Raw genomic sequence first — 72,089 nt, 5'->3', positions numbered from 1 at the left:
TGTCAGATCTCTGTAAAGTTTCTGTGTTTAATAGTGTAGAGCACAATACAGGAATTGAAAGGATATCCGTCGCGTTGAACTTTGAGTGTTACGTATGACTCATTGTTACTGTTGAAGTAAGGTTAACGTCAATAGAAATAGGAATAATGATTGGAACGAACACGGATAACGAATAAATCGAATGAATGTTTTGTATATAAAGGTTTCAGATTTTTTATTTTTCACAAATTAATTAAACACTAGGCACGTTTCGTCTTCTGTCCGAACACGAGCTAGGAATTGAGTCGAATTCAGTTAATAATTTTGTTTCGAGGGGAGGATCACTTGCCGCTACCACGGCAGAGACGTCACACTGGCATAAAAAAGAATTTGAAAAGAATAAAACTACCCGCACTGGTGCTAGCGGCCTTGAAAATTGTCACTTTGACCCCACTGAATCTCGAAAACTAAGACACGCACCGCAGATTTTTATTATATTTTTACTCCCTCGTCTCATATTATGTAAAATGAGAAAGTTTTATTAAAAATCGAGCAATCAACGTTTGAAAACAAACACAATTCCGTAAGCCACATAGAAGACCTCAATAAAATAATGTTTCATAAAACAAACTTGATTTAAAGTTAATTTTAAAATAAAATTTCTAAATAAATCCTTATTTAATTTTATTTTCTTTTAACCTTCTCCACTTCTTTTTATAAGGAAAGTTAATTATAAAGTATTCTTTGAAAGAGAAGATCGTTTATTTCTACATTTTATTGTTTGATTTCACGTCCTTGAATGTGAGCTATTGTTCTAATCAAAAGTATAAAACGATCTTGATTACAATATTAAAACTTTAAACTTGACACAAGATTTTTATGTTATATTTTATTTCAAAATGCTCTTTAATTACTGTTATAGAAATAAATAAATAAAAGAATTAGAAAGAAAAATCTGCAATTCTATCTTGAACATTCTAAAAGCACGAGCTAATAATTAGAAGTACAATTTTACTTTTAAAATGACTTATAAATTACACGTTATTCAGTTTAATTATATTGATTAAAATATTTTATTGATAATGGATTGAATTATACAAGTGTAATTAATATTATATGACTAGATAAACAAAAAATACTACAAACTGTTTACACGCCCTGCGAACAAAATCATATCAGTTCTGCGATCTCGGATGAAGAAGAGGAAAGGATGATCCGCGTGAAACTTCGGAATACTCTCTATAGGAAAACTGCTTTTTAATAAAAATATTATACCAGTAGCAGCAGCAGCTTCACTTCCTTCTTCGTTTACTTCGATCACGGCTTTATGCAAAACACTAGATATATATAAATCTTTCTTTCCGTTTATTCCCGAAAAATCAGCTTGACCGGTGAAAGCATCTCGCATTCCTAAATTACTTAAACTTCCTTTCAGTTCTTTAAAATCTTCCATTTTAAATTTAGGAAACTTTATATCTACCTTGATCGGATACATATTGGAAAAGATGTTTTTCAATTCATCCGCATCGATTCTACTTTCTAATTGTTGCAGTTCATCATACTTATCTGGTAACAGGATAATCATGCTAATTTCTTCGCCTTTGTAAGGTAACTCTAGAGCCTGAAAACCTGGAAATGAGGCGTAAGGAAACACTTCACTCATCTTCATCATGGGGACGGATATTTGTTTGTTTCCATTATTAAAGAATGGACTATTTCTAGTCGAATCGGAGTTGAAAGTTTTCTTCCAGGTTCCTTTGAAATAAATTGCATTGAGCAAGATCATTCTGGTATCTGGAGATAAACTATCGAGGAGTTTAGCGATTTTTCCGTTAGTTTTTTGGCTGACCCAGTTATTGACTTCACCCACAGCCTGGTTACTGTTTCCTGAAAAGTCCACTTCTTTGTGAAGGGCCTGATAACTGTTTTGTAGCAATGCTTTATATTCATCTGCAATGTCATAGCCGCTTTGAGTAAGGATGGCGTTGGCCATTTCTAATCTGTACTCTTCGGAACCTTTACTTAAGAATTCGTTCAGAGATCGAAAGAATTGATGAATATTTTGGTCCGTCAACCCAGCTTTATCATATTCGAGAGCGTCTTGCATCTGTCGAGCCGTTTCACCTCTTGCGGCTCCGTAAGCCATACCTAAAGCAGTGTAAATGCTTACAGGAGAGAAAAAGGCATTTTTACCAGGAGAAAATGTCTTCAAAAGGGATAAACCTACGTCATTGTTAGCTTTGGCTAATTGTTTGAGATCCTGTTGAGCTCCAGCTTCGATAAGTAACAGAGCAGATACTAATAGCGACAGGTGTTTAAGGGTAAACATATTCTGTAAAAATATAGAAATAACGTTAAAAAAATTACAAATGCTAACTTAATTTTATAATAAAATTATAATATATGAAAAATACACGATAATTTATTAAAGTATTTAATCAAATAAATAAGTTCTAAGCAGTAAACAGTTGAGAATTTACCTGTGTTGTTTAACAGTTGTGTCGCAGTAACAGACAACACTGCGGTTTATATAATAATTCAGTGAAAGTGGGAAAACCTGTCTGTTGACACGGAACCGGATGTCGCTAGAGAGTGACGTAACTTCCACCTTCGTTACCGGGAAGTAGTAAATGAAGCAAGGTAAAAGAATTGCAGCAGCAAAATTAATTATGCACTTACGAAAGAAGTCTTTCGTGCGTAACTCTCTCCTATAAATTATATTATTTAAATGCCGCCTATTATTGTTTAATAATTTATTTTTTTTATTTCTTTATTGTTTCTGTTTCTAAGAACCGCAACATTATGAAGACTTTTTTTAACAGTATCAATTTAATATTTTAATATATTAAATTTGAATAAAACTTGTTTAAAATTAAATTTTTCTTTTCTGCTTTTTTTTAATAAATTTTTATTTTCTGATATTTTATATAATATTATAATTATTATTGATTTATTCATTTGAAAATTTAGGTAATTTTTAGTTTAATTTATGCGTTTAATAACGTCAATAAATCATTTAAAATTTAATCATTAATGGATATGAGATTGGGGGTTGGGATTTATTAACCTGAATATGTATTTTGACTTATGTATATTGTAGATATATTTGGTAATTAATTAATAAGTAATTATATGTTATTTATATATAAGGATGCGTGAAAATATTTCTGAGAATTTTTTTTTTAATTAAGGAACACTTCTGTATCCGGTCTTGAGAAATAAAAGAAAAAACGGAAACGTTGCTGATATGAGATTAAAAAATAAGATGGCTTACTATAAATCAAACTATTTAATCATATATTTTAATGTATATTGCTTTTGTTTTGTTTATTTTTTAACTCTCTCCTCCCTGTGGGCACTAAGCAGGGGTTTTTTTTTATTGCAAGCCCATTATGAGCTAGGACAGATCCACAATGGGGTTGCCTGGTAGCCAGGGATGGGGTCTGAAACATCTGATGCTATTAAATTTTAGTGGCTAATTTATTTTAATTGATTTATTTTAGTGTTGACGACCAGATGGCAGAGGCTGTTAAGTTGTCAGCCTACCTCTCTGGGGATCTAGGCGAGCAACTCGGGAATTTTTCGTGGGTGGTCAGGGCCCTGTCCATCAGGTTGTCCCCATTGTGGGACTGGCCAAATTCACATTTTGTGTGTATATATATATATATATATAATGCCTTCTTAGTGACAGCAGGACAGAAAGAGTTTTAAAAAATTGAGGTAAAACTGGGGCTTGTAGAATTGTTATCAAAGGGGAGAGCAAAGAAGTGTAGTAATGCCACCTTCTGCAAAGACTTCTTGCTTAAGACTTAGTGATAAAATGTTACGTGGTTTGTCCTCCACTTATGCATTTGACTCACAAATTATGTAATATTAATCTCTAACATAAATTCTCATCAAAATTGAAACTAGACACCCACACTTTAACAGACAAGGGCCTAAAAGACGATGTAACATGACACATTTTTACTTTCTCGACTGTTATATATAACAGAGAATAAATATGGCGATCGGTCAAATAATGACCCTCCAAGATCTTTACATTTATGGACTCAGGGGACCTTGAAACGTACAGAAATGCAAGAAATCGGGTTTTTCTTCCGTATTTATGGATGCTAGTGTGTGGAGGGAAACACGATTTTGTTCACCATGTTTGAAGCTTAATAACTCCTGTGCTTTCTGTCGAAATTTTCTGAAATTTTACAGAAAGGTTTGTGTAATCGAGATATTGATGCTGTTAAATTTTGGAGTTTAAAGGTCGACTGGGTGGGGAGATAAATAGAGATCGTATGTTATATCTCGAGTAACAAGACAGAGGAGAAGGGATGATAAGAGCGTGTAAAATTGCTGATTGACGTCACACAGGGCTCAATAAGAGGAACTCGTGAAAATGTCCGATGATAATTGCATTTAAAAAATTGCAAAATAATCAGAAAAACATTTTGTTTATTAAAATCTAAGATGAAAAATATAATTACATTTTAAATGGAATATAATATTATTGTTATATTTTTAAGAATTAACTAAACCTGTTTGTTAAATTTAATGTTAAATTCCGGTTTGCGCTCGTTGTATAACATGAAAGACCAAAGTTCTGTATTGCTACAGATTTTCAACGAAAATAAATTACGTAATATTTTTAGAATTATTAAAAGTATATATTTATTTTTAATATAAATTTTTCGACTTTTTTCTACCGGAAAATATTATTTTTTAAGCGATTTTTTAATGTCATCTTCGACCTCATTTACGACGAGACAATCGCAATTTACGTAGACACAGGAATACCGTGCGGTGTAATGAAGTAGACAAATCGGTAATTTGATAGAAGTTGCCGTCTACGGAAGAGAATTACGTCACCGTGGAAAATAAATAATGTATAAGAAAGCTGGCAACGTTAATTGCTGGACTTTCCCTTCGTTTTCATCCCTAATAATTGCTAACATTACTTTTAAGTCTTCAGATACGTTCGGGAGATATTACGGAATTGGGGGCCATATCTCTCGAACCAACGGTTCGATTTTCTTTAAAATTTCTGTAAACATGTCGCCCTAACACACAAATCTCTCTGCCAAATTTCATAAATTTTTGCTTAAAGGCACAGGAGTTATTAAGCTTCAAATGGATGAACCCCAACTCTTTGTTTTCTCTAAAAAAAAAACCGTTCTTGAATTCCATTTTTGAAGATAGACTTTAATATTATATAAATTATATAAAATACCTATTATTATATAACAAGTTAGTGTATTATGATAGTGAAATATGCGTATGGAACAATAAAAACTGAAGTGAATAGGCGTTACTATGATATATAATACGTATGTGACGTTAATGCAGGCTGTAGCTAAAGCTGTAGTAACGGCCTACATATTATATAGGTCAAATGTCATTTTTTATAAGGCTATGAAACCTGTCACACCACTTTCGCTTCTATATTGCTTGCTCGAAAGCTATTTTAAATGTTTCAAGGGTAATTAATCAATAAAATTACTAATTTTTTCAAACTGCATATTGATAACACACAATAACCCACTTAATTTTGATAATTTAAATTAATATTGTAGTGTATCAGCTATTTCCGTCCAACCTCTGATAACGACCGTTTTGTTTGTTCCTAGCAGTGGTCATTCTTAAGAGGTTCAACTGTATAATCGAGTTTATTCACCGAATGTAAGAATTTTATCAGAATAGAGCCTTAGAAATTTTCTAGACAGTTTCTATGGTTTAGAAATGTCTTCAGGAGGGTGGTCATTTCTGAATTTCTAAAAATGAACATCAATACACTACTTTATAGAGATGTTAACGAAAGAATGGCCTAACTAGGGAGGTGATATTTCATGGATTTATGAAATAAAACAATGAAACACAAAGGGATGCCTCCAGGGAAGACTTTCTAAGGGAAAATTGGACCCTGTTTAGTTGTGTAAAGCACGTAAAGCAACCACTCTAAATAGTATTTCAGTGTACAATAGCTAGTTGTAGGTACCATCAAACACGGTTCTGGGGCCCTTAAACGTATTCGAGTGGATCAAACACCCGAGGAATTTTCACAGGTTGGTCCTTACTCCATTGTGGGTATGGCCAACCCACGATGAGCTTGATGAAAGGCCTTCTTAGGGCGGAATGTGTAAAAAGAAACCGTGACCGTACAAGGTGAGTGGAAAGTAATTAGGCATTAAGAAATCGCTATAATTTTTACAATGATAATAATAACAACAACATCAATACAGTCATAATACAATGTTTCCATCATGTACTGTACTGTACATCAATAAATGAAATTTTATAAGTATCGCATCAGTGGGGTGGACAGTGATCGAGACAGGCCTCACGCGTAGTGGCCCGAAAGACGGCCGACCACTTTTCTGTTCAGGAGTGAGAGCAGATTACTGCAGGCAATGAGATATTGAAAACAGTAATTTATGTGCAGAGATAGTGGCGAACAGTGAGGGGACGTCATGCCACAATCCATCCGAGAACAGTTAAGAATTGTCATACAAGGCTAAAATGAGCACAGGTTCAGATGCAGGGGCACAGAAAAATCTTCGTCTATCCGCATCACGGTCTGAGGAAAACGTGTCGTTGGCCGATGTTGCCGGTACCTACATTAAAAGTTTTGTGTACATAAATATTTCCATTTAATGAGATATATATTAAATAATGATTATCAACTTTTCTTTAGAACTAATAGAAATTATGGCAATTTCTTAACGCCTAGTTACTTTCCACCCACACTGTATTTGAACTATGACTTATCAATCAATTGTCTTTACACATAAATATTTAATTATATTATTTTGTTTTATTTAGATAAAAATGTGTGACAGTTTTGCAGGGAAGTTTGTATATTAGGAGCATTGATAATATTAAATTTTGATGCGTAAAAGTGCAGTAGGTGGGGAGATAGAAGGGGTCACATATGATAGGCCTATCTCGAGTAGGGTCGGACTTAATGACGATTTTATTTGTTATTAGCCTTTACAATTTTTTATAAAACACTTCTCTACCCTCAAAGTTAACCATAGTTTTTCATTTTATAATAATTAATAATATAAAAAGTTTTTACAACAGATGAGGGTTGAATTTCATCTCTAAAAACACTATGAATAGATTCCACGAGTCATCAAGCGCGATAGAATTGAATTTATTATTATTATTATTTGAATTAATGCTTGACAAAACAACAGAATTTTGATTAATTTCCTTCTGTTATAAGTGTCGCCTTTCTATATGTAATGTATTAAAAATATATTTGTAAATTGTTACAAAATAAGGCGTGTTTTCACTACTCCACCTTTACTCTTACGCAATTTTTACAGGAGATTTCACCACAATGAGCGTTTTAATGAATTCCCAGGCTTTAAAAATCCCCAAATTTACCTTCTGTGTTTTATTTTGTAGTATATTTTTTTCATATTTATTAAGTTTTAAGGTGATTTGTGCATCGTTAATGAGTGATTTCGTGTGTTAATTAACGCAAAACTTGATTAAAATGTTTAGAAAATGCTAAATATATTTTATTATCAACAAAATATTTCAACTGTTTAATCAAGATTATAAAATTTATATTATTTTATAAGTATTTTTGCCTTATTTCTCGCGCGATTTGGGCGATTTCGTCGCGCGATTTTCAAGCTATCGAAACTGCGCATGCCTGAATTTAAAAAAAATTGGCGTGTAAATCGCGAGAATTAATCGCAGCCAATCAGCAACGAATAAAATCGTTTTCGTCATTTTCTACAAAACGGATTCAGCGGATGAATACATCGACTTAAAAATGAATAGGAGTTCGCGATTTAGTGAGGAATTTTTGATGAACGAAGTGATAAAGATGAGAATAAACAAAATTAATATTAATAATAATAAACCGATGACGATATTCATCTTTTTAGCTGTTAGATTGGCGATTTTGACGCGATTCTCGCTTCATTCGTATTCATCCGCCGAGCTGTTTGAAAATGACGTCAAACCATCTTAGTCGTTTCTGATTGGCTGATTCGTGCCTAACAGCGAGATTTAAACGTTTATTTTATTTACTGTATTAAATTTTTTTACTAGGTCGCGCATGCGCAACGCCGAAAACGTTCAAATCGCGCGACAAAGTCGCTCGTGTTAAAAATAACGGCATTCAACGGCCTCTCTACACTTTTTCACCTGAAGTTTCTTTTACTTCCCATTCTGAATTTAAAATTAAATTAATCTTTTAGAATTTCTGAAAAAAAAGAAAATATATATTATATGGATTCCGCCCCGGGTTACTAAACATGGCCGAGTGAAGATACATCTTCAGCTTTCCTCCCTCTCGTTGTTCTTGCCTTCCTTCTATAGGCAACTATTGGAGAAAAATATAATCGTCGAATCAGGACAATGCATTACAATCACCGAAGTTGCAATTTGCTTCCAGCATAATACTGTGAATGTTAAAATAATTTATTGTTATATAATAATATAATAATATATTGATTCGTTTAATCAACCTTTTGAGGCCTTATTCATTCATGTATTCAGTCTTTCGAGGCCTTATTCATTTACTTGATCAGCCTTTTGAAGCTCACTCTCTGAATAGAAACAGGCTTATTACCACTAAAAATAGATAGTCCAGTTGAAAGTGTATTTCCCATCCTCCGCCAGCAAAGTCCATAATTTCGATAGATTTTAAATATTTTTTTGATAACATTTATAATTATTAATTGGAGTGCATTGTTTTATTCTTGAAATTTATAACACATAAAATAAATGGCTATAAATAATATATAATTAGAAAATCTGTAGGGCGTATTGCAAAGCGACAAACCCCATCCGACTGTCGTTCATTATTCAAGAGAACGGAGCTAGGTATATAAAAATCGAGACCAGATATGGAAAGCGTAGGGCCCGGAGCCCCGATTAACTTCATACGCGTTTTGGTCGAGAAAGGAAGACACGTAATTAATCCACCTCAAATTAAAAGTGTGTTTCCCTGAACATCATACTTTTCCTGTTACAATAGAATCGCGCCTGTTATCTGATGTATAAATAATCATATATAAACTATTTATTTATTAAATTAAGTAAAATATGCAAATGAGTAAATACCGTGTTTAGTAGTAGTACCGTCGTAGTAAAGAGGTGAAAGTCTTTCCTTTATTCAAAGCGGATGTGTTTAATTTGTGCCAAAGGACTTTCCATGTTTGTTCAATGACACGTAGAATGATCCATAAAAGAAAATAATAATTTATCTGTAAGTTTTGTATTGCATTTTTACTTATATTATATAACATGATTTTCTCCTAATTTCAGTATAAAAAATCAGAAATAAAATTCTGAAAGAGGAAATTAATCCTGTTGTCCGTCCGTTTGTCTGTCTTTCCTTAATCTCGAGAACAGTTAGATGAAATCCGAGACCTATTGTAACGGGAAAAGTATGATGTACAGGGCAAGCCGCTATTAATTTGAAGTGGAACCACCCCTAAATTACGTAACGCATAATCTCGATCTCTTAATTGTACTATAAAATACACAACATGGGTACCAAACGTCACATTATTTTATTAGTTACATATATAACATACAAAGCGGTAGCTTAAACAATACGGTTCGCAACACAACCTTTTAGAAACAAAATGGATCATTATTTTATCCAAGGATTGAGATTTTGGCATTATGTAAGGTTTATGTAGACTTCTCCTCCCCGTTATAAAGCAATGATTATATGTATACCGGATTCGAATTTTGGCAAGTCAAATTTTTCGGGAGATGTCCCGGATATGTCGGGTTCCTTTCAGTTCCTCACCACTCATTGTGAGTCTGAGAATAGTGCCCATAGTTTTGACAGTTTGAAAATCGCATAATTTAGTGCTGGAAATGAATTGTACTTAATTTATTTACCGGTAACTGCGAGAAATGTAATTTCTACAATAATTTCTTACATAGTTAGTAAACTTTTAATTAAGAACTCACCAGTGGTCGAGTGTATGAAATTACATAAATGGTTGTGGGTTCGAGCCTCTCCGACGGATTAGCCACTTTCCCGTATTTTCAGGGTCTTTTCATATGCCTAACACTTAAATAGAAGTCACTTTCCCATACAAATCTTCCAGGAAGGCACCTCTCCTTTGCAAACACCTAAATAGACATACAAATTCCTCTAGAGGTGGCACCCTACCCTTGCAAATTGTCCACATGTTCTATGGACTTATCCCATTAATCGTACAAGGATGAAACGAATGCCTTTCAAACTCATATGCTAAATTTTAAGTTATACAGAATTAAGTGCATTTGCACCTTACAAATAGTCCTTTATTTTTCTTTTATTTATAGATTAATGTGTTTGAGTGGTTTTTACAGAACCCTTCATTTAAGCAGGTTATCATAAGAATGTTTGTTATTACGTGATTTATATGACGTTATTACTGCTAAGGTGTATCAAATTAGTTAATATCCGGGAGAACATCCCAAAAAATCCACTGTTGAATACAGCAACGAATTGCTTAACTTATCTTGCAAAACAATACATGGTGCTATCTGTTACGATATTTTATTTTTAAAACTTTTATATTATTAACTATTATAAAATGGCAACAAGCTGAATTTTGAGAATTGCGATGAGTTTAAAAGGGTTTGGGTTAAATGGGTTTAAGTATTAAAAAACTGTAAATATAAAAATTTATTGCATATTTAAATAAACAAACAAATTATAACTTATTAATTCGTCCAGCGAACAAGATCATATCTGTCCTTCGATCACGTATAAAAAACAAAAAGGGACGATTCACAAAGAAATTTGATGTAAAGCTCCTAGTTCTCACTACAGACAATATACCAGTTGCAGCAGCAGCTTCGCTTCCTTCTTCGTTTACTTCAATCACAGCCTTATGCAGAATGCTTGAAACGTGCAAATCCCTCTTGCCGCTGATTCCCGAAAAATCTGCCTCGCCATTAAAAGCATCTCGCATACCTAACGATTGAAAACTCTGTTTCAGTTCTCTAAAATCTTCCATTTTAAATTTCGGCAATTTAATATTTACTTTCCTCGGTGTCAGATTTGAGAATATGTCTTGTAGCTTATCGACATCAATTTCATTTACTAATTTGTTTAATCCATCCATTGCATTTGGCAGCACAATAACCATGCCAATATCCTCTCCTTTGTAGGGTAATTCTAATGCCCGAAAGCCTTCATCCTGAAAATCTGCGTAAGGAAACGTTTCCTTCATATTCATCATAGGAACAGCGGCACGTTGGACTCCGTAGTTGAGAAAGGTTTCATTTTTAGTGGCATCGACGTCGAAAGTTTTCTTCCATATTCCTTTAAAGTAAATTGCATTCAGGAGGATCATTCTTGTCAAAGTGGAAAGACTCTGGACCATGCTCGAGATTTTCCCGTTGGTTTTCTGACTAACCCAATTATTTATGTCTTCAACGGCCCGTCCGTTGTTTCTAGCAAAGTCGACTTCTTTGAGAAGTGCCTTGTAATTGCGCTGCAATAACTCTCTGTATTCGGGTAATATTTTATAATCACCTTGCGAAACAATGGCATTGGCAATCTTCAGTTTATATTCGTCGGAGCCGTTGTCTAACAGATTAATTAGAGAAGCGAAGTTCCGGTGGACGGTTTCTTTGTTGGCACCGATTTCGTTGTATCGAAGAACGTGGCTCATTTGTTCAGCCGTTTTGCCTCTTGCAGCACCGTAAGCCATGGCTAGAGCCGTGTTGATGCTTACAGGTGAGAAGAAAGCATTTTTCTCGGCAGGAAACGTTTTCAGTAGAGAAAAACAGAGTTTATTATTGGCTTTCGCCAGGTGTTGAAGACGTTCTTGAGAACCAACTTGGGAGAATAAAGCAAATATCGCTATTACAAGCGATGACTGTTTCCAGTACATTGCAATCTGCAAATAATTAATATGCATATACATGTTATAATTCTACAGATTAAGCTTTCTAATCTTTTTTCTTATTGACTCTTTTACAAAATTACATTTACTTTAGCTAGAATTTTCTATACTGATAGGAAATTAGGGTAGAATACATTAAGATTGAAATTAGAAATGAAATAGGAATTAATAGAATAATATTTTTAATTTAATTCAACGCTGCGTTCCCAGTAATTGATTAATCCCATAACTGAATAGATTTTTTTCCCTTGAGGTTCTTGTAACTAGAATTAGGAAACGTTGCTGTATTGTACAGTGGCCCATCTGTCCATTAATAAAACTACTGAAAACTGGTAGTTGGTCTTGGGTTCGTTTCACCAAAGATCTGGCCACATGGGTTTTCTTCACGTTGGCAACACATAAATAGGGGTCAATTTCCCCACATAAAGTATTCCCAGAGGAATCCTCCCTTAGGCACATCGCCCATGTGTCATGGCCTACTGTTGGCGGAGTGGATAAAACCACTGAACCAGTTGATCGTGGGTTCGCGCCTAGCCAACGAGCTGTCCACATGGAGTTTTCGGGGTTTTCTTCGCATTAATAACACTTAAATAGGGGCCAGTTTTCCATAAAAGACCTCCCGGGAGGCATTACTCCTCAGCAGCTCGCCCGTGTGTCGTATACAAACAAAGAAGAATGACTATAGATGATGGATCGACAATATAATTAAGATTTAATATAGCCAAACTGTTTTTCTATAAGGTTGGATCAATAAATAACTAGCCAAAAGCTAAAGCGTGGTTGGCTGTCCCGGCTGATTATTTATTGATCCACGCTAATTTATAATATCCTAAACAAGAGAACGTAGTATTTATTCTTATTGAAAAGTAAGTCTACGTTACTATAATTGTAGAGTCAATAATTATAATTAATTATATAAAACACTACGTAATTACAGTAAAAATTGTATAATTTACCTGTTGATTTGTGAATCGTAGTTTCCTATTGGGAGACAAGTTCCTATACGATGTTTATATAGCAATTGTAATTTGTACATTCATTGTGAACGGGAAAATCCAGTTATTGTAATTTGTATGTCAGTGATATTTCCTCAATATTTTCTACTCGGAATCGTTGGAATGAAGCAAGGTTGGATATTAAAATGAAATTAATTATAAAATTGCTTACAGAAATCGAGCGTTATGTAACACACACATTTCGTATTCTGTAGAGGAGCATAAATTATTGACAGATATATATTTTATTATAAGGAAATATGTATATAGAAAGTCACTTTTTATTTATAATTAACAACCTTTTTCCTTCTTTCGTTTTATATATCATTATATCGAAGGTTTTCTGGCTATTGTTGATAATGTTAATTGTATTGTTACAGTGTTTAGTGCTTTCACTTCAATTATTTTAACCAATAAATATAAGAAATTTTGTATCTCAGATATAAATTGGAAGTACAATTTCATGTGTAAAGTGACTTCCGAATGACGTACGTTATTATCAATGAGGATTAATAATTGAACTCACGTTACAGGAGGCCGAAGTTCAGTAAAGTGCTCCATCTTAACCATTCTGTGTCGAGAAATACTATGGTGTAGAAGAATAATAATACTCCATTACTCCATAAACGGGTGATTTGAAGCATGTGCTGCAGGAGTGACTTCCAGGTTCCTTTATATAATTTTACATCATAGACTAGTGAAGTCTAATTGTAGCTATTTATAAATTATTATAGTATATGCAATTGCGACGGTAAAATTGTTCTATTTTTTTCTAATTTCGGAGCCCCTGGGGCTTCTAGGCATTTGTCCCACGTGTCAAGTGAGTTACATGTTTCTTTTTTGCATAATATGTTTCTGTTAATCAGTTAAATAACAAATGAATGTTTCTATCAAAGGGTCTATTCAAGTCATTCGTAAAAATTCCTCATATTTATATACATTTTTTTGCACATTTAATATCTAATTTGTTATAATTAAAATATATTCTCTTCACCTCAAATTAGCAGTGGCTTGCACCTGTACATCATACTTTTCCGTTATTCCTTTTCAAAATCTGCACTACAGATGGTTGGGAAATTCCACAGCCTCGTAAAACGGCTCTCGTGATTTGAGGGGTTGCATTAACTATTGCTAATTCCATTATCTTTACCTGTCCTTAAAGCTGGTCTGCCCAATATGGATACCTCTTTGCAAACAGCAAATACACTTCTTGGGCTTTCACAAACTATCAATTTCGACCACTTAATCTCTTGTAAACTTCATTCTAGCATTCAATTATGCTAGTGAGGACATTTGTATCATTACTGTGACGTGTTTTTTTTTTCTTTTGTGATGTTAAATATCCCTGCTTAGCATTAATTGTACTTTCCCAGCTGTTATACATAACAGAGGGAAAATATGGCAATTGGCCAAAAAATAAACCCCAAATTTTTACATTTTTGGACTCGGGACACCTTGAAACATCGAGAAATACAGAAAATTTCGGGTTTTTTTTCCTATATGTATGGATATGGGGAGCACGATTTTGTTCACCCTGTTTGAAGCTTAATAAGTCCTGTGCTTTTTGTCGAAAATTTCTTAAACTTTGCAAAGAGGTTTGTGTATTAGAGGGATTGACGCTGTTAAATTTTGGTGGTTAAAGTTCGAGTGGGAGGAAAGATAATGAGGGTCGTGTGCTCGCGAGTACGGTGTGACGATGACGATTTTACTCGTTATTAGCATTTACAATTTTTTTTATAAAACCCATTCCTTAATTAAACTTTTTGCCATTTTATAATAATTAAAAATATAAAAATTTTAATAATAAAATAGCGTAACAGATGGCGCCACGAAATGTTGCCGGAAAAGTTAAGCAACTTTTTGCCGGTTTTTTGGGTTGCAGACGTAAGCAACTCTGCACTGCTGATAAATGTAAAATTGACTTAATTTAACGTGTTCTTGGAGAAAATCAAGCAATAAAATTGATTTGAAGCAAGAATTAGACGAATTTCCCACAACCTTATAGTGGCAAATTTGATGTATCTGCCGTGGCAAGTAAGATAATATTTGAATGACCTTCAAAATTATTTTCAAGGTCGATAAGTGTTACCAGTAGTTTTGTCATAAACGATTTACTAATGACAAATTTCACTTTTGTACACATAACTTTCACTTTTTCATAATTATAGGGCGTTCCCACATTTATGAATCACAATGTATAATAATAATAGCGGGTTAAAATTTCCGAATATTATTTTTCTCGAAATATGAGTTATATTGACGTAGTTTGAGCCCAACCTTTGTTCCACGTATTCACGTATTCGTTTATTTAATACTCAGTTTAACAGCGCAATTATTTGCGAATAAATTTTTAATAGTTTCAACCCTTTTTACCCCATTAAGATGGACACTAAGAGGACTTTTTCCATGTCTATCGTGGGTTTGGCCAAGCTGGGTGGTGGAAGTGGTGTGGTGTTAAAATATTATTTTCTATTTCAATCAATTGTTTGTTATGTAGATTTTATGTAATTATACTGGCGAAGGTGAACCACGGGCGAGTTGAAATTTAAGGTTCAGCTTATCTCGTGATACTTACGTAAATATGTTATAATTTTGATGAATTATAACTTTTCTCAAGTAAATTGTTGAGAATAACGCTGTTCTTTTTTAAATGGTCGAATGGATAAAACTACCGAACACTGTTGGTCACGGGTTCCCAAAGAGGTGGTCACGTGGAGTTTTCTGGGTTTTCTATACGTGCCTAACACCTAAATAGTGGATAGATTCTCATAGAAAGTCCTCCTTGAGGCATCCCTGTTGGGAGATCACCCAGGTGTTGCGTTACCATATCCTACCAAACCATTCTCACTTTTAATAAATATCGAAGAAAATATACAAAGAATGAGGTTAAACTCAATACAATCGCTCTAAGAAATGAATGAAAGAATAAATTAGCTACACGAAGCCTTGGAAAAGTTATGTTAATGGTCACTTGGAATAAACCTTTAAAGAGTAGAGTAGAGTAATTCTATTTTTTGTTCTATAGTAATTGAAAAAACAGAAAATTCACGAATAAGAATTTATCTAGGTCTATATTAAGCAACAAATATAAGCGAATAATTATCTTTCCTTTGCCACTTAATGATTGCTCTTATAATAGCAACTGAATTAAAGTAACTTTAATAGATGGATCTATAAATAGATTTTTGCCTCTAGGGAAATTTATACATTTGGATAAAGTAAAAACATGATTCATTTCTCAGCTATCGTAGGAAAAATGGCCGATATCTTTTATATAATTTGTCTACCGGGTCTAAAAGATTTCACCTTGACAGAAGATTCGTTTCACCTTCGTTACACCACAAAAATTATGTTTATTGTTCTCAATTAATGAATTTGGAGTAGTGAGAAAGGCAGCTTTAGAAAATATAAAATACAGTGAAACCTGCTAATGTGACCACCTGTGTAAGATGACCACTTTGAGCTGGTCCCTTCAGTGGTCACGGTAGCAGGTTGCACTGTAGTTCAATTCCTGATCTTTATTTAGATTATGTTGAAACTTCTCGATAAAATAATTATTAAAACGAGCTTTATAAAGTCACGACGAAAGTTTTCTTCGAAGAAAATAATAAATTTCCGAGAAAATTGTTGATTTAAACTACATATTTTTTCATTCTGTTTCACCTTTACACGTCAATCTAATTTCTGGTTTACTGCCAATTTCTATGCTCGTTCTCAATATAAATATTAATTTATTTTTTAAGGAATTAATTTAGTTTATAACTATGAAAAAAGTTTTCTTAAAGGTATGAAAGCTGGCTGCCGCGATGCTTCTACAGGAAATTGTAAAATCGTCATTAATTCGGACCCTACCCGACACCCATTATCTCCCCACCCCGTCGACCTTTAACCATCAAAATTTAACAGCGTCAATCCTCCTAATACACAAACCTCCCTGCAAAATTTCTGAAATTTTCGACAAAAAGCACAAGAGTTATTAAGCTTCGAACAGGGTGAACACAATCGTGTCCCCCCACACACTAACATCCATACATACAGAAATTACCTCCAAATTTTTTCCATTTCTCGACATTTGAAGGTGGGTTTCGGAGTGTCCCGAGTCCAAAAATGTAGAAATTTGGGGCTCATCATTCTTACTTCCCCTCTTCAGTATATAACAGCCGAGGAAGTAGAGTAAGTAGGAGTGACTTAGTAATCAACAACTAAAATGGTTTTCTCGGGCTGCAATTCGTATGGGGTTTTTTTTTTAACTTTTTTCGCCCTGTGGGCACTAAGAGGGCCTCTTTTAGTAGGCCCATTATGGGTTCGGCCAGGCCCACACTGGGGCGACCGGGTGGTGAGGGACGGGGCCCGACATATCCGAACGGACCACCCCCGAAGAATTCCTGGGGATTATTCGACCCGTTCGGATTCGATCCCGGGTCCCCCAGAGCGGTAGGCTGCCACCTTTACCGCTCGGCCATCCGGCCGTCTTATGTACGGGGTTATTCGGATAATTTTATAGGGGTGAAATGAATCATTAGAATTTATAAAAATCTGTCTACAGAACACGATAACAGAAATAATGACCATTTTTTAATACTACTTCTCCATCATTCCCTAATTATGTGATCATTCTAGACGTTTAAACCATTCACAAATACAAACGAATTATTTCCTGACAATCTTGTGATTATTGGGGAGAAAAATGCTTACGTTATCAAAGGTCTTTTTCTCATCGTCAACAATCATCAGATACAAACGAATCCCTCCTTCATAAACTGGTGACTTAATACTTGAATGGTCCCTAACACGGAGAGAGTCAGACGTTCGAGTCTCCGATTCCGACGAAACTTGGTGAGCACGTAGCCCTAAACACAGACAGGTCCTTGTTCAAATAATAGGACCCACTTCTCGAGCGTTTCCGAAAAACGGGCCTCTGAAAATTGTGTTTAATGATGTATAGGGGCAAGCCACTACTAATTTGAGGTGGTGAGCGTATATCTTAAATTAAATAGATAAAAAATATGATTAAAAATTGCAGCTCGACGTTGTGACGATGTCGCATTAAATATTTCCTCATTCATACTACTAATTAAAATGATTGAAATAAATAGTTACATGATACATTAAGCGACACTTTCATCATAGTAATTTTGAGAATTCAAACTCTTATTTATTTACTATTAAATGTATTAAATTTGGTATAAATTTATACTGAGTCAGTAGTAACTATAACAATATGTAGGCTTATCATAAATGCGGCCATGTTATCAATGCATGTTGGGTGAAATGTAACCTTGTTGAAGAGTATTCTGAAGAATTAAAGTGGAGACTATACCTTACTCACACGTCCCATGAATATGATGGCATTAGTTTTGCGATCTCGAATGACGAAAAGAAAAGGTTGATTAGCATTAAAGAAAGGCACTCCATATTCTTTAAAACCGGGTTTAAGTTCAAGTCCAAGAGCCGTTATGGCATTTACTTCAGTTTCTTTTTCATTTACCGAAATTGCAGCTTTATAAGGGAATTCTGCGATTAACAAATCCATCTCCCCATGAATTCCTGAAAAATTGGCGTATTTTTTATACGTGTTTGAAGAGCCGAAGGCTTCGACAGATTCGTAACTAAATTTTGGGAGTTTAACGCATAAATTAGCTGGTCCTAAATTCGAAACGATATCGTTTATTTCGGTTTCATTCATGTCTTTCTCTAGAGCACTAAATTTAAGGTCATCGTCCGGTAATATAATCAACATGCTGGTATCATCTCCCTCGTATAACAGTTCTACAGCTTCATAACCTCTATCCGGAAATGATGCATAAGAAAAGGTATCATTAACACTCATCATTTGTGCGTTAACTGTAGAAAATTTTTGAATATAAAATGCTTCATTTTTTGTTTTTTCAAATGGTTTCTTCCAGCTCATTTTGTTATAAATTGTATTCAGGTAAATCATTCTTGTATCATCCGAAAGCGCTTTGACGAGGCTGGAAAATTTTCCCTTTTCTTGTTTTTTAATCCAATCGTTAATGGCATCCACGGCTTGTTTGCTGTGCCCATCAAAATCAACATCTGTAAGATTAATGTGGTAATAATTCTTCAGCAAATCCCTGTATTCAGGAAGAATGTGGTAATTAGTTTGTGAGAAAATTGCACTAGAAACATCGAATGCTTGTTTACGTGACTTTTCACTAATTGTGTAAATGAAATCGTTAAATGTTTGATCAAATAATTCATCAGGAAATCCACTTTCATTCAGGCCTAAGTTCCTTCTCATATCTCGATGAGTTGCTCCTCCGCATGATTTATATGTCATAGCAAGTTCCGTAACAACACCAACAGGAGAGAGAATAACATTGTCGTCTTTTTTATACGTTTTTATAGTATAAAATGCGGCAATATTATTGGCTTGTCCGAACTGTTTAAGACGATCTTCGGCATTGGTTTGAAAAATTAAAATCGATAATATTGTTACAAGCATCAATCCTTTCAACTGGATCATTGTTGTCTCCTGAAAATAAATTAAGACGATAGACGATTTATAATGATTCAAATATTTAAAATGCCATGTATATTCTTTATATATTTGTCTTCTTGATTCTTAGTTACAACACAATGCACAACAATTGAAGAGCTGATAAAGAATTGCTCTGCATTGCAAACCGATGTTTTATCATTGCTTCAACGACTCTTTAGTAATTTTATCAATTTGAAATCTGAATATAACGTAGCCTTTACATAATTGAACAGAAATAATATTAAAAAATAACCTTACCTGTCCTCTTAAACTGTTCTGCAAAGGAAGATAATCGTAAAGCAGGGGTATCACAATCCTAAACAATTATTTCTCTAAATTTAAAAACTTAAATATTACTCATTACACTTTAAGGTTACGTTTTGCCTTCAGAACAAGCAATTATTTAACTTACGACTATTAATATCGACTTAATTTCTGCAGTGCGTAATGTTGGAGATTTTCATCTCATGGATGGAACTCGCACTCAAACCCACTGCCATTTATATGAAAATTAATAATAAACAATTGTAGGAAATATTTACATGTTGTTGTTTATGTAGTTTAATTAATTATAAATTTATTACATTATACAACAGAAGGATCATATTTTGTTATCCTTTATCGTTTGAAATAATTCATTTATGAACTTTCATCGATGGAATTTCCTATAAAATATTGAAAAAATAAATAAATAATTTATTTATGATTTAATAAATATATTTTAATGGCAAAATTTAAAGCGTATTAATAAAGAAATGTGATTTCTAAATAACAAATTAATTGGTATAAATTTATACTGCGGTCTGCGGAATCCAGCAAGCCGCAAGAGAGAGAATAGGCTAGTAGGACGAAGGAGAGAAAGAAAATTAAAACATCACAGACTTATATAATCGTTCGTTGTTGATCAATATACGTTACTTTATTGGGCAAATGTACTGTATGCTAATTAGCACCCAACAGATGTCGAAAAGATTCATTGCATTTCATACGTGTCAAACAAGGTCATTCATTACTGAAACAGATTTATCAATGAGGATCATCAGACGTAATAAACCGGCAGCGAATGAAAAAATCTGGATCTTCTCTTTGCGCCAAATACACTACAATCTCGGTAATCCGCCTTTTATGGGACCAAAACGACCGGATTACCAAGATTTTACTGCACGCACAAAACAACACACGCACTCGTTTTCCTTCCTGTTTACTTTTATAATTTAGTCAATAAATATTTAACAAAAATGTTTAAAATTGAAAGTACTGTAATTTTATACGCGAATGTTTAGAAAAATCATTTATTTTTATTTATTATTTTGAATGATATCAGTTTTCTTTACCAACAGGCAAAAAACCCCAGGAATATTTTCATGGCCAGTGGGCGTTATATCTTCATAAGGCCCAGACAAATTTCAATTAGTAGGCCCAATGTAGAGTGTTGATATCAAACATCTTTCTTAGAGGGAACTTTTGGGGAAAATGTTTTCTTATAAGAGATTGAAATTGGGGCCACCTATTGATGGGGGCCGTAGGCAATTGTCCTTTTTCCCGTACGATAACACGTCATTGTTTACGGCCCGTCTGCCCCGAATTTGTCGAGTCCAGCCCATCGCGCAGATGACTCAATAGTGAGCCTGGCCGAACCCACAATGGGTATCATTAAAAAAAATCTCTCTTCGTGCCTGTAGGACGAAATGAGTCATAAATGAAAAATTAGATTCTTTGTAATTTTCACAATTATAAATGGGTGTTTACAATTGGAATTACCCTTACTAGATATACTGTTGCGTGAGGTTATCGTTCACAAAAAGCTGTGTGTGACTATAATCAATAATTGAATAACTGCCCACGTGCCCACAAGTGGCCGAATAGATAAAACCGCTGAACACTGGTCGCGGGTACGCATTTCACCAAAGGGCTGCTGGCCACGTGGAGTTTTCCGGATTTTCTTCCCGTTTGTAACACCTGAATAGGGGCCAGTTTCCCATAATTCCCGCTATTCCTCCTCACCCGGTTTGGCATGTGGTGAAGAATAGTGCTCAACCTGTCCGGGACAGACAATTTCCGAGGTTTTTCGATTTGTTCGGAAGCGTTCCCCGACTCTCAGCTGAAACTTTATTCGCTGTAGTAGGCTGACACCTTAATCTCTGGACATTCCCGGCCGTAAACATTATTGCGGTTGTTGTGACATATACACAAAGAATATGATGCTGAAAATACAAACAAAACACCCTCTTTTATATGGTGTTAAATATTTTACAAAATAATATGTAAAAAATAAATCTCGATCGGTAATAGGCATTTGTTTTTTAACTAACTCTTTCTGCCCTGTAGGCACTAAGAGAGTCTTTCTTTAAGGAGCCCATTGTTGGTTCTTCGAGGCCTACAATGAGGCAACAGGGTAATGAGGAAAACATGGCCCCCGAAATTCGATTTCGGGTTTCCAGAACGATAGGCCGGATGGTCGGATGGGCTGGGCCCCGACGAAATCCCAAGGAACAGGAGAACCCGATGGTCGAGCGGTTAGGGCGTCGCCCTAACCGCTCGACCATCCGGCCCTCCACTTCATCGGGATTTGTCACGGATATGGCGAGCCCGTCCCTCAACATCCGCCAGTCCTTATTAAAGGCATACGAATAGGTATAAAATTGTCATTAAATCCCACTCTACTGGAGATATGGCACTCGATCTCCTTTATCTCCCCGCCCCGTTGACCTTTAACCACCAAAATTTAATAGCATCAATCCCCCTAATAAGCAAACCGTCCTGCAAAATTTTGGAAATTTTCGACAAAAAGCACAGGAGTTATTAGGCTTCAAACAGGGTGAACAAAATCGTCCTCTTCCCCTACATACACGCTAACATCCATACATTCAGGAAAACCCTCGAATTTTTTTGCATTTCTCGACGTTTCAAGGCCACCTGAGTCCAAAAATGTAAAAATCTGAAGGGTCATTTTTTGATCGATCGCCATACTTTCCCTCTGTTATATATAACAGCCGGGGATGTAAAATGGCAATTAAGATTAGTCGTAAATTATTGTCATCAGAAAAATACAGTAAAACCTGTGTAAACCGTTACCAAATATTTTCCGTTTTGGCAATTGTCCGTTTCGAACAGGTTTTTCCACATGAAAGAAATCCATCTGTTCCAAAGAATTTTTTCCGTTTAGGCCGGTGTCCATTGTATTCAGGTTCCGTTTTAGACAGGTTTTACCGTAGTTTAAATCGGTGATTTTATCGGGAAATTATCATTTTCTTCAAATAAAACTTTCGTTGTGACTTTTTAAAGCTCATTTTAATAATTATTTTATCGAAAAGTTTTAAAATAATCTAAATTAAAGTCGGGTTTTGAACTAGAACTACAGCGCAAACTGCTAATGTGACCACTGAAGGGACCGGCTCAAAGTGGTCATCTTACACAGGTGGTCACATTAGCAGGTTTCACTGTATTTTATATTTTCTAAAGCTGCCTTTCCCACCGCTCCAAATTCGTTAATTTAGAACAATAAACATAATTTTTGTGGTGTAACGAAGGTGAAACGAATCTTCTGTCAAGGTGAAATCTTTTAGATCCGGTAGACAAATTATATAAAAGATATCGGCCATTTTTCCTATGATAGCCGAGAAATGAATCATGTTTTTACTTTATCCAAATGTATAAATTTCCCTAGAGGCAAAAATCTATTTATAGATTCATCTATTAAAGTTACTTTAATGCAGTTGCTATTATAAGAGCAATCATTAAGTGGCAAAGGAAATATAATTCTTCGTTCTTATTCGATCTCAGCCTCTCAAAGCGGTAGGCTATACAAGGATATAATGGCAATAGGCAGAGAGGCAGAAGAATTGTAAGCAGATGTTTATAGCGATTGCTGTAACGCTCTACTACACAAACCAATGATTTATAATGCATAATATACAATTGGTTTTCCTATTGTAACTTTTGTCGCTCCTACCTGTCATGTTTAAACACTTATTTCATTAAAAGTCATAGTTTCTACCATATCTATGAGCAATTTTATAATTAACCTCAATTCAATATTCAACCTTGCTTCGTTTGTTCGATTCCAGGTAGAAATATTGAGGTAATATCGCAGACACAACAGATCCGGTTTTAGAATGATTAAAATAAAAATGGGTTTTTCCGTCTGTAATGATTTGCTATATAAATTTTTGTATAGGAACATGAGTCTCAATAGGAATTTGTCTCCGATTTTCATATAAACAGGTGAGTTATTTCATATGAATTACACAAATTTTAGTGTAATTACGTAATATTTTATTTAATTAATTTAACATTTTTATCAAATTATAATATATTTTGCATTAAACTAGTATAGTAACGTAGACGACCTACTTTTTTTTTAATGGTATGCATGTAATTTCAACTTGTTTACAAACAAAATTTGTGGTAGTAAATGTAAATAAATATAGGAAAGTAGCGTGTAATTTACTGTATTAAAACTTTAACAAGACATTAAGATTTTATATCAGATTAATAGTTTGAAAACATCGATTACCTTTAATTATAGTCACTCACATATTTTTAGCTTGAAATATAAATTACTTTTCTCTAGTAACTTAAGGCTTAAAATAAGATAATTTAAAGAAATATCTTTAGAATTATAACATGTATATGCATATTAATTATTTGCAGATTGCAATGTACTGGAAACAGTCATCGCTTGTAATAGCGATATTTGCTTTATTCTCCCAAGTTGGTTCTCAAGAACGTCTTCAACACCTGGCGAAAGCCAATAATAAACTCTGTTTTTCTCTACTGAAAACGTTTCCTGCCGAGAAAAATGCTTTCTTCTCACCTGTAAGCATCAACACGGCTCTAGCCATGGCTTACGGTGCTGCAAGAGGCAAAACGGCTGAACAAATGAGCCACGTTCTTCGATACAACGAAATCGGTGCCAACAAAGAAACCGTCCACCGGAACTTCGCTTCTCTAATTAATCTGTTAGACAACGGCTCCGACGAATATAAACTGAAGATTGCCAATGCCATTGTTTCGCAAAGTGATTATAAAATATTACCCGAATACAGAGAGTTATTGCAGCGCAATTACAAGGCACTTCTCAATGAAGTCGACTTTGCTAGAAACAACGGACGGGCCGTTGAAGAAATAAATAATTGGGTTAGTCAGAAGACCAACGGGAAAATCTCGAGCATGGTCCAGAGTCTTTCCACTTTGACAAGAATGATCCTCCTGAATGCAATTTACTTTAAAGGAATATGGAAGAAAACTTTCGACGTCGATGCCACTAAAAATGAAACCTTTCTCAACTACGGAGTCCAACGTGCCGCTGTTCCTATGATGAATATGAAGGAAACGTTTCCTTACGCAGATTTTCAGGATGAAGGCTTTCGGGCATTAGAATTACCCTACAAAGGAGAGGATATTGGCATGGTTATTGTGCTGCCAAATGCAATGGATGGATTAAACAAATTAGTAAATGAAATTGATGTCGATAAGCTACAAGACATATTCTCAAATCTGACACCGAGGAAAGTAAATATTAAATTGCCGAAATTTAAAATGGAAGATTTTAGAGAACTGAAACAGAGTTTTCAATCGTTAGGTATGCGAGATGCTTTTAATGGCGAGGCAGATTTTTCGGGAATCAGCGGCAAGAGGGATTTGCACGTTTCAAGCATTCTGCATAAGGCTGTGATTGAAGTAAACGAAGAAGGAAGCGAAGCTGCTGCTGCAACTGGTGTTACATTTTATGCCAGAACTAACGTAAGAAATAAGGTTTTACCTCTTTTCTTTGTTGATTACCCGTTCCTGTTTTTTATACGTGATCGAAGGACAGATATGATCTTGTTTGCTGGGCGTATTAATAATTTGTAAGTTTATTTATTTAATTAAACCATACAAAATTAATATTTACCTGTGTAACATTTATTTATCTATAACGCACCACTATGTATTGAAAGCTTCGATCGGCGACCGTCATCGACCGAACTGTACATCATCTTAGGTTTTTTACAAATAGAAGACAAAGTCGCTCCAAAATTTAGACGATCACCATTTCCTCTGATGTTCTAGAACAGAATTAGACAGCTGGACCTTCCTTTATAGGCTACGCAACTGCCTACTCTTTAAAAAGTTCCTTTAATAAACAGAAAAACCTAATAAAGATTAGGCAGTTGCGTAGCCTATAAAGGAAGGTCCAGCTGTCTAATTCTGTTCTAGAACATCAGAGGAAATGGTGATCGTCTAAATTTTGGAGCGACTTTGTCTTCTATTTGTAAAAAGTAAATTTATTCATCCGACGGAAAACCAAAAATCATCTTAGGTCTTAATGTAATAATAAAAGCATTAACCAAAAGACAATTGATATTCAAACAAAAACGCCTGAGATAATACTATGATTAGATCTATAATATATTTAAAAATTTTTCTTTACTACCATAACTACATTTTCCTTTCTCGGCTGTTATATATAACAGAGAGAAAGTATGGCAATCGGTCAAAAAATGACCCCTCAAGATTTTTACATTTTTGTACTCAGGCAATGTCGAGAAATACAAATTCGGAGGTAATTTCTGTATATTTGGATTTTATTCACCCTGTTTGAAGCATTATATCTCCTGTACTTTTTGTCGAAAATTTGTGAAATTTTGCAGGGAGGTTTGTTTATTAGGGTGATTTATTTTATAAAATTTTGGTGGTTAAAGGTCGAGAAGATGGGCAGATAATAGGATCGGTGTATCTCCAGTAGAGTCTGACTTAATGGTGATTTTACTGGTTATTAGCATTTACAGTTATATATATATATATATATATAACTTACCCCTATTCTAGAAATTAAACTTTTGGCCATTTTATAGTAGTTAAAATATACAAGTTTTTAAAATAAAATATGATAACAGATGGCGCCACTAAAATTTTAAATGTGTCGGGAAAGTTGAGCGACACGTCGCTGCTCAACTTTCTTAGTTTTTCTTTTTAAACATAAACTTGGCGCTTGGTAGCGGAATTCAGAAGATTTAACTCGTCATATTTGATTCTTTATTGACGTCAATACGTCGTTATCGTTATCCACGACCACATAAAAATGCGCTTGCTGTCTGTCGGCCATATTGTTTTTGCTTCGGTACGTGTCTTTACAATCTTGCACTTTAGTTATCGTCTGTTAATTATTTAATTGTTAAGGGTCGATTTACACACAACAGTGACGTGCCGGCACAGTGCAGTAAGCATCGATAAATATCACACATAGCCAATCAGTTTTTCATGTACGACACTTGTATGATTGACAGAATACAGATCACGTGTCGTAGATGAAACTCTGATTGGCTATGTGTGATATTTATCGATGTTTATGCACCAAACGGTCACTGTGCCGGCTCGTAACTGTTGTGTGTAAATCGACCCTTATGCTACGATATAATCGTTGACATCTCCAGGAGGAAATAAAGCGAGAAGTTCAATGGTGTTCATGTCTATTACCTTTTTATAACGTAACGGGCTTGGATGACAAACCGATGTGTTTATAACGTAAAATACATCGTGTGCAAACTCTGTAATGATTCGTCATTGTTATGACTAATGCAGTTTCCTTTTAATGTGGCATTGATAATCTCAAGAACCTCTAACGTACTCACGTTATTAAAGTTCAATTGATTTAATTGTTTCTTCGAGTGTGGCTTTCATCTGGAACGTACCAGGTTTATGTTTTTCAATGTTGTAATTATGTTATAAGTAATAGAGCTTGATATAATAGTTTACCTTTATCCAATTCAGGTGAATGTAAACATTCTACCATCACTCTGCTGCAACTCTCATCCATTAACTATAGATTCTGAGCTGGCTGGTGCTCTATAGTTGAATGAACTACCTGGAAATATTACCAGGGCTTCCTCCCGAATGTTCAATCAGTGTTACTTCTTCTGTAGTTAATAAAATAAAAAAAGAAAATTACATTGTTTGAAGTAGGAAGGATTAATTTTTTCTTTCAAAATTTAATGTTAGTTATTAATTTGATTTTTCCTTCGATATATCAATTAAAATGGTTATTTCTTCTTCCGATCAATTTTCGGAGCGTTTTTTCTCGTTTTGATTGCATATTTGTACCTCTGCTTCCGCCATTTTTTAAGGAAGACGGGCGGACAAACGACAATGGGAATTTACAGGTCACAATATTTTTAAAATTGCAACCCAATATAAATTATTATAAAAATTAATTACAAGAATTCAATATAAATATTGGTTATTTTAAAAATAACGAGTATTGTTATTGCTTAAAAAATTGTATAAAATGTTTAAAATGAACACCGTAAAATTTTAGGAACTTTTATCATCCATTACTAAAGTATAATTTTAGTGTTAAAAGCCTTTTTTAAAAATATTATAAAGATTAAGACATTTATAATATAATAATAATTGATTTCCGATAAATATTAATCACTATGCCTTATGTGTAAGATGAATTAATGCGTATTATCCATTCTGATAACAGCTGAACGTCTTATTACACTTTATTGATTTGCGTTAAAGAGCATCGTAAAATATAACATAAGTACAAACTTTCAATGAATAATAGATGTATTAAATCGCTGTATACACTTAAGAAATTCCTCTTACTAATGAACCTGGCTGTTTTATAATAGGAATTTATAGTCACAAACTATATACAGAGTATTATATAAGTAACAGAGCAAGGCTAACGGATCGCAGTCATATGTTTGTATTTTTAACACGGCTCGTGTTAAAAATACAAACATATTTTACTTATTCCAGTCGTATTCAGAAAATTTTAAAAAAGTCATGAATTCGTTCGCAATTAACGAAATCTGTATGCATTGTTTCTTAAGACCATTCTGGGTAAATGCGATGATCTACGGTGTGGATCCTTTCGAACCATGCAACTGCCGAAATAACCAGTTTTCAGCTTTAATTAAAAGAAATTTTATGAACAAATACACTCGATTTTTGGAGTTGATTTACTGGAATGGTGCATTTCTAATGTGGTGGCAGATTATTCCGGGTTGGAATGAAAAGGCAATTTGCTTCGGATGGTCCGATTTATTTCAAAACAATACTCTTCTGTTCAAAGTAACACTCGCGTGCTTACAGTGCTGCTTTGCTTTTACATTTAGTTTCTTCAAAAACAGAAAAGTCACTCTAATAAAAAAATTAAGAAACGAGGATCTCGCGAAGAAGATAAACCGAGCAAATGTCTTCATTAATATAATTTGTCTGCTGGTTTCTTTTGGTATTATTTTCTCTTTGTTATGCTTTCAGATTTTCAATGTATTCTTTATCTACCCAGCGATAGAAAAAAATGAAAAGTTTTGGGGAGAAGCTTTGATCTGTTCAGTCGAATTTGGATTTGCAGCTTCTGTAGGATATGGCGCCGTGGGTTACGCCATACTGTTAATAGGGGTATTATTAGTTCTTACCGAAATGGAATTCAAACAATTGATACAAGATTTTTCTCTTGTGAGAAGAAGTGAGAGAAATTTCTATTTTAAATTGAGAAATTTGATGCTTCGTCACGAAGAATTGTGGAATTTTGTCAGTCAACTTAATACTAAATTTACTTACCCTAGTGGTGTTATCTATCTCGGTTTTATATGTGCAACCAGTTTTTTTTATTATGCATTCTTATTTATAGACGTAAATGATGAAATTAAATTAGCATTTCTGGCACTAGTTGCCTTCTTCGCCTTTACTTGTATCATTGGAGCTTTCTCGGTAAAGAATTTGTTTCAAAAAGTTTCTTTCATAAGAGGAAATGACGTTAATTAAAAACCTTTTAATTCTATTTTCATTATCATATTTCATTTTTCAGATGCAAAATGCATTTCAGGATATCCGGCAATTTGCTGTCAGCAATTTACACCCGGAAGAAAAATTAAAAGTCTGTATTTTATCTATTAATAAATCATTTTACAAATTTACACATAATTTCACTAATTCTTTATTGTTACTTTTATTTTGTAGATCTTAAATTTCATGAAGAGATTTGGAAAAGTATCGTTGAGTTTCATGATCGGTGGTATTTATCCAGTTACAAAAAGAATCCCCTTCAAAGTTTGTATTTGTTTACAGTAATACGAAATATATTTACAGTTCAAAGTATTTTTAAGCGCCATTTGAATATATTTTATATATTTATATTTATTTGACATTAAATTAAACATATATTTTATATCGATTTCTCATACAGGCATTCCACAGGCAACGTAAATAACCCGTTTATCCCAGACATTCCGTGAGAAAACGTTACTTGAGAGTCTATTTCCCATAATTTCCAAGGAAACATAATGCATAAAATCAACTGAAACATGCAAAAAGTTTGCAAAATTGTAACAGGCACAGAAGAAAATGTCTTTACACAATTAACAAAGTATCACGTAAGCGTGTAAAATGCTTAAAACAATGCTTCCTAATAATTAATCAATAACCTATTCTAAATTATTAATAGGGTTGTTAACAAAACCGTTGTTTTGTATACAATAATTTACATAATCTGACAATTTGCGAGCCAATCCCCTAAACATATATCACTGTAAATAGCATGCACCCACTGGCGGATAAAACCTCCGATCAGTAATATTAGGTCGCATGTTCCTGCCTCAATAATAGGTTGGTCATGCGGACTTTTCGGAGTTTTCTTCACGTTTTTAAAAAACAGCCGGGATTCCGTTAGAGAAACTCTAGTGGACACGCTCTTGGATGTAGTCCTGGCTCATGTAGAGTATGCTGTCTTCTCGAGAAGTTCAACCACCAATCACTGCCAGAGCTGTTCCAAACTAATAAATGATTGATAAAATTACCGGAAAATAAGTATAAAGTTTGAACATTTACAACAATTCTCAAATAGGCAATACTTTAAAAGAAAGTGTCTTCTCACTTCCCCCCTTTCTCACATCAGGAAATAACGGTGTCATATAGGAGTCGACATTTTTTTATGGGCTTCTCATCCCACTTAATATGTAAAACGTTTAAAGAAGGGAAGTGAGAAGACACCTTTTTTTAATGTATTGTGAATTTGAGAATTTTTGTAAATTTGCCAAGTTTCTACTAAATGAAGTCAAGAGTTACATCGCCCCGTTGAAATTAATTGCGTTTTTTTCATGAATCTCTCATCCTGCCGATTGCATTTGCAATGGAATTCCACACTTATCTCAGAAACTGTTCTGTGAAAACACTATATTGACGACAATATAAACTAATGCGACGTTATCAGAGGGCGAGAAACGTTGAATAAAGACGTTTCTATGTTAAATGTATTAAAACCAAAAAACATTTTACAGGGAAAACGTTCTGTTGGATATGCCTGTATCTTTATCTGAAGTTTATATAATTTATATAAAACTTTTGGTGTTTATACATAATTTATATAAATTCAAAATTGCTTCTTTGCGGAACAGGTATTTTCAAATCTCATCTAGTTCTACTTGTAAGGTTTATTATAAGATGCAACATAATTATATGCCATACAAATGCTTTTTTTCAGGTTGCAAGTAATTTACATTCTTTCTTTTCGGCATTTATGAAACTGAAAGGAATATCGAAAGAAGAAGGAGTCTGCACCAATACAACAAAGTTTGATTGAGTCGCAAAAGTTCGCACTTTAAGCATTGCATTTATGTATCATTAGTTTAAAATTTCAATAAAGTTAATTGAAATTCTTAAAAAATGTTCCACAAGAATTGAATTTGTAAGAATTCGGAAATATTTGGGAAAAAATTCCATCTTGTCATGTATCAGTTAGTTGGGCATGAGCTTCTTGGCTATATCGTCCCGTGGGGAAGTGTGACGTAATTGTCATGTAATAGTAGTTGTATGCGTTTATGATGGTCATTACGCGGAAAATAATGCATTCCGAGAGGTCTTTTTAAAAGTAACTGGCCCCTATTCGGGCTTTACAGACGTGGAGAAAATCCGGAAAACACCACGCGGCCAGCCCGTTCGAGTGAGGCGCGAACCGAACTCCCAATGTTTAGGAAATGGAACCAGCCTGGCCAGTGCCGTCTTTAGAACGTAAGGGACCCTGGGCCAGAAGAATGTTGGGGGCCCCCATGAAGAAACCGAATCAATACTAGATTACAAACCTAGGGGTCGCTGGTGTAGCTAGCACGGGCCAGACCGGTTACGGATATCGTGCTATCACCCTTTTAACATATCCCAGAAAATCTGTTGACCTGTTTTTTTTTTTTTTTTTTATAGCCAGTGAGAGTTTTCACCCTGTACTCAACATTTCACACTACGTGTTGGTGGAGTAATTTCAATCGTATTATTAATGGTTTCTTCATTTCAAGTAACCTATTTGTTTTCTTTGTAACTTTATTACTTTCGGATTCAAGGGGCCCCTACGACCTTGGGACCCTGGGCCCGGGCCCCGTAGGCTCTTCCCTAAAGACGGCACTGAGCTTGGCCACTTGTGGGCCAATTTACCATTTTCTGGCGTTTCTTTGACCAAAAGTGCCAAGGGAAAAAGGTTAATTATCACAATAATAAGAAAAGAAAATATTTTTGAATTTTAAAAGTGATTCTTGCAAATTTTACTTTCCCGGATCTGTTATATTTAATAGAGAAAAAGAATGGCGATCGTTCTAGAAATAACCCCAAGACTTTTATATTTTTCGGACTTAGAGGACCGCGAAATGTCGAGAAATGCAAACAAATTCGGATGTAATTTCTGTATCTTTGGATTTTATTCACCCTGTTTGAAGATTAATCTCCTGTGCTTTTTGTCGAAAATTGGTGAAATTTTGCAGGGAGGTTTGTTTATTAGGGTGATTTATTTTATAAAATTTTGGTGGTTAAAAATCGAGAGTATGGGCAGATAATACGGTCGTTATTATCTCCAGTAGGGTTTGACTTAATGGCGATTTTACTGGTTATTAGCATTTGTAATTTTTTATATAACTTATCCCTACCCTGAAAATTAAAGTTTTGGCCATTTTATAATAGTTAAAATATAAAAGTTTTTAAAATAAAATATGATAACAGATGGCGCTACAAATTCTTAATGTCGGAAAAGTAGCGCAACTCGTCGCTATTTTATTTTTTCTTGGTTTTTCTTTTTAAACATAAACTTGGCGCTTGATATAGGAATTCAGAAGATTTAACTCGTCATATTTGATTCTTTATTGACGTCAATACGTCGTTATCGTTATCCATGCCCATATAAAAATGCGATTGCTGTCTGTTGGCCATATTGTTTTTGCTTCGGTACGTGACTTTACAATCTTCCACTTTAGTTATCGTCTGTTAATTATTTAATTGTTAATGCTACGATATAATCGTTGATATCGCCAGGAGAAAATAAAGCGAGTGCTTCAATGGCGTCCATGTCTATTACGTTTTCACAACGTAATTGGCTTGGATGCGTAAACCGTATATAACCAGTGCCGTCTTTAGGGGAGGGCCTACGGGGCCCGGGCCCAGGCCCTTCCCTAAAGAGTCAGGGTCTTTAGGGGCCCCTGAATTCGAAAGTAATAAAGTTACAAAGAAAACAAATAGATTACTTGAAATGAAGAAACCATAATACGATTGAAATTACTCCACCAACACGTAGTGTGAAATGTTGAGTACAGGGTGAAAACTCTCACTGGCTATAAAAAAAAAAAAACAGGTCAACAGATTTTCTGGGATATGTTAAAAGAGTGATAGCACGATATCCGTAACCGGTCTGGCCCGTGCTAGCTACACCAGCGACCCCTAACGTTATGTGTTTATAATTATAACGTAAAATACATCGTGTGCAAACTTTGTAATAATTCGCCATTGTTATGACTAATGCAGTTTCCTTTTAATGTGGCATTGATAATCTCAAGAACCTCTAACGTACTCACGTTATTAAAGTTCAATTGATTTCATTGTTTCTTCGAATGTGGCTTTCATCTGGCATATACGGCAAGTGACGTCCCAGGTTTATGTTTTTCAATGTTGTAATTATGTTCTTTAACTGAATCGGTGATTGTCTATCCGTAGCGCCAATATAAAGTAAATATCGATGAAATGGTTGAGATTTGTTATATCCCCGTTACCCTATCTAAAGTTATAATATCTTTGCTATCCCTAGGTTTCCAGAATTTATTCGATTTCCAGATAAAAGGAATGAAGTTGAATCAAAAATTAACGATTTTTATGTGTATTTGGGATTTTCCACAGTGCTTCAAATCAATTGATGCAACGCCTAAAAAAGAATCTGTTGATTACTACAACTATTAAGCATGGTATTCCATAGATCTTCTTGTAGTTGTAGGTGGCAAGTATATGTTTACTTATATAAATGTCGGATCTCCTCGTAGAAATAATGATGCATATATCTTAAAAACTTCTCATTCACTGTTAATCCGCTTACAGTATATAACATCCTTAAAAGTGGAGAAAATATTCCACTTTTACTCAACGGTGATTCTGCCTTTCCTTTATTGTTAAATTTACTGAAACTATTTTCAAATAATAAAGAGAATGAAATAGAAAAAGTGTTCAACTTTAAGTTATTTACAGCTCGGAGTGTGGTGGAAAATGCATTTGGAAGATTAAAAGGAAGATTTCGAAGAGTTGGAGTGGATAACAGCATTCAAATATCAAATTTAATTGCAAGAACTTGTTGTGTACTGCATAATTCGTGTGAGAAGGGAGATAATCCGGTAGATAAAACCTGGTTTAATGAAACAGATCAGACTGATAGAGAGAAATTGCACGAGAGGAAGAAATAATGAATGAAAAAGCAGTTTTAATCAGAAATGCTATAGCAAGGAGTTTTACTCATGTTTAGGTTTATAAGAATTCTATGCTATAAGACAAATTTTTATCTTAAGCAATATTTCCATTACTTTGAATGCATATGAATAATTAAATTAAGCAAAATAAATGGGCATATACAATAAAAATTATTGTTATTTCGAATCAATTAATTACACGTTTTCTTCATTATGGATAATTATTCCTTTTCCAATTGTGCACTCTCTTAATGTAATTGCAGTCCTTCCTCGCCGATCATTATTAATTTCCTTTCTAAGTCCTCACAAACAGCATTACTTCGTTTAATTTCAGTCAGTGATTCATGTATTTGCGTTCCAATGAAATAAGGGTGATGACCTCATCGCCCTCATTTCAACAACAACTGAAACATCTTCAATTAATGCAGTGAAAATTACTCTATTTTCATTGTTCTGTAAGAGAGACAAGCACAGTTATTTAACAATATACACTATTTTATTTAAATAATCATAAAAAACGATGTCACTTATATGAAAATATTAATTTATTAGAGTAAATGACGATTACATGTTTAGTAACAACTTTGAAATTTAACTGGTATTCCATGGTTCTTGCAGTTATACATGCCAAACGGTAATAACAAATTCCAGAATGTTGTGTTATATTTAAAAGCGGCAGAGAATTACGGGAAGTTAAGTTATAGCAATAAATTTTTTCGAATGTTATAAGTAATAGACCTTGATATAATAGTTTACCTTTATCCAATTCAGGTGTATGTAAACATTCTACCATCTTCATTCTACCATTGGACTAGTCTAATATAAATATTCGTTATAAGTTGGAAAATATTTTAAAATAAGTTTTACCTTCCATTACTAAAGTATGCATTAAATATTAAAAGCCTTTTATAACAGTATTGTAATGATTAATTTGTATGATGTTTAAGACGTCTATAATATAATAATAATTGATTTCCGATAAATATAATTACAATGCTTTATATGTGAAACGAATTTATTTGTGTTGTTAGTGCTTGTTATCGATTCTGATAACAGCTGAACGTACTATTTTATTACTTGTCTTTAAAAGTGAATCGTTAAACATAATCGTATTCTAAACTTTCAATGAATGTACTTAAATCGCTGCGTACACTTAAGAAATTCCTCTCACTAATGGATCTGCCTGTTTTATTATACGCAATTTATGGTCACAAACCAAGTACGGGAAATTACATAAGTAACAAATTCAACAACAAAATATAACAAATCAAAATATCTCGTGTTAAGGGTAGAAATCTGGGCTGTGGAGTCGGTAGATTTTTACACGACTCCCACTCCGACCGAGGGCGGACTTGTTAACAAAGTAGGCCCGGAAATTCTGACGTCATCACGTGACCTCAGAATATTAGTATCGATAAATATAGTTCTAATAAAGATAGAACGTAGAAACTTTTTTATTCCAAAGCTAAAATATTCCTCTAAGTAATGAGTCAATACGATAACTTTTACTTTTCTGGCTGTTATATATAACAGAGGAAAAGTGTGGCCATCGGCCAACAAATGCTCCCACCCCAAACTTTTGCATTTTTGAACTCGGGGCATCTCGAAAAGTCGAGATATGCAAAAGATTCGGGGTTTTTTTTTTTTTTTTTCCTGTCTGAGAAAGTCATTCTTTTCCTTTGTTATAGACTTATACTGTATAACAGCCGGGAAAGTAATAATGACGACGATTCTGATTATTTTTTAAAAAATACGAAATAAAACGATTTTTAAAAATTAATTAAACATTAAAATTTGACACATCTACCGAATATATAAGTTCACATTTATTGGCTCGTTCGGTGATGGCATCGGTATTTGGTAAGCGTGTATGAATAAAAATAGTAAATACATTCTTATACAAACAAATTAGTTTAATAAAAATGTTGTATAGTACATAATATACGAGTATATTGGGTAATATATAAGTATACAGATACATTAAACTAAGTCAAGAATGAGAAATATAACATTTAGACTGGTAAAAAAACAGGTTGCTTATTTTGCCACGTTGATTAATTTATTACTTTTCATCTCTGTTATAAACTGAATTACTCCTTACAAAAAAAAAAAATCACTTCTATTAAGTCAGCATTGACTGAAGCTCTTAAATCATATTTAATAATTTTAAGAGCGGAAATAAACGCTTTACCGAAACTTGGTTGGTGGCAATGCTGTGACAATCAATGTTGTAGTTTGGATAATGTCTGGATAGTGCAGTATGGCCGTTTTAACACTCAAACTTAAAGAGTGGTCAATGTCATTTGTTTTTCCAGTGCATAATAAATATCATTTTCAAATTTTGTAAGATTTCCTTTTCTGTCTGTACTCGTATTAGAAATCAAGCTTAATTTTGAGGGTAGAGACGAGTTTTATAGAAAATAAAAATAAAATTTAAAAAAACTAGCAGATAAGCCAGATATTGCTCACGTAAAAAGTAACGATAACGAAGATTAAGATATTTAGATTATATCCGATTTTACCCGTTTTCACTGGGTGCAAGAATTAGGTCCTCTCTCTTCCGAGACTAATTAGAGAATTTTTAGATGGGTCTAAAAGAATGTTCGATTTTTCACAAAAACGCAAAATACCGCATCTAAAATAGCACGGTAGAAACGGAGTTCTTCGGGGTAATCCTTAACCATCTCCCTCTTCCCCCCGCGAGAGGAATTTCGAAAAATTCCTTCTTAGTGTACATTCTTATGATGTATCCTAACTGTGTACCAAATTTCAACTCTTAACCGTTTGAACTCTGAGCTTATCATTATTATTATATTAGCCCATCTCGATTATATTATAAGATTGTGAATGCTAATAACGAGTAAAATATTCATTAAGTCCGACCACACTGGAGATATGACACATGACCCCTTCTATGTCTCTACCCTGTCGACCTTTAATAAAGAACCAAAATTTAATAGCATTAATGCCCTTTATACACACGCTACTGTGCCAAATTTTGTTTCTTAAACTTTACTCATTCTGAGATATTGTTTAATAGTTCGGAACAGAATAAAGAAATTAAACAAATTAGACGCCAACATACGCGCGTGGACGGGCAAATTTTTCCCTTTATTTGAGATTTTTTGGGTTCGAGAGATCTCCAAACGTATAGATTTATATCTTTACTTGTTGCTTTGTAAGAAAACTCCTCGCTTATGGTAAGAGTTAGAGGTGACTGTTCGCCGTTAATGTTCTCTGAGACTGGTGATAAGCAGGGCTGTATTTTGAGCCCAGTCTTGTTTAGTATTTTTCTGAACGATCTCTTTGGTATTATTAACTCTTTCGATGATGGTATAGAAATAGATGGTTTCCAAATTAAAATACTGGCTTACGCAAATGATATTGTAATTTTATCTGATTCTGTGGTCGGACTTCAAAGATTGATTGATAAATTGGCAATTTATTTAGATGGAAATAGTTTGAAATTGAATTTGAATAAGTCTAAGATTGTTGTTTTTCGAAGAGGAGGTAAGAGTGCGAGGGCAAATGAATGGTGGTTTAAGGGTTCTCCAATTCAAGTTGTCTCTGACTACAAATATTTGGGTGTTACATTTTCGTCTAATGGTTTATTCCGTGTGCATTACATTAATAAGAGAACTCATGCTAGATTATTGATGAATAAAATTATTCAGTTAGGGAGATCTGCCAAATTACGTAATCTGATAATGCACAGCATGAAATCTTATACTTTGGCAGATAAAATTTTATAAGATTTATCATTCTTTCTTCCAGTCCTAAAGTATATCCATAACATTAAAAACATTTTATAAATATGCCACATATATTTTAACTTGTATCACGTGTAACATATTTATAATAAAATAAGAATTCACCTCTAATGAATGCTGTTAATATGAATTATAAGACGAATTACATATACTTCTATCGAGTCTATCGATTATCTTTAATTAAAATTAATCGTTAAATAGGATGTTATTTTAAACTTTCGGTAAAGTGATCGACGTAATTAAATTGTGTTTGCAATCAAAAATCCTTACTTAGTGAGGAATTTCTTGAGTGCAAACAGCAATTTAATTGCATTTAATTTAATGACGCTAATACAGATTGCATAAGCATCCGTTGCTTATGAAATCTGTAGAACAAAATTTCTCGTGTTAACGATAGACACAGATTTTACTTATTCTAGTTGTACATAAAATTAGTAAAGCGAATCAATCATGAATTCGTTTGAAATTAACGAAATCTGTATGCATTGCTTCTTAAGACCATGCTGGGTAAATGCGATGATCTACGGTGTGGACCCCTTCGAACCATGCAACTGCCGAAACAATAAGTTTTTAGCATTTATTAAAAGAAAATATATGAAGAAATATATTGAATTTCTCGAGTTGTTTTACTGGAGTAATGCAGTTCTGTTCTGCTCGCAGATTATTCCGGGTTGGAATAAAAACGCAATTTGCATTGGATGGTACGATTTAATCAAAAGCAATACTCTTCCGATGAAAGTGGCAGTTGCGTGCTTACAATGCTGCTTTGCTTTTACATTCAGTTTCTTCAAAAACAGAAAAGTCACTTTAATAAAAAGACTAATAAACGAAGATCTTGTGGAGAAGAAAAAGGAAGCAAATATTTTAATTAATATTATTTGTCTGCTCGTGTTTTTTTGTATTATTTTCGTTGTGTTCGGCTACCAGATTTTGAATGTATTCTTTATCTACCCAGCGATAAAGAAAAATGAAAAGTTTTGGGGAGAAGCTCTGATCTGTTCGGTCGAAGTTGGATTTGCCTTTTCTGTAGGACTTGGCGCCATAGCTTATTCTTTTTTATCGCTTGCAGTATTATTAGTACTTTCGGAAATGGAATTCAAACAATTGATACAAGATTTTTCTCTTGTAAGAAGAAGTGATAAACAGTTCTATTTTAAATTGAGAACTTTGATGCTTCGTCACGAAGAATTGTGGAATTTCGTCAGTCAACTTAATACTAAATTTAGTTATCCTAGTCTTGCTATGTATCTCGGTTTTATATGTGCAACCAGTTTTTCTTATTATGCGTTATTCTTTATAGACGTAAATGATGCAATTAGATTAGCATTTCTGGCACTAGTTGTCATATTCACCTTTACTTGTGTCATTGCAGCTTGTTTGTTGTGCAGTTTTGCTTTCTCGGTAAAGAATTTGTTTTTAAAAGTTTCTTTTATAAGAGGAAACAATGCTAATGTGAATATTTGAATACGATTCTTAATATTATATTTCGTTTTTCAGATGCAAAATGCCTTTCAAGATATCCGACAATTTGCTACCAGCAATTTACATCGGGAAGAAAAGTTAAAAGTCTGTATTAATAAATCATTTTAAAAGTTTACACAGGATTAATTAGTATATTCTTTATGGCTTACTTTTATTTATAGATCTTAAATTTCATGAAGAGATTTGGAAAAGTGTCGTTGAGTTTCATGATCGGTGGTATTTATCCAGTTACAAAAAGAATCCCCTTCAAAGTTTGTATTTGTTTACAGTAATACAAAATATATTTACAGTTCAAAGTATTTTTAAGCGCCACTTGAATATATTTTATATATTTATATTTATTTGACATTAAATGAAAGATATATTTTATATCGATTTCTCATACAGGCATTCCACAGGCAACGTAAATAACCCGTTTATCCCACACATTCCGTGAGAAAACGTTACTTGAGAGTCTATTTCCCATAATTTCCAAGGAAACATAATGCATAAAATCAACTCAAACATGCAAAAAGCTTGCAAAATTGTAACCGGCACACAAGAAAATGTATTTATACAATTAACAAAGTATCACGTAAGCGTGTAAAATGCTTAAAACAATGCTTCCTAATAATTAATCAATAACCTTTTCTAAATTATTAATAGGGTTGTTAACAAAACCGTTGTTTTGTATACAATAATTTACATAATCTGACAATTTGCAAGCCAATCCCCTAAACATATATCACTGTAAATAGCATGCACCCACTGGCGGATAAAACCTCCGATCAGTAATCTTTGGTCGCATGTTCCTGTATCAACAATAGGTTGGTCATGCAGACTTTTCGGAGTTTTCTTCACGTTTTTAAAAAACAGCCGGGATTCCGTTAGAGAAACTCTAGTGGACACGCTCTTGGATGTAGTCCTGGCTCATGTAGAGTATGCTGTCTTCTCGAGAAGTTCTACCACCAATCACTGCCAGAGCGGTTCCAAACTAACAAATGATTGATAAAATTACCGGAAAAATAAGTATAAAGTTTGAACATTTACAACAATTCTCAAATAGGCAATACTTTAAAAGAAAGTGTCTTGTCACTTCCTCCCTTTCTCACATCAGGAAATAACGGTGTCATATAAGAGTCGACATTTTTTTATGGGCTTCTCATCCCACTTAATAAGTAAAACGTTTAAAGTAGGGAAGTGAGAAGGCACCTTTTTTAATGTATTGTGAATTTGAGAATTTTTGTAAATTTGCCAAGTTTCTACTAAATGTTGTCAAGAGTTACGACATCGCCCCGTTGAAATGAATTGCGGTTTTTCACGAATCTCTCATCCTGCCGATTGCATTTGCAGTGGAACGCCACACTTACCTCACTAACTGTTCTGTGAAAACACTATATTGACGACAATATAAACTAATGCGACGTTATCAGAGGGCGAGAAACGTTGAATAAAGACGTTTCTATGTTAAATGTATTAAAACCAAAAAACATTTTACGGGGAAAACGTTCTGTTGGATATGCCTGTATTTTTATCTGAAGTTTATATAATTTATGTAAAACTTTTGGTGTTTATACATAATTTATATAAATTAAAAATTGCTTCTTTGCGGAAGAGGTATTTTTAAATGTCACCTAGTTGCACTTGTAAGGTTTATTATAAGATGTGACATAATCATATGCCATACAAATGCTTTTTTCCAGGTTGCAAGTAATTTACATTCTTTCTTTTCGGCATTTATGAAACTGAAAGGAATATCGAAAGAAGGAGTCTGCACCAATACAACAAATTTGGATTAAGTTCGCACTTTAAGCATCGCATTTATGTATCAATGGTTTAAAATTTGAATAAAGTTAACTGAAATTTTCTTAAAATGTTTCATAAAATAATTGATTGTAAAAGAATTCGGAAACGTTTGTGAAATAATTCCATCTTAAAGCAAAAAATAGCAAACTTTATGTAACACATTTCGGTGAGAATTTTTGAACTGAAATAACGTGCACCGGCAGTTTTTATGTACTTAATCGACACCTCCTGCCTTTAATACCCCCTTTCGCTGTAATTTTTAATCTGAAATAAATTATATCAGATTACTGCTAATGGAGTTAACTACTCGTTCGCATTGAGTAAAGTAAAGTCAATTTCAGACTGTAAGATCGCGATTATAAATTACGTTATATTTTAAATAAAATTAAAGTTTTATTTTTATTCGATAAACTATTGCAAACCAATTTATTTATTATAATTTAAGTCCTTCGACTTTACAAACGTACTGTAATCAGTTGCCTGTTTGCGAGTTGTACACATACAATCCTTGGGTATACAACACGGATTGTCAGTGTATCACATATCTAAGTCAGGAAACTTGCAAATATATTATATGTGTGTAAGTAGTATGTACCAAGTTTATGAAAGGAAATTGTATAAGTATATGGTAGCCTGAATATGGATCTAGAAGAGCCGCACGCAGCTCACGAGCCACAGTTTGCCCACCGTAGGTATATACAATTCCGCATTTCTTTAAAAAGTTACTCGCCAATTTAATGATTTCTATTTCGATGAAAATATTATTTAAAGAAATAATTTTGTTTCTAAAAAATTAAACTGTTTTAACCGTAATTAAAAAGAGAATTTGAAGTATACGAATGCTTTAAAAGCGTATAAAAAGTCAATAAAAGTTCACTTAGTTTTTAAGTGATACGTCGTATGACTTTTAAATTGTCTGGATACTTCTTACATGCAAAGAATTTCCCGAATTTCCTTCATTAGAATTTATAATTAAATATCTATTACCATTAATAAATTGTTCTACAAATTAATGATAAGTAATCAATATAAATATTCATTCTTTAATGACTCGAATTAATAAATATTGATAATGCACAGCATAAAATCTTATAAAATTTTATCTTCCATACTTTGCATAGTTATCATTCTTTCTTCCAGTCCTAAAGTATATTCATAACATTAAAAACATTCTATAAATATGCCACATATATTTTAACTTGTATCACGTGTAACATATTTATAATAAAATAAGAATTCACCTCTAATGAATGCTGTTAATACGAATTATAAGACGAATTACATGTACTTCTATCGATTCTATCGATTATCTTTAATTAAAAGATCATCGTTAAATAATATGTTATTTTAAACTTTCGGTTAAATGATCGACGTAATTAAATTGTGTTTGCACTCGAAAAATTCCTTACTTAAAAGGAAGAATTTCTTGAGTGCAAATAGCAATTAAATTGCACTTAATTTAATGACGCTAATAGAGATTGCATGAGCAACGGAGTAGAACAGAATTTCTCGTGTTAAGGATAGACACTGATTTTACTTATTGTAGTTATACTTAAAATTCGTAAAGCGAATAAATCATGAATTCGTTCGCAATTAACGAAATCTGTATGCATTACTACTTAAGACCATGCTGGGTAAATGCGATGATCTATGGTTTGGATCCTTTTGAACCATGCAACTGCCGAAATAACGAGTGTTCACCTTTAATTAGAAGAAAATTTATAGACAAATATATTCGATTTTTGGAATTGACATATTGGAATAAAGCGGTTCTCCTGTGGTGGCAGACTATTCCGGGTTGGGGTGAATATTCAATTTGTTTTGGATGGTACGATTTATTTCAAAACAGTACTCTTTTGTTGAAAGTAACACTCGCGTGCTTACAATGCTGCTTTGCTTTTACATTTAGTTTCTTCAAGAACAGAAAAGTCACTCTAATAAAAAAACTAAGAAACGAGGATCTTGTGAAGAAGATAAACCGAGCAAATGTCTTCATTAATATTATTTCTCTGCTTGTTTTTTTTGCCATTAATTTCGCTGTGTTTTGCTTTCAGATTTTGAATCTATTATTTATTTACCCAGCGATAGAAAAAAATGAAAAGTTCCCGGGAGAGGCACTGTACTGTTCGGTCGAAATTGGATTTTTTGCTTGTGTCGGTATTGGCGCTTTGAGTTATGCTTTCTTATTGCTAGCAATATTATTAGTTCTTACCGAAATGGAATTCAAACAGTTGATACAAGATTTTTCTCTTGTAAGAAGAAGTGATAAACAGTTCTATTTTAAATTGAGAACTTTGATGCTTCGTCACGAAGAATTGTGGAATTTCGTCAGTCAACTTAATACTAAATTTAGTTATCCTAGTCTTGCTATGTATCTCGGTTTTATATGTGCAACCAGTTTTTCTTATTATGCGTTATTCTTTATAGACGTAAATGATGCAATTAGATTAGCATTTCTGGCACTAGTTGTCATATTCACCTTTACTTGTGTCATTGCAGCTTGTTTGTTGTGCAGTTTTGCTTTCTCGGTAAAGAATTTGTTTTTAAAAATTTCTTTTACAAGAGGAAACAATGTTAATGTAAATATTTGAATACGATTCTTAATATTATATTTCGTTTTTCAGATGCAAAATGGCTTTCAAGATGTCCGACAATTTGCAGTGAGCAATATACATCTGGAAGAAAAGTTAAAAGTCTGTATTAATAAATCATTTTAAAACTTTACACATAATTTGATTGATTGTAAATTCTTTATTGCTTACTTTTATTTTGTAGATCTTAAATTTCATGAAAAGATTTGGAAAAGTGTCGTTGAGTTTAATGATCGGTGGTGTTTATCCAGTTACAAAAAGAATTCCCTTTAAAGTCTGTATTTCTTTATAGTATTAAGAAAATATATATACAACGATAAGTATTTTTTAAACACGATTTGGATAGACTTTATACATTTATAATTAATTGATTTAAGTTATTTATTATTTATAATTATCTTATACATGTAATGAATCTGTAATTAATTTAGACGTATATTTTATAATCATTTTATACCCAGGCATCCTCTTAAGGCAACGTCAGTAACACGTTTATCCCAGACAGTCTGTGGAAAACGTTAATTATAAATTGATTTCCCATCATTTACAAGCAAAAATGGCAAAGCATTAGTAGGTGAACCAAGGATAAAATATTTGAAAAGTCGTAACTGAAACACAAGGAAAATGTCTAGATATAAGTGACAAAGTATCATATTTGCATATAAAATGCTTAAAATATTGCTTATTGATTAACACCTGAATAGGAGCCAATTTCCCATAGAAAATCTTTCCGAGAAGCATTTCACCTTAACAAATAGCCCACCCGTTGCAATGCCATATCAAATAACAGGCAGCAATACAGAAATTTGTTAGAAACAAATACGAATAGAAATTTACAATAAAAACAAGAATGAAGGTCAACATACATAACATTGTTTCTGTATACCTTAGATTTTGATCGATTATTGTTTGTGACGGCACAAAAAAGCTTTTGTGCTTGTAATGAAAGCTGTTGATATGATGCTGGACGTCTTTTTCATCGCTAGAAACAATTGGTATATATCAGGTTGTAAATGTAAAATTTATACGTTTTGAAAGAAAAATGTATTGACAATTAACTCAACAACAATTAGAATTTAGCCTGGTAGACACAAAATGGCGTGATGTGAACGATATGGATGGTAATCACCATTTTTTTTTTTTTAACTGTTTCCTCCCTGAGGGCACATTGCATCTTAATATACTCTGGTAAGCATTTCGATCGAAGCGATGTCTTTGTCTTTTCTTGCAAAGTTTCTCTGTTTGATTTGGTCTGTAAATTCGAGTGTCGAATAGAGTATTTTTCAGTTGAAGTTCATGACGCGCACCTCTACAGATGCGTGTTTTTAAAATATATTTGTACACTATGTACGAATAAAGTGGAAATTACACTAAAAAAACTCCTAATTTGTACGATTGCAACGAGGTTGTTTGAATACCCGTTTAATTTCTTTTAATTTTAATTTCTTTCATTTAATTCTTTATGGAATAAGTAAAAAGAAGTACTTTAAAACCTCATCTAGCTGTATTTGTTTCATTGTTTTGTGCTTGAAATTATAACACGTAACATAATTACAAGTCATAGCAAATGCATTTTTTTCAGGTTGCAAGTAATTTACATTCGTTCTTTTCGGCATTTATGAAACTGAAAGGGATTTCGAAAGGAGAAAAAGTCTGCATCAATACAACAAAATTGCATTGAGTCACAGAAATTCGCATTTTAAGAATCTTATCATACTTTAAAACTTAAAGAAACTTGACTGAAATTTTTAACCACAAGGAAAACTGACTAAAAGAAGAATAAAAACTGTGATGTCCCTTAAAATCGCCAAGCATCAACAACTGGAAAACATGTAATTTATTTGAATTGGCCAAATAAACGCCAAACACGATTGTGTAATGGACGCAACAATCAAACACCAATCTTTCTTGTTTGGAGAACAGACGGGCATCACAACTATAGTGATGGTTAACTGACAAAGGCCACATGCCATAACACTGTGCATCTATGCAATGTTAGAATTCAATTCATCTCGCCGAAATGCACTGGAATGTCACATCCTATAAATGCAAGAATTATAAAATGTTTCAAGGCTCATTAATCGTGGTCATCGAGTGAAACATATCACCGACTTCATTAACGATAAGAAGCGGAAGTGATAACCAAAATGATCTACAATAGTTAGACCTACATTGGGTTGACCAAACAGAGCACTTATTGATGTTTATAATAAAGCACCTCACGAAACATTACAATAGCTGAACACTTCTTCCAGTATTGAACATCTTATGCACGTAGAAGAATTTTAAGCCATCGAGAATAATGCCGAATTCATGCAGACATGTCAACGGAAGACATTTTAATAATCGTGTAGCCTGATCTGAAGTCTCTTCAGAAGAGGATGAAGAGAAATAAAATGACAAAACCCCATTACAAAAGAAGTTAAGAGGGATTGTTGAAAGCGCAAAAGTTCTTGGAAGCGTTATATGTCATATCATCGCACTGGAAAACACGTTTAGAAGAATTAGAGAGAGGAAGAAATAACAGACTTCTTCAGCCCCACTGGTAAGACATTAAACACGAGTTATATTTCATTAGCATTATTAGCATTTACAATATTTTTTCTTTTTATAAAACTCATCCCTATTCTCAAAATTAAGTTTTTTTTACCATTTTATAATAATTAAAAATATAAAAAATTCTTAATAATAAAATATAGTAACAGATGTAATTTAGTATCATTTACAAATTTTATCGAAATATATTTATATAATTGTGAAAGATAAAATTTTACATTTTTAGCTAAAAGGTATCACATCATCCGCTGATAATATTTGCTTAATTATTTATTTAACTTATCAACTATTGGCGACGATATCAAATTTCGTATGCTTGATATACGAGAAGTTTGTTTGTAAGGCTTGCACTGACGTAACAATAAACTGCCCTAATTCCAGCTTAATTAACATGCAATTTAATTGTTATGTCGACTTGAATAAGGGCTTATTCTTTGCCTAGTATTAGCTGGAATGAGGATAGTTTGTTCGTGTGTTCAGGTCAATACAAGACATATATATTCCAGCATATCAATACAAGCTATGAAATACAGGGATCCGATCCCTTCTCGTAAGAACGTAAAAAGGCCTTTGTAGCGTGAGATCCTAGGCTAGTAGTATTTTACGTCACCCTTGAAGTGCCGCAACGACACTTCAAGGGTGACGTAAAATACAGTGCCAAGTAGCGCCATAATATCTGTTACGTGTACTACTAAAAGTACTAAAGCGCTAAGTAGGATTACCTGAAGAAAACAAGATTACCAATTTAGGGTACTAAAATTAAATAACGATTGAAAAACACTATCCTAAGCTGTAATTTACCTCGATATTACTTTGATTCCGTGCATAATTATCAAAGGAGGTAATTGGAAACGATATTGCCACTACCAAATTAATGATTTTCAAATTCTCAAACTGAAACTTGCAAGACCAGGTTACTATACAGTATATAGGCCTAATTCTTATTGTTAGAATTACCTCAGTTTAGCGTCACATCCGATTTAGCGCTAACGTCAGAGCCGAATTAATTGATAACTTTTCTAATTATTTACTGTTTATTTGTGTCATTTCTCCTTCATTAATTTGAGGGGAACGTACTTTCTATATGACATTTTTATAATTTTCAAGGTAAATTTTTTTCACGTCTTGAAATTTAATGATATTTACTGACTGATATTTTATGTGAATTTTTCCTTCTGGAGATGATAAATTAATCAAGGACACGTTTCCTAAGATAATAGAAGACATATATTCCGCGTTAAGTGCTGTAAATTTACATTTTCTCCACTTGCGAAACGTTTCGGCAGGCAGAAACTCATTTAAAATTTGCTCAATATCTATAAATACTTAAAAATTTCGTTTACTTTCAGATTTAAAAGAATGGCTCGTTTGCTGGTTGCAGCATCTTTCTTGATGGTAGCTTCAATTGTTCTTGCGAAAGAAGACAGGATAGAATCATTAAAATATGTCAATAACGTAAACTTTGGTCATAAATTATTCAGGAACATCAGTAGATACGAGAAGAATTTCTTCTTTTCTCCTCTCAGCGTATCCAGTTTAATGAGCCAAATCTATATGGGAACTAAAGGAGAAACGCGTGGAGAGATAGGAAGTCTTGGCCATATTTTCTTAGACCTGTTTGATATTAACGTACACGAAACGTATCACAAGTTATTCAGACAATTAGAGAGGAGCACAACGGATTATCAGTTGGAGATAGCAAATGGTCTGTTAACGCAGGTAGATTTCGAAATTTTGGATGAATACAGAAATTCATTACAGCGTTACTACGATACTTTAGTCAAAGAAGTTGATTTCGTACAGGATAGCAATAGAGTTGTACAGCAGCTTAATTCGTGGGTAAGAGAGAAAACTCATGGAAAAATCGCCTCACTCGTAGATCAATTAGATTCAAGCACTCGACTTGTACTACTCAATGCTATATACTTCAAGGGAACGTGGAAAACTCAATTCGACCCCGAACTCACCGAGGACAGGCCATTTTATAATAACGGAGGTGAGAACTCTGTGTCAGCTCCTACTATGAGGATAAATACCAAATTCCCTTTCTTCAATGACTATGATAGAAAAGTTAAAGCCTTACTGTTACCCTATAAAGGTAATAATATTAGTATGTTAGTTCTTTTACCCTACGAAAGAAACGGTTTGGAAAGGATGAAAAATGAACTGGTAAATGATGACTTAGCTTCATTCCTCGACAACTTAGATACGACTAAAGTTATTGTTTCCCTTCCCAAATTTAAGTTTGAAAGCTCTAGAAAATTGAAAGAGGATTTCAAAAAGGCTGGAGTCGTTACGCTGTTTGATAATCGTGCCGATTTATCAGGTATCACCGGAGATAAGAGCCTCTACGTTTCTGAAATCATCCACAAAGCAAAAATCGAAATTAACGAAGAAGGAAGCGAAGCAGCTGCAATTACAGGAGGATTTATATCTAATAAAATGCTACCTCTGCCTTCGATTATCAATGAATTTAACGCAGATCATCCTTTCCTGTATTACATCGTACATAATCCAACAAAGGTTATCCTCTTTATGGGTAGTGTTGACGAATTGTAATTTAAACAATTTGTTAAGCTGAAAGATTTTACCTTTTTCCTAGTAATAAAAGAATTTAGAATTTAAATTTGAATTTAATTCTTAGATAATTCACAAATAATCCAACAAATAATTTTCATTAAGTCCGACCCTACTCGAGATATGACACATAATCCTCTTTATTTACCCATACCGTCGAGTTTCATATTCCAAAATTTAACAGCTTAAATGCCCCTTATATATAAATTACCATGCCAAATTTGGTTTTTAAATCTTTACCCCATTTTGAGATATAAAACAAAGTAGATGCCAAAACACACACACGCACATGCCCTAATTTTGAAATGACCCCACCTCATTTTATAATTTATAAAACTTAAATTTATTCACAAAAATTTTCAACGAACGCAATTATTTAGAATGCAGTCCTTTTAGTATTAATGGTAATGGTTGGTTGCATATAGTGTCTTTTGCCTTGGGAACAAAAGGTAGTGTGATGCATACAAGGTCTTTATCAGCATGCGGATTTCAACATTTAAAGTAACTTATATATATTTTTCATTGAGTAGTTTCGATTTTAAAGATAAATAGGTATTGACTTTAACAGTAAAATAAATTAGTGTAATGAGGAGTAATGATAGAGGCATAACCTATGGCCTTAATTCATATATTCCATCTCCCATATCTCCAGTCGAACCTAAACCTGCTAAAATAATATTTTCAAATAAAACAATGCTATACAATTTCTGCATTTAAATATGTAAAGTAAAAGTAAAGAAAGTACAATAATTTTAATTACCAAACACCCTTTAATCCATTTTAAAAACCCGTTTAAGAGCATTGTTACATGAAATATAATAGTAAGACAAGGGTGCACCTAGTAGGGTGGGCAGCAGTATATGCTGTATATATAAAACTAAATAGCCGGCAGCTCCATCTTTTAAATATAAGGCATGATCAAAAAGTTTCCGTTCGAAGGCTGCACAATTCAGATTTGATATGCCAGTGATGCAAAAGTGCCATGACCATTTAGGCAGGCATACCACTGCTTCACCAGGTTGAATATACCCCGTTAGTAAAACTCCTGTTTCTGCCGCTTGAATAAGTCCAAAACTGCCTGCTGCACTTCTACGTCCGACCGGAACCATCGACCTTTCAAGGACTTCTTTAAGGGACCGAAGGCGTGAAAATCGCACGGGGAGAGATCAGGACTGTAAGGCGGGTGCTCGAGTGTCTCTCACTTTAGTGCGCGTAGCTTATGCGTTACGACATTTGCGGTATGGGGACGTGCGTTATCATGAAGCAGAATCCCCCCATTTCGCAGTTTTCCTGGACGTTTCGCCTTAATTGCACGTCGTAATCTCTCCAGCGTTTCGCAGTACCGTGCCCCAGTGATGGAGACACTTGGTTCCTTGAAATCAATGCGCCCTGGTGATCGAAGAACAGGATAAGCATCACTTTTCCAGCAGATGACTGGCTCTTGAACTTCTTGGAACGAGAGGACGAATGATGACACCACAGCATGGTCGCCGCTTTCGACTCAGGTTCCCAGTGGTGGCACCAGCTTTCGTCGCCAGCAACAATGCGCTCAAGGAACATGTTGCCTTCAACATTGAAATGCATCAGGTGCTTCAGGGAAACAGTTATGCGGTTTGATTGTTGTTCGGAATTTAACGCCCGGGGTATCCACTGGCTGCAGATCTTCGATAGCCTAACTCCTGCCGGATTATATGTTGCGCGCTACCGAAGCTTATGTCGAGATCTTTTGAAAGAGTACGTATGGATATGCGACGATCCGCCCTAATCGCATCATCAGCTGCCCTCTTGTTGTTGTCTGTATTGGATGTGGCTAGCCTCCCAGATTGACCTGCATCTTGAGTCGAATCGCGACCAGCTCTGAACTTTGCGCACTATTCCACTACGGTGGTTTTCGACAGGCATGCTTCTCCATACACATTCTTCATTCTGCAATAAATGTCTACTGGTGGTATGAATGTCCTTCGGCAGCCAAAAAAAGAATCACAGCATGTTGGTCCTGTTTGGACGCATGTGGTAATAATGTCGCCATTGTTCACGTTTCAGCGTTTTCCACACAATAATCCCACGCCTCGCTGTCGGTTCTTATATATCCCACATCCGCGATGCTCTACTTTGCATATATGCTGTAGCCACGTCCTTAAACGGAAACTTTTTGATCGTCCCTTATACATGCACCAATGATGCATATGAAAAATCCCTTTTAGTGCCGTCTTTTATTAAAGCCTAATTTACAACTAATTCCTTTACTGGCCATTAAAACTTTTAAAACATATAAATAGCTTTCACAGTGGTAACTTAATGACACGTGTAGGGATTAGGAACCCATAATGGGCGGGCTATACAGCATAAAACCTGATGATACCACGCATGAAACAATTTGCATTCTATAATATCATTCTATAATATCTAATGTATTTTTAGTGGTTCCATATTTAATATATCGAATTTTTTCGCGAATAAATTAGAAAAAAAGAAAGGAATTTGTGAAGTTTTCGCACGATTTATTTTATTTTATTTTTCACTTAATTTGCATAACAATTAGGACTTCTTATACAAAAGACAATGATGGCGATGGATCTTCATTGCCTACTTTTGACCTGTATTTTTAAATATAGGCTATTTTAATTAAGAAATATGAACCTAGAACGAGAAGATTATGCTATTTTTACTATAATGTTAATCTTTTATATTTTTAATACGTTCGGAATTAGCCCACTCCAAGTAAGATTTACATAATTCTTGTATATAATAATAATAATAATAATAAGAAATATCATACAAGGGGGTCAGTGAATATATAATTAAAATGGTAAATGCTTTCTTGCCCTTCAATAGAAGGTAAAAATTTAAATATTTCATAGATGTAAATGTGAATAATATGTAAATAAATATCTAAATATTAGTGTTTAATCAATTTAAATATTGTATTATCTTAAAATAATTAATATAATTACAGTATACACGAATCTGGTTCAGTGTGGTATATAAAAGTGTAGAAATTAAACATATTTTTCTCCTTCAGTTTCTTGTAAATACATGTACAATTACGAAGTATTTGACCAATTTACTATTTTGCAATTTTATTGATCATTCTGGGTGTACTATAGATTACCACCTATGGAATTTCAGGACTTTGATTATATATTTGAACTCAGGGGACCGAGACGAGTTCAACGGTACCCTATTTTTGGACCGGAGACGAAAGATAAAAAAGTTGTCATACTTTTCAAATTACCATACTTTTTTAATGCTCTCATGAAGACGGCACCATAGTTGCTAGTACTGCCATCTTGCGGTAAAGTCTGCAAACCATGACGTCGGACTACGGTCATCTCCAGTAGGGTTAACACGCGATACGAGAGCGGAGAGAGCGACGCGACTTCCGATCATCGCGCGATCGCCATTTCGGTTAATGTTACTTATGGCAGCAAACATAGCGGCCGTTCCCACTGTTCGTGCTCCCGACTGACCTCCCGAAGGGGAGCCGCCGGCAGGCCGCCATGTGCTAAACGTCACCAGTTATTGATTCACGGTAGTTCTTGAACAAAGTAAAAAAAAAAGGGGGGGAAACGCCTACTGAAGGCAATTTTAACGGCAAGCGACGCGACTCCCGATCGCGATAGCGAGGCCAACTTAGCGACGCGACTGCCTATCATCGCGCGATCGCTGGAAAAAAGTATGGTAACTTTATTATTTTTCGTCTCCGGTCCAAAAGTAGGGTATCGTTGAACTCGTCTCGGTCTCCTGAGTTCAGATATATACTCAAAGACCCGAAATTCCATACGTGGTAATTTATAGTATCCCCATAATTCTTTATAAATATTAACAGGTATTAAAAAGTGGAACTGTGATCACGTTCTTTCCCTTATTTATATTCAGAAGTTATTCTCGAATGAGGGATCATCTTGCATGTTTCACTTTATGCTTTTCCCTTTTTGTCTTAAAACGACGATAGAACTATTAAGATGGCTGTGGTAAGTATTGCTTACTTTCCTTTAAATATACTATAATTCGGGCCGCAATATTTCACATAAAATTGGCAAGCATTAAACAAATATTTATGGGTGGAATCAGCAACACGAAAGTCAGATGAGTTATTTGGATTTAATGGTTTTATACAATAGATTTCTATTGTATAAAACCATTAAACAGCTGTAGTTAATCGCGTGTTTGCGCCTTAAGAATGGCTTAGCCACGTGTTTTCTTCATGTGTCTCAACATCAAAATAAGGGCCAGTTTCCTATAAAGAATCCATCCACCTAAGAAGATTGTCCATGTGTTGCGTGTCCGATCCGATCAGTCCATATCTCAGGATGGGATAAAGATTAATAAACGAAATTTGGCATGGTGGCTTCTATATGAAGGGAATAAATACTATTAAATTTTGGTGGTGAAAGGTCGAGAGGGTGGGGAGATAGAGGAGGGATCATGTATCGCGAGAAGGGTAGGATTTTATTTGTTATTAACACTTGTACTGTTTTATAAAGCTCATCCCTACCCTCAGAATTAAGTTCTTTGCCATTCTATAATAATTAAAAATAATAGTAATTTTTTATAACAAAACCTGTAACAGATGGTGCCATACGCAATTTTATTTATTGCTGCTTAATAATGAATTTTTATTTAAAAAACATTATAACAGCCGGGCAAGCTACGCATCTCTCATTTCTAGAATATCATTTTTTGGGGGGACCGCTCGCCCTCCGTTATATACAATAGCAGAGAAAGTAGTAGTAATTTTTACTTTTAAAATATTTTAATAGATATTTTTTTTTTAATTTTTTTCCCAGCGAAAATTTGATATATATTCCCGACGAAAATTTCTGGCTGGATCTATTTGGAATCTTATCAATTTTTATATATTCAGTTATAAGCTACATCATGATTAGTACTGTTTTTAAAATAATCTTTTTACATTTCTTCCTGAATTAGATCGAAAACATTGAAATTTTCCCGATAATTTGATGTAAGAGATGATAAATTTTAAAAGTTGACATTGACATATTGCATAGTTTACAAATTTTAAATTGTGGTGATGATTTTAATTTTGTATTATTGTTCGTTTTTTTCAATGATATTATTGAATAAACACTGCAATAAAAGTTTTGTTTGTTTACAACACGCTTTACGCAGCATACTAATTAATAATTATTCAAATTAAATTCCAGCATCTCCCATTGTGGGCACTATTGGAAGGGTCCACTTGGTGTCCGCAGGAGGCAACTGAAAAAAAACTGATTTTCAATATATAATTTAATTTTGATAATTAAATCTTAAGTGGGTCCTATTATTTGGACAGGGATCTGTTTGTGTTTAGGGCGACGTGCTCGCCATATTTCGTTCGAATCGGAGAAGTGAACGTCTGGTAGTTTCCTTGTTAGTGTTCAGTAGTCCATGGCATTCATATTGATTCAAACTTAACGTAAACTTTTATAGCTCATAAATGCAATGAAACTAATGTAGGGTGGCGCACGTAACCAGAGCCCCCGAAATAAATGAAGAGCGGTCGGTACAAAGAGCATTTCGGGCTCCCTTTCGGAGATACTGCTTATACAGATAAAATAATATAATAATAGCGAGGTTGCGGCCGAAGTTTTTAACGAGAAACGTGTACGTAGGACGTTCAGCGCCGCAATCCTGTAAGCCCAGAAGTTCGACAATGGCGTTTGGAACGTCAGTGGAATCATGCTCGATGTTCCAAACGCCATTGTCAAACTTCTAGGCTTACAGGATTGCGGCGCTGAATGTTCTACGTACACGTTTTTGCGTTAAAAACGTCGGCCGAAACCTCGCTAATATTGAAATTGAAAAATAATCTAGTGTAAAGGTTAGACCACAGCCAAAGTTTTATTATTATTTGGCATTTCAAAATGCTAGATTTCTTCTATGCATTTTGTGCAAAATAAAGGAATAAAACTATTTACATGCGTCATTTCTTTAACTTTTGCTTCATCTCTGCATCGCGATATCATTGAAAAGGGTGGTATCAAACGGGGCTTCCTGGACTCCTCACATCGCCGTTTCTAGCTTCACGTTCATGGGAAAAAGTTTAGTATGGAAGAAATTGCAAGAATATAGAAACTGAAAGCAGAAGGCTGAGATCTACTCCTGGAATTTATAAAATTTTGGGAAAATCATCACAAATACCTCCTATACATAGATTAGGAAGATCCAAAATCACATCTAAAAGGGATGATAATCGAATCGTGCGCCTTGCAACGCAACAGGATAAATCAGTTCTTCAAATTCTGTTTGAAAGTGGGCCCGCCAGTGGTTAATCGGTTCCATTTCCTAAAACTGGGAGTTCTGTCGTATGTTCGGGCCACTCCAGGACGGGCTGACCACGTGGAGTTTTCCGGTTTTCTCTACGTCTGTAACGCCTGAATACGGGCCAGTTAACCTTAAAAGACCTCCCGGAAGGGATCGCCCAAGGGTTGCGTTGCCATAACTTAACAAACAGCAACTGTTTAAAAGTGAATATCAAAAAGCACTGCTCATCGAAGAACTTCAGCAGTTCCATATATAAAATTTCTGCTATGATAAAAAAACCACTACTAACAAAATGAGGTGGGTTAAAGATCACATGGTGTGAAATGACCAATGGCTCTCAGTTCTTTTCAGTGATGAAAAGAAATTTAATTTGGATAGCCTAATTTCTGGCATGAAATTACGAAAGAAAAGTGCAATTTTTCAGCAGGCAAAAGGGTGGTGGTTCTATTATGGTGTGGAGATGCTTTGGATTTAATTAATGGTTTCCATATCTGGTCTACACTTTCATGTATCTAACTCCGTTCTCGATATTAAGAAAGAACAGACAGACAGACGCCAGTAGAAATTTATAGGTCTGCCATATTTAAATAGCAGCGCAATATAATGAAGTGTAGAACCAGTACAGGGCATCCGTGTTTAAATCATATATACAACTATACAGAAACAAATAAATTTCACATGAAAAAAAAATGTTACTCAAGGCATAAACTTTTGTTAGTATTGAGTAGTCATCGGCTTAATTATTCGAGAAAATTTTAAGAATAATTTGCCTAATACTGTTAAACGGGGATTCTTTCGTATGGATAAAACGAGGCATATCTGACGTTAATAGTTAGATAAAGCCGAAAGACAAGATTTTTGATCATACCCTGTGTAGTATACTTTCTTCTTTAAAATTTGTAATTTTTGTTTGATTATTGAATGTTTAAATAATCAAAGAGAAGTTATTTTGTCCTATGGAACAATGAACACGGTTGAATATTTCCCTAAGTTACCGAGGCAGTTTGACTCCCGGGAGGTCTTTCATGGGAAATTGGCTCATAAAGTGAAAAAAAAAACTCGAAAAATCATCGTAACCAGCCCGTTGGCAAGGTGCGAACCCACGACTACTGTATTAGTTTTCAATGGTTTTACCCACTCAGTAACTGGTGGCGGCAGTCAGAACACCAGATTTTAACATTCTCCGATTATCTACACTGGAAATATAAGGCAAAGAACATAACTAGTGTTCAAACTTTGATGCCCCTATCTCGGCTCAACCTAAAAGAAAAGCCACCTAGGACATTTCATAAAATTAATCAATAAATTATAAACAATTTTTGTGACATCCCAACTAGAATAAATAATATTCACAAGGTCGATTTACAAAAGAATAAACTTAAATTTCTATCGGCATTAGCTTTAATTATTATAGTTTAAAATTTATTTATTACTTTTAAAACAAATTTTAAAAACATTTTTAATAGGAAATGACTGTTTCATACTTCCAATTTAAAATTATCAGTTGATGCCAGTTGCTAAAGTTTTCCTATAATTTCCTTTATTTCATTCGATAATTATAATCATTAAACAGTCATTTCCGATTCCATAAAAGTAAAATTATACCATTAACCATCTGTTTTAAGTCGGTAATGCTTTAAAAGTTACTCGCAATCCAGTGACGACTGAAACAATAATTTTAATAAGTAAGGTACATATTCTTAGTTATTTTTCTATTTTTAAATATCTTAACATATAATTCGTTTAATTTATTCGATAGAAAATGTACAAGAAGGAGATATTATTTGCAATTGCAATATTCATATTGTTTATCAATACCAGAGCTCAACAGGAAATAAAACAGCTATCAAAAGCAAATAATGATTTCGGTTTCGAACTTCTGAAAATATTTCCTAAAAATCAGAATATTTTCTTTTCTCCTGCCAGCATCTACGTGGCACTAGCCATGGCTTATGGAGCAGCAAGAGAAGAAACAGCCAGACAAATGTATAATACCCTTCAATACGGAAAAGGTGGATTAAATGACGAAAACATACACCATACTTTCTACGCTTTGCTACAACTGTTAAACAATGGATCGGACGAATATAAACTGGAGATAGCCAACGCCATTCTAGTTCACAATGATTATAATATTCTATCCGATTATAAAAACTTGCTACAAATTAATTACAATGCCATGTTTAAAGAAATCGACTTTCTTAAGGACAATCAGCAGACTGTCGAGGAAATTAACAATTGGGTTAATGAGAAAACTCATGGAAAAATTACAAAGTTAATCGATAAACTTTCGCCCATGGCCAAAATGATTCTCTTAAATGCTATTTACTTTAAAGGAATTTGGAAGAAAACTTTCAGACGTGATTCCACTGTAAATGAATACTTTTTTAACCATGGAACTGATCGTACGTCTGCTCCTATGATGAAGATGAAGGAAGACTTTCTTTATGCTTCGTTTTCCGGAAAAGGTTATCATGCTATAGAATTACCTTATAAAGGAGAAGATATAAGTATGGTTATTCTATTACCATACGAATACGACGGACTGAATCAACTAGAAACGACAATGGATTCAGACGTGTTGCAAGACGTTATATCCGGTCTAAGATACAGCAAAGTAGACGTACAAATTCCAAAATTTAAGCTTCGATATTCAAGAGAGTTGAAGGCAAATCTACAAACTTTAGGAATGCAAAATGCATTTAACGTTAACGCAGATTTTTCAGGAATAACAGGAAGGAAAGAACTTTACATTTCACAAATATTTCATAAAGCTGTAATCGAGGTAAACGAAGAAGGAAGCGAAGCTGCTGCAGTTACTGGAATAATATTCTATCCGAGAGTTGGAATAAATGTTCACGTAACACCAATATTTAATGCTAATCATCCTTTTCTGTTTTTCATACGAGATCGCAGAACTAATATGATCTTATTTACTGGACGTGTAAACAGTTTGTAACATTATTACATTAATTAAAAAAATACACTTAATTAATAATTTAAGCTATTTTTATTTAGAATACTTATTTAAATCATTCACCATATTGTATCATTTTTCTTTTAAAAATATTAATTTTATAAGAAATATTAAAATTGACCTATAAATATAGACGAAAATACATTATTTAATTAAGTACAGTATACACTATTAAAATGTATTGTTACTTGATTAGTCAAGTGCAAACTACTACACCGGGCCACCGGTGAGCGACAAATCAAATTTGAAATACCTCGATAGTCACTGAAAAAAAATTCAGCAATGAGTTGCTTAACTTTCCGGGCAACTTTTAAAACTACGCGTGTAGCGCCATCTATTATGATATTTTATTACTAAAAATATTTTTATATTTTTGATTATTATAAAATAACAAAAAGCTTAATTTTGAGAATCGGGATGGGTTTATAAAAAAATTATAAATTGTAATATAGTGTAAAATCGTCATTAAGTCAGACCATATTCGAGATATAACACACAATCTTCTTTTATCTCTCCATCAAGTCGACCTTTAACCACTAAAATTTAATAGCATCAGTTTCTCTAATAAACAAACTTTCATTCAAAATTCCACAAATTTTCGACAAAAAGCACAGGAGATATTAAGATTCAAGCAGGGTGAACAAAATCATGTTTTCCCGCATATACAAATATTCATACACAAAGAAAAGAAAATTCGAAATTTTTGCATTTCTCGATGTTTCATGGTGTCCTGAGACCAAAAAATATAAAACTCTTGGGGTCATTTCTTGATGGACCGCCATTATTTTTTCTCTATTAAATATAACAGATCCGGGAAAGAAAAATTTGCGAGAAACACTTTTGACATTCGGAAGTACAGTAGAGACTCGTAAATCGGAACCCCGGTAATCGGAATCGCCGGTAATCGGCACGATTTTCAGTCGGACTGTGTCGTGCTGAATCGAACGTTTTTGATACTAAATTTACTTCTAAAGTATAATTTTCATATTTTTATATTCTTCAATATATTTATTTTGTTTGTACAAAATGCAGAAATAATTTTTAACGATACGATAGCCTCGATTATTATTATAAAAATTTTCGTTAGGCTTAAAATCGACGAAAATTCAACACGAAGCGACACGCAACGGAGAAAAATTTCAACATCGGACAGGTTAATATATTTTTTCGTACATAATCGGTAATCGGAACAAATCCCTAATCTGAACAACACCAGTCCCCAATTGATTCCGATTTTCGGTTCACTACTGTATTTTCTTTTCTTATTATGACGGTAATTAAACCTTTTTTCCTCGGCACTATTGTTCAAAAAATGATGAATTCAATAATGTCATCTACTTAGCTATTGTTATCTGCTGTAAATGAGTTATTTTTCGATCTTTGATTCACTTTAATTGGGTTGCAATTTGAAAAAATTGTAGGCCTATAAATTCTCACTTCTGTCTTTGCATAATCTGGAAACATTTGAAATTCGAGACTAGATATGGAAACCGTAGGGGCAAGAGGCCCCTATTAAGTATATGATTTTTAAAACAAGACCGTTACTCCTGCGTTTATGATGAAACGTTTTGAAATGACAACTCCATAAAGTAAATTTCTAACATTAAATAATCAGGAACGTCTTGATGTGTAATCACTTGGATGTTTGATTCGTATGTAATGTCAAGCAGATGTTTTATATTATTTGTAAATTCTGTTTGTTAATGCGTGATCTCTTTCACCGAAAATTCTTCATATTAATTTGCATGATGTGTGATAAACTCAATAATTAATAATGGACAACATTTTCTTAATGTTTATTACAGTTTGGTACTTATATTACATAAGCCTGACAATTTTCCGCATTAAGATGAAATTATTACACAAAATGTTTTGAACTCTTTCACAAACAATTCTTCTGTGAAACAGTTTTAAAAAGATTCAATTAATTTTACTCAAATTTTAAACCATTGATACTTAAATGCAATGCTTAAAGTGCGAACTTTTGCGACTCAATCGAACTTTGTTGTATTGGTGCAGACTCCTTCTTCTTTCGATATTCCTTTCAGTTTCATAAATGCCGAAAAGAAAGAATGTAAATTACTTGCAACCTGGAAAAAAAGCATTTGTATGGCATATGATTATGTCACATCTTATAATAAACCTTTCAAGTGCAACTAGGTGACATTTAAAAATACCGGTTCCGCAAAGAAGCAATTTTGAATTTATATAAATTATGTATAAACACCAAAAGTTTTATATAAATTATATAAACTTCAGATAAAAATACAGGCATATCCAACAGAACGTTTTCCCTGTAAAATGTTTTCCCTGTAAAGTCTTTTTGGTTTAAATACATTTAACATAGAAACACCTTTATTCAACGTTTCTCGCCCTCTGATAACGTCGGATTAGTTTATATTGTCGTCAATATAGTGTTTTCACAGAACAGTTTGTGAGGTAAGTGCATTTGCAATGTAATCGGCAGTATGAGAGATTCGTGAAAAAAACGCAATTAATTTCAACGGGGCAATGTAACTCTTGACTTCATTTAGTAGAAACTTGGCAAATTTACAAAAATTCAAAAATTCACAATACATTAATAAAGGTGTCTTCTCACTTCCACTTTTTAAACGTTTTACATATTAAGAGGGACGAGAAGCACGAAAAAAAAAAGTCGACTCCTCTATCACACCATTACTTCCTGATGTTGTGAGAAAGGGAGGGAGTGAGAAGACACTTTCTTGTAAAGTATTGCCTATTTGCAGTTAAAAACGTCAACCGAAAACTTTCTGCAGTTTTGGATTGACGCTTTTATGAATTATCTGTTTCCTTGGTAATTATGGGAAATAGACTCTCAAGTAAAAATTTTTCACAGAACGTCAGTGATAAACGGGATACTCTCATTACCTAAGGAAATGTCTGTATATGAAATCGACATGAAATATATGATTAATTTAATGTCCTTTAAATATATTTAAAGTATTCAAATTGTGCTTAAAATTCATTTTCATTGTAAACATATTTAGTATTAGTGTAAACAAATACAAACTTTGAAAGGAATTCTTTTTGTAACTGAATAAATACCACCGATCATGAAACTCAACGATACTTTCCCAAATCTCATCATGAAATTTAAGATCTACAAAATAAAAGTAAACAATAAACAATTAATGAAATTATGTGTAATTTTTTTAAAATAATTTATTAATAGATAAAATAGAGACTTTTAATTTTTCTTCCGGATGTAAATTGCTCACTGCAAATTGTCGGACATCTTGAAAGCCATTTTGCATCTGAAAAATTAAATATAATATTGAAAATAGTATTCAAACATTTACGTTAACGTCATTTCCACTTACGAAAGAAATTTTCAGAAACGAATTCTTTACCGAGAAAGCAAAACTGCACAACAAACACGCTTCAATAATACAAACAAAGGTCAAGAATACAACTACAGCCAGAAATATTAATCTAATTGCATCATTTACATCTATAAATAAGAAAGCATAATAAGAAAAATTAGTTGCACATAAAAGACCTCGATAAATAACCACACCAGGGTATCTAAATTTAGTATTAAGCTGACTGACGAAATTCCACAATTCTTCGTGACGAATCATCAGATTTCTCAATATAAAATAGAAATTTTTATTACTTCTTCTGACAGAAGAAAAATCTTTTATCAATTGTATGAATTCCATTTCGGTAAGAAGTAACAATACTGCTAATAACAGTATAGCATATCCTATGGCGCCAAATTTCAAAGAAGTTGCAAATCCAATTTCGACTGAACAAATCAAAGCCTCTTCCTGGAACTTTTCATTTTTTTTCATTGCTGGGTAGATAAAGAATACGTTCAAAATCTGAAAGCAAAACATAGCGAAAGAAATGGCAAAAGAAACCAGCAGACAAACATTATTAATTAAGATATTTGTTCGGTTTATCTTCTGCACAAGATCCTCGTTTCTTAGTTTTTTTATTAGAGTGACTTTTCTGTTTTTGAAGAAACTAAATGTAAAGGCAAAGCAACAGTGTAAGCACGCAATTGTCACTTTCAGCAGAAGATGATTGTTTTGAAATAAATCGTACCATCCAAAGCAAATCGAATATTCATCCCGACCCGGAATAGTTTGCCACCACAAGAGAACCGCTATATACCAGAATGTCAATTCCAAAAATCGAATATATTTGTCTATATATTTTCTTTTAATTAAAGGTAAAAACTCGTTATTTCGGCAATTGCAAGGTTCAAAAGGATCCACACCACAGATCATCGCGTTTACCCAGCATGGTTTTAAGAAGCAATGCATACAGATTTCGGTTTTTGCAAACGAATTCATGATTGATTCGCTTTAATAATTTTAAGTACAACTAGAATAAGTAAAATATTTTATTCTATTATTAACACGGCGAATTTTCTTATAACTTCTATTCGTCAGCTATACTCTGTTACTTATGCAATACCCCGTATACAGTCTGTGACATAAATTATGTAAAGCAGCCCGGTCCGTTAGTGTCATAAATTTCTTGAGTTTACAGAGCAGTTTAGAACGTGGAATATTCATGAAAATTCATGTTAATGCGAATCAATAGAGCCTAGCAGGACGTTCAGCATTTTAAAACATTCAATTTAATAACATTCAATTTCATTTTAAAACATTCAACTTATAAATGCGCAGCATTTATAAGTTGAATGTTTTAAAATAACGAATATTTATATTGAATTCATATAATTAATTTTTATAATGATTTATATTGGGTTGAAGTTTGAAAAAGTTGTAAACCTATAAATTCTCACTGTCTTTCCTTAATCATGAGAACGAAGTTAGATGAATAAAATTCGAGTCCAGATATGGAAGCCCTATTTCACTTTCATACGGTAATTTTTAATTAGGCTTTGATTTTTTTATTAAACGATTTAACTACTCAACTCGAATTGCTTTCCCAAACGAGCTTAAGTCGCTTTGAGGTCTGCCATAGGTTCAAAAAAATGGCGGAAGGGGATGTCCAAATGTCGGATCAAAACGAGAAAAAACGCTCTGAAAATTAGTCGAGAGAGGAAATAACGGTTTCTATTGAGATATGGAGGGAAAAATCGATAACCGACGTCGAGCCAAACGGAACAAATCGATATACGAAGCAAAGGCGGAAGAAATTCGTTTTCAAAGGCCATCTTCCAGAGCCCGAATGTGGTCTGAAATAAGGAAAATTCAAAATTTAACCTCCAGATACAAAACTGTGAAAATACGTGATCCTTAAATTAGTTCACGTTTAGTATTTAAATGAAGAATTCTTTAAACAGTCATATCTCGAACGTTGAACGTTTTTCGTAACTCGTATGATAATCGTAAATGAAGTAGAAATCAAATTAATAACTAATATTAAAATTTTAAAAGAAGAAAATTAATAGAAAATTAAATTAAATTAAATACACTACTTAAAATAATGTAATTTTCTTTTTTCATTTTATTAACTAGAGAAGAAGTAACACTGATTGGGCCTTTGGGAGGAAGCCCATCTACCTGGCAATATTTTCAAATAGTTCATTGAATTATAGGGCATCAGCCCGCTCAGAATCTATCGTTAATGGAAGAGAGTTGCAGCACATTGACGGTAGAATGTCTACAGTCACCTGAATTGGATATTGGTAAACTGTCATCGGATGTATCCTATCATATGTAGGTCTATTACTTATAACCATCTAAAACCATTGAAGATGTACAGTACCACTCGATGTTCAAATAAGGGTGACAAGGTCATCAAAGAGGAAGAAACGGCCATTGCTACAGTAAATAAATGAATCACTGACTGAAATTAAACGAAGTAATGCTGTTTGTGGGGACTTAAAAAGGAAATTAATAATGATCGGCGAGGAAGGACTCCAATTACGTTAAGAAAATGTACAAATGGAAAAAAAATATTTTCCATAATGAAGAAAATGTGTAATTAATTTATTGGAGATAACAATAATTTTTATTGTACATGGCCATTTATTTTCCTTAATTTAATTATTAATATACATCCAGGGAATAATAAAATTGCTTAAGACAAAAATTTGTCTTATAACATAGCAGTGGCGTGCTGTCATTGGAAGCGGTGGAAGCGCCGCTTCCACCTTCCAATGACCTTCCCTTGTAGTTTCTAAAATATAAATTTTCATATTTTAACGTACTTTGAATTAATTAAAATTAATATTTTATTATAACTGCATTATGTATCTTATTTAAAAATTCTATACTATATGTGAAAAAACGATAAGATTGCTATTGTATATTCGAATGTCAGTGGCGGAATGGAAGCGCTTCCGAGACAGCTTACACGGCGAGAATAACTGAATGGTGTAAAGCAGCCAGAGGGCATTGGCGCATGCGCTTTACAGAGCACCAACCTCAGCCGGTTTAGCTGGTGGAAACTACACACGTGTAACGCTTCCAACGATTCTATCCCTTAGCCACTGGCAGGGAGCTATCTGACTAAGTGAATTGGTTAAGATTTAAAAAGTAAAGAGTATTCAATGTTATTTTTATGTACGTTTTTTTGCAAAGTTATATTTAATTACAGTATAATTATAAGAAAATTATAATTATATTGACAGATTTTCAGACATAAAATCTTTAGAATTTTTACCACTTTTAGATGTTAATAATTTTAATATTATGAAAAACAATTTTTCCAAGCGTGTTTTAATTCTATAAATTAAGTAAATTTTATGGGAAATTTTTTGATTTATCTAAATTACGTAGTGAATCGCAATATTTATATTCGTGTCCGGACTATATTGACAAATAACTCTTAAACGTAAAACATATTATAATTAATACCTATCCGAACAAAGACGTACTAAAAGAATTATACGATTTAATATCATTAATTTTTACGGTACCATCTACCAGTGAGTCTGTTGAGCGCTGTTTTTCGACCACGGAGCGAATTCATATATTGGCCAGGAACACTCGGTCAGAGGAAAAATTGTCGTCGCTAGCGTTGCTTTCGATAGAAAAAGAGCATTTAAATACGTTGATGGAGTCGACGACCAACGACTTTTATGATAAAGTAATTAACGACTTTGCAGAAAAAATCACCGAATAAAATTAGTTTATAAAAAAATTAAAAAAACAAGTTTTTCTATCATTGTTTGTATTGTATCAATTTGTATTATGTATGTATTATTTGTATTTTAGAACTAAAATACATAAATTGTTTATTTTTGTCATTTCCAGTATTTGTTCAAAACTTTTATGGAAATGTGAGGTACCGAACGGGTCTGACCCGTCACGAAAGACGCGAAAAAACGGTTAATTTAGAGAAACATTTATTAGTTTAAAAGAACATAGGTAAAAGTCGTTTGTGGTCGGACACCCATTGTTTATATCAAACTGCCAGGCAGAAACCATAAATCGCGGAAGGAAGTCGTCCTATGGAAGATCGAATTCATCTTCGATCTTGACTTTTCTCACTCTTCAGGTAAGAGTCTCGTTACGTTTAGTAACCAGGGACCAACTACTCGGGAAGCGTGATTGAGAGAGAACGACCAATCAAAATAGATGAAAGAAAAAACGGAGATTAATATAATCTCCGATAATCGAGGACACCTGGCACTCGGTTAACGTTCCGAATAACCAAAACGCCGTGTGTCAACGCGCAAAAAAAGGGGGGAAACAGTTTCTCGTCTATTGTGCCAACCTGTAACCCGTGCCACTTCGGACTTAGACCGTGTCCCCGACTCCAACAGACGAAGTCTCCCCGTGCCCTACAGACTTGTCAACGCCACTGTCCCGGGGCCACCTTCGATCGACTATCGAAGAACCACATCGGCGCTCAAGACGTCCGAACGGCTGATTGTCCTAAAGCAAGCTATTTTGTACATAGTGTATGTTTATTTTATGTTAAAATAAACGGTTTTTGTCAGATACTTGTCGTCTTTGTCTCTATAGCCATCACCCATGTACGAATGGACCCAAGACCATTACTGATGTGCAATTAACTGATTGCCCCAGGAAGTCGGCTTCTTACAGAAACACAGCTTCCCTATCATCAAATGTCACGGCACGCCACTGTAGCATAGTATTCTTATAAACCTAAACTTGAGTAAAACTCCTCGCTGCAGCATTTCTGATTAAAACTGCTTTGTCATTAATCTTTCCTATCATGCAATTTCTCTTTAATTTGCTGTCAGTTTCATCTGTTTCATTAAACCAGATACCATTATCTACTTTTCTCTGACAAATTATGCGGCACACAACAAGTTGTTACAGACATATACCAGACATATAATTTTTATTAGCACCCGACACTTCTAGACACAATTGGGAACGTTGTGCAAATACATACAGATATATAAACAGGTAAATGTGAAATCCGCGAATTTAACGCAGTCGTCCAAAGAAAAATTGTAAACAATTCTGATAGAAAAAAAAAACACTCCTTATGAGAATTAGATCGGAGATCACAGTTTGTGATAACAATTAGATGAGAAAGTTGACACATACGTATCAAGAATGTACCGTTATTGTCAACATATGACGATCATGTGATTTCTTTCCCACAACAATTGAATAAAAGCTCGAGCCCCCGGAAGCTCAGGACGATCCAAGGGAAGTTATACTTATCTGTTTGATACATTCGTCTCTCGGCTCAACGAAAGGAGAAGACTCCGGTAGAAGAGAGATCACAACTTCAAACTTCCATACAGCTCGCCATATCGTCATATCGACTAGGACTACGATTTCTACGAACCGTACGACGCATACCGTTCGTTTCCTCATAGAGGTATTTTTGTTAGAACATTGTGAACTCTCTCTCTCTCGCTACGAGAATAGGCTTAGTTAAGAGCTGCCCTTTTATACATATATCTAGTCGTTAATCTCATTTAACCGAGTATAGCCTTGTAAACCTTGTTAACCTTAGATTTTAATAAATGCTTTGTTTATTTGTTTAACCTGTCTCCTGTCTATCTAACGACGCCTGTCGACTTGCTCACCTCCCTCGCCACTCGATTTTGCCTTCTTATAGCCATCTGACGACTCCGAGGTCGGGTTTTAACAACCTGTACCGATTAAGTGGTTAATAAGGAACCCCCTATAGCCCCGGCTTATCTCACATACATAAACACAGAAAAATATAAAAATAAATTTAAGAATAAAAATAACGAAAGTAATAAGGGAAACAAACCGAGGAAGATGCTGGCCAGCATCGAACAGTAATTACGTAATGGGCGGCAGTACAAGCCTTACAAACAAACTTCTCGTATATCAAGCATACGCAATTCGATATCGTCGTCGACGTCGCGACTCTAGGGAAAAATTTTTTCCCCGTCGCAGTCTCCGAAGTAGGGAAAAATTTCCCTGGCCGCCATTTTGGATCCTAAGGTAACATTAACACTATATTTTATTACTAAGAATTTTTTATATTTTTAATTATTATAAATTGGCAAAAAAAACTTAATTTTGAGAATAGGGATGAGTTTTATAAAAAGAAAAAATATTGTAAATGCTAATAATGCTAATGAAATATAACTCGTGTTTAATGTCTTACCAGTGGGGCTGAAGAAGTCTGTTATTTCTTCCTCTCTCTAATTCTTCTAAACGTGTTTTCCAGTGCGATGATATGACATATAACGCTTCCAAGAACTTTTGCGCTTTCAACAATCCCTCTTAGGCTTCTTTTGTAGTGGGGTTTTGTCATTTTATTTCTCTTCATCCTCTTCTGAAGAGACTTCAGATCAGGCTACACGATTATTAAAATGTCTTCCGTTGACATGTCTGCATGAATTCGGCATTATTCTCGATGGCTTAAAATTCTTCTACGTGCATAAGATGTTCGATACCGGAAGAAGTGTTCAGCTATTGTAATGTTTCGTGAGGTGCTTTATTGTAAACATCAATAAGTGCTCTGTTTGGTCAACCCAATATAGGTCTAACTATTGTAGATCATTTTGGTTATCACTTCCGCTTCTTATCGTTAATGAAGTCGGTGATATGTTTCACTCGATGACCACGATTAATGAGCCTTGAAACATTTTATAATTCTTGCATTTATAGGATGTGACATTCCAGTGCATTTCGGCGAGATGAATTGAATTCTAATATTGCACAGATGTTCAGTCTTATGGCATGTGGCCTTTGTCAGTTAAGCATCACTATAGTTGTGATGTCCGTCTGTTCTCCAAACAAGAAAGATTGGTGTTTGATTGTTGCGTCCATTACACAAACGCGTTTGGCGTTGATTTGGCCAAATGAAATAAATAACACGTTTTCCAGTTGTTGATGCTTGGCGATTTTAAGGGACATCACATTTTTTATTCTTCTTTTAGTCAGTTTTCCTTGTGGTTAAAAATTTCAGTCAAGTTTCTTTAAGTTTTAAAGTATGATAAGATTCTTAAAATGCGAATTTCTGTGACTCAATGCAATTTTGTTGCATTGATGCAGACTCCTTCTTCTTTCGAAATCCCTTTCAGTTTCATAAATGCCGAAAAGAACGAATGTAAATTACTTGCAACCTGAAAAAAATGCATTTGCTATGACTTGTAATTATGTTACGTGTTATAATTTCAAGCACAAAACAATGAAACAAATACAGCTAGATGAGGTTTTAAAGTACTTCTTTTTACTTATTCCATAAAGAATTAAATGAAAGAAATTAAAATTAAAAGAAATTAAACGGGTATTCAAACAACCTCGTTACAATCGTACAAATTAGAAGTTTTAGTGTAATTTCCACTTTATTTGTACATAGTGTACAAATATATTTTAAAAACACGCATCTGTAGAGGTGCGCATCATGAACTTCAACTGAAAAATACTCTATTCGACACTCGAATTTACAGACCGAATCAAACAGAGAAACTTTGCAAGAAAAGACAAAGACATCGCTTCGATCGAAATGCTTACCAGAGTATATTAAGATGCAATGTGCCCTCAGGGAGGAAACAGTTAAAAAAAAAAAAATGGTGATTACCATCCATATCGTTCACATCACGCCATTTTGTGTCTACCAGGCTAAACTCTAATCATTGTTGAGTTAATTGTCAATACATTTTTCTTTCAAAACGTATAAATTTTACATTTACAACCTGATATATACCAATTGTTTCTAGCGATGAAAAAGACGTCCAGCATCATATCAACAGCTTTCATTACAAGCACAAAAGCTTTTTTGTGCCGTCACAAACAATAATCGATCAAAATCTAAGGTATACAGAAACAATGTTATGTATGTTGCACTTCATTCTTGTTTTTATTGTAAATTTGTATTTGCATTTCTTTCTAACAAATTTCTGTATTGCTGCCTGTTATTTGATATGGCATTGCAACGGGTGGGCTATTTGTTAAGGTGAAATGCTTCTCGGAAAGATTTTCTATGGGAAATTGGCTCCTATTCAGGTGTTAATCAATAAGCAATATTTTAAGCATTTTACATGCAAATATGATACTTTATCACTTATATCTAGACATTTTCCTTGTGTTTCAGTTACGACTTTTCAAATATTTTATCCTTGGTTCATCTACTAATGCATTGCCATTTTTGCTTGTAAATAATGGGAAATCAATTTATAATTAACGTTTTCCACAGACTGTCTGGGATAAACGTGTTACTGACGTTGCCTTAAGGGAATGCCTGGGTATAAAATGGTTATAAAATATACGTCTAAATTAATTACAGATTCATTACATGTATAAGATAATTATAAATAATAAATAACTTAAATCAATTAATTATAAATGTATAAAGTCTATCCAAATCGTGTTTAAAAAATACTTATCGTTGTAGCCTATATATATTTTCTTAATACTATAAAGAAATACAGACTTTAAAGGGAATTCTTTTTGTAACTGGATAAACACCACCGATCATGAAACTCAACGACACTTTTCCAAATCTTTTCATGAAATTTAAGATCTACAAAATAAAAGTAAGCAATAAAGAATTTACAATCAATCAAATTATGTGTAAAGTTTTAAAATGATTTATTAATACAGACTTTTAACTTTTCTTCCGGATGTATATTGCTCACTGCAAATTGTCGGACATCTTGAAAGCCATTTTGCATCTGAAAAACGAAATATGATAATGAAAATAGAATTAAAAGGTTTTTAATTAACGTCATTTCCTCTTACGAAAGAAATTTTCAGAAACAAATTCTTTACCGAGAAAGCAAAACTGCACAACAAACAAGCTCCACTAATACAAGTAAAGGTGAATAAGACAACTAATGCCAGAAATCCTAATCTAATTGCATCATTTACATCTATAAAGAATAATGCATAATAAGAAAAACTGGTTGCACATATAAGAGCGAGATACACAACCCCACTAGGGTAAGTAAATTTAGTATTAAGTTGACTGACGAAATTCCACAATTCTTCGTGACGAAGCATCAAATTTCTCAATTTAAAATAGAACTGTTTATCACTTCTTCTTACAAGAGAAAAATCTTGTATCAACTGTTTGAATTCCATTTCGGTAAGAACTAATATCATTGCTAGCAATAAGAAAGCATAACCCAAAGTGCCAATTCCGACACAAGCAAAAAATCCAATTTCGACCGAACAGTACAGTGCCTCTCCCGGGAACTTTTCATTTTTTTCTATCGCTGGGTAAATAAATAATACATTCAAAATCTGAAAGCAAAACACAGCGAAATTAATGGCAAAAAAACCAAGCAGAGAAATAATATTAATGAAGATATTTGCTCGGTTTATCTTCTTCACAAGATCCTCGTTTCTTAATTTTTTTATTAGAGTGACTTTTCTGTTCTTGACGAAACTAAATGTAAAGGCAAAGCAACAGTGTAAGCACGCGATTGTCACTTTTAGCAGAAGACGATTGTTTTGAAATAAATCGGACCATCCAAAGCAAATTGAATATTCACCCCAACCCGGAATAGTCTGCGACCACAAGTGAACCGCTATATACCAGAATGCCAATTCCAAAAATCGAATATATTTGTCTATATATTTTCTCTTAATTAAAGGTGAACACTCGTTATTTCGGCAGTTGCATGGTTCAAAAGGATCCAAACCATAGATCATCGCATTTACCCAGCATGGTCTTAAGTAGTAATGCATACAGATTTCGTTAATTGCGAACGAATTCATGATTTATTCGCTTTACGAATTTTAAGTATAACTACAATAAGTAAAATCTGTGTCTATCCTTAACACGAGAAATTCTGTTCTACTCTGTCGCTTATGCAATCTCTATTAGCGTCATTAAATTAAGTGCAATTTAATTGCTATTTGCACTCAAGAAATTCTTCCTTTTAAGTAAGGAATTTTTCGAGTGCAAACACAATTTAATTCCGTCGATCCTTTTACCGAATGTTTACAATAACATCTTATTTAACGTTGATCTTTTAATTAAAGATAATCGATAGACTCGATAGAAGTACATGTAATTCGTCTTATAATTCATATTAACCGCATTCATTAGAGGTGAATTCTTATTTTATTATAAATATGTTACACGTGATGCAAATTAAAATATATGTGGTACATTTATATAATATTTTTAATGTTATAAATGTGCTTTACTAATGGAAGAAAGAATGATAACTATGCAAAGTATGGAAGATAAAATTTTATAAGATTTTATGCTGTGCATTATCGATATTTATTAATTCGAGTCATTAAAGAATGAATATTTATATTGATTACTTATCATTAATTTGTAGAACAATTTATTAATGGTAATAGATATTTAATTATAAATTCTAATGAAGGAAATTCGGGAAATTCTTTGCATGTAAGAAGTATCTAGACAATTTAAGTCATACGACGTATTATTTAAAAACTAACTGAACTTTTATTGACTTTTTATACGCTCTTAAAGCATTCGTATACTTCAAATTCTCTTTTTAATTATAGTTAAAACAGTTTAATTTTTTAGAAACAAAATTATTCCTTTAAATAATATTTTCATCGAAATACAAATTGTTAAATTGGCGAGTAACTTTTTAAAGAAATGCGGAATTGTATATACCTACGGTGGGCAAACTGTGGCTCGTGAGCTGCGTGCGGCTCTTCTAGATCCATATTCAGGCTACCATATACTTC

General features: G+C 33.6%; 4 protein-coding genes and 4 long non-coding RNA genes across 8 annotated transcripts; 3 read left to right on the top strand and 5 right to left on the bottom strand.

The window, feature by feature from the left end:
• Positions 1-1,020: 1,020 nt before the first annotated feature.
• On the bottom strand, positions 1,021-2,617 carry LOC136981886 (iripin-2-like). The gene is made up of 2 exons (XM_067278262.1): positions 2,460-2,617; positions 1,021-2,311 (listed from the first exon to the last, which is right to left on the bottom strand). Exon 2 carries the CDS (start codon positions 2,306-2,308, stop codon positions 1,118-1,120), a length of 1,191 nt encoding a protein of 396 aa, XP_067134363.1. The 5' UTR covers positions 2,309-2,311; positions 2,460-2,617; the 3' UTR covers positions 1,021-1,117.
• A 7,994-nt stretch (positions 2,618-10,611) lies between these two features.
• On the bottom strand, positions 10,612-11,878 carry LOC136981847 (serpin B3-like). The gene has a single exon (XM_067278234.1). It carries the CDS (start codon positions 11,871-11,873, stop codon positions 10,653-10,655), a length of 1,221 nt encoding a protein of 406 aa, XP_067134335.1. The 5' UTR covers positions 11,874-11,878; the 3' UTR covers positions 10,612-10,652.
• Positions 11,879-18,161: 6,283 nt separating this feature from the next.
• On the bottom strand, positions 18,162-19,334 carry LOC136981971 (intracellular coagulation inhibitor 2-like). The gene has a single exon (XM_067278396.1). The coding sequence runs from the start codon at positions 19,332-19,334 to the stop codon at positions 18,162-18,164; it is 1,173 nt and encodes a 390-aa protein (XP_067134497.1).
• Positions 19,335-24,005: 4,671 nt separating this feature from the next.
• LOC136981970 (uncharacterized) lies at positions 24,006-58,062 on the top strand. Its single transcript, XM_067278395.1, has 6 exons — positions 24,006-25,201; positions 43,707-43,742; positions 47,534-48,784; positions 49,874-49,980; positions 56,702-56,766; positions 56,836-58,062. The coding sequence occupies exons 1-6, from the start codon at positions 24,009-24,011 to the stop codon at positions 58,033-58,035; spliced, it is 3,852 nt and encodes a 1,283-aa protein (XP_067134496.1). The 5' UTR covers positions 24,006-24,008; the 3' UTR covers positions 58,036-58,062.
• On the top strand, positions 29,167-30,951 carry LOC136981917 (uncharacterized). The gene is made up of 3 exons (XR_010881808.1): positions 29,167-29,223; positions 29,307-29,396; positions 30,826-30,951. It is a non-coding gene; the product is annotated as an uncharacterized lncRNA (long non-coding RNA).
• On the top strand, positions 51,419-54,008 carry LOC136981915 (uncharacterized). The gene is made up of 3 exons (XR_010881806.1): positions 51,419-51,527; positions 52,636-52,780; positions 53,597-54,008. It is a non-coding gene; the product is annotated as an uncharacterized lncRNA (long non-coding RNA).
• Positions 58,063-59,988: 1,926 nt separating the features above from the next.
• Positions 59,989-61,542, bottom strand: LOC136981868 (uncharacterized). Its single transcript, XR_010881795.1, has 4 exons — positions 61,425-61,542; positions 61,260-61,328; positions 61,085-61,174; positions 59,989-60,143 (listed from the first exon to the last, which is right to left on the bottom strand). It is a non-coding gene; the product is annotated as an uncharacterized lncRNA (long non-coding RNA).
• Positions 61,543-69,841: 8,299 nt separating this feature from the next.
• On the bottom strand, positions 69,842-70,491 carry LOC136981919 (uncharacterized). Its single transcript, XR_010881809.1, has 3 exons — positions 70,182-70,491; positions 70,016-70,084; positions 69,842-69,933 (listed from the first exon to the last, which is right to left on the bottom strand). It is a non-coding gene; the product is annotated as an uncharacterized lncRNA (long non-coding RNA).
• Positions 70,492-72,089: the final 1,598 nt, after the last annotated feature.

Source organism: Centruroides vittatus, unplaced genomic scaffold (assembly GCF_030686945.1).
Source record: "Centruroides vittatus isolate TY-2023 unplaced genomic scaffold, ASM3068694v2 contig_799, whole genome shotgun sequence".
Classification (NCBI taxonomy): Eukaryota; Metazoa; Arthropoda; class Arachnida; order Scorpiones; family Buthidae; genus Centruroides; species Centruroides vittatus.
This window is presented reverse-complemented; position numbering and strand designations above follow the sequence as displayed.

Bases quoted from the DNA above. Each gene is read 5' to 3' on its own strand.
- LOC136981886 (XM_067278262.1), bottom strand. From the start codon at position 2,308: ATGTTTACCCTTAAACACCTGTCGCTATTAGTATCTGCTCTGTTACTT.
- LOC136981847 (XM_067278234.1), bottom strand. From the start codon at position 11,873: ATGTATATGCATATTAATTATTTGCAGATTGCAATGTACTGGAAACAG.
- LOC136981971 (XM_067278396.1), bottom strand. From the start codon at position 19,334: ATGATCCAGTTGAAAGGATTGATGCTTGTAACAATATTATCGATTTTA.
- LOC136981970 (XM_067278395.1), top strand. From the start codon at position 24,009: ATGTACTGGAAACAGTCATCGCTTGTAATAGCGATATTTGCTTTATTC. The intron at 48,785-49,873 runs GTAATTTAAACA...CGCTTGAATAAG, and splicing joins ATGGGTAGTGTTGACGAATT to TCCAAAACTGCCTGCTGCAC. The intron at 49,981-56,701 runs GTAAGGCGGGTG...ATCTGTTTTAAG, and splicing joins CACGGGGAGAGATCAGGACT to TCGGTAATGCTTTAAAAGTT.